This window comes from Cyanistes caeruleus, chromosome 1 (genome assembly GCF_971803275.1).
Source record: "Cyanistes caeruleus chromosome 1, bCyaCae1.hap1.1, whole genome shotgun sequence".
NCBI lineage: Eukaryota > Metazoa > Chordata > Aves > Passeriformes > Paridae > Cyanistes > Cyanistes caeruleus.
Window position 1 is genome coordinate 14905505 of NC_141701.1, and position 72089 is coordinate 14977593.

The following is a 72089-nucleotide window of genomic DNA, read 5'->3' on the forward strand; positions in this document are numbered from 1 at the left end:
ATAAAAAGTTAATCTTCTCCTTTTTAAAGCTCCCTTTAGGTACTGTAAGCCTTTTCTTCTCCAGGCTGAACAATCCCAGCTGTCCTCAGCTTGCACCCAGAGGTGCTCCATCCGTCTGAGCATCTTTGTGGCAATATTCAGGCTTCCCCTGAGCCTTATCATAGGGCCTGTATAAGAAAATGCACATAATTCCACTGCCCGTGGCATGGCTGCTTTGGACTTTTGCTGCTTATGTGTGGTCACCCTGAGCTACCAGCTCCTCTCTGCTTATGGAGCAGCCCTGCTCTTGCTGCCCCCTGAAAATGGGACTAGAGGGTGATTGACATTTAAGCATTGCTGATTTCACTCACATTCCCACACACAAGCACCAGGATTTACATATGCTGGTGGTCTGTCCAGCATCAAAAATGCCTGAGTTTGGGTGGTCTGTCCCACCTGTCTGTCTGTGTTCCTAGTGGAGGACAAGATACCATCTATTGAGTCCTCATCTTGCCTCCTGGTTTGGGAACCATGTGCTGACTTCTGCATGTGCCTTTCTGTACTCCTTTGGGCCTGATGGTCCCTTGTGTCTCCACCTCCTCTCTGAGCTGTCAGGATTTACTCACAGTCCTTTGCCACCTGGGTGACATGTGAAGTTGAGCTTTGCTGCATGCTAGGATTGTGATCTCTAGGTGTCTTCAAAACATGACCAGACATTTCTATTAATTCCCCATTCACACCAGTCACAACATTCCTATTACTTTTCTCTACGCATTCTGCATGAGTTTTTTTATGCACTGAACACTTCCAGTGGTGATCAGATCTAAAAATGTATCAGGGTGCCTCTTATCTTCCCAAAGGAACAAATCACATGGTGCTAGCAAATTTTAGACACTTTAATTTAAGAAGAGATAAATTTCCAGAAGCAGAGATAGAGGGAAAATTAATAAATTTTCTACATGTCACAAAATAAATTCAGGTCTAGACTTAGAATGGATTGCATTTGACAACAGAAAAATACCATCTTTACTGTTTGACTTGAAGGCTAACAAGGATTCTGGATGGGGAAGAAAAAAGCAACTAGCTCTTTGAAAACAGATACTGTGTTTCTGTAAACCAGCAGCATTACAAAGAAAATTTAGAAAATTTAGAAATGGTCATCTACTTTCAACAATATATTTAATTGGGGTCCAGTACAAATAGGTCCTTTCTGTCATCCTCATGCATCTGTAGTTCCTGCAATGAGTGGAAAGGATCCTAAACTTGCTTAATGCTATCAATCAAATTTATCATTTGTGTCATTTCTAGAGAATGTCACACTTCCCTGAGGAGCTTGTGACCACACAGGTAAATTAAATGTGTCCAGGCCTATTCTGCAGCACTGAGGCCAACTGGTATGCTGTCACCTGCACTCATCAGTCCCAAGGCAGGTTAGCCATGTGCAGATTGCCCATGCCAAATCTGCTTGGCTGTGCCAGCTTTTGAGTTTTGTCTGGGAAATATTTAGGAGGGAGCTAAGTGGGTTTGGGCAAAAGCATGCCAGAGAGTCTCATGTTCTAAGAGTTCACTATAAATGAATGGGTTATCATTCTAGGAACCTTTAGCACAGTCTCATTTATCAGTACAGGCATCGCCAGTGTAGACTCAGTTCTTTGAAAAAATTAACATATCTCAGCATTTAGTGTCAGAGAAGGGAGAAGACATTTACTTCACTGTATCCAGATGTGTTAGGGCTAGATGGTTTTTCTTCTTTTCCTTCTCCATGTCTGCTTTAGTCATATTATCTCCAGAGTGGATATGACACTATTTAATCTTCCTTCTAACTTTCTTCCATGAGATTACGTAGTTATTATTTAGGTAGTAATTAGATTTTCTCTACCATCAGATCAAATCCAATGCTAGTAGATATAACTTTGATTTTAATAAGAAAGTATTTCTATTTCATAGGCAGAAGAGCTAACTAACAGATAGGATAGTAATGTCAATACCTTTGAGCCCCTTCCTCAGATTTAATTAAATATTAATTGTAGAACTGCCATTTGTGCATGAAAATTAATACCAGGTTTAACCTTGCATGTCTTATAAAACATAAAGCTTTTCTTAGTTTTTTGCTGCTTTTTTCCCTTCCAGCCTGAGTCTTAGCTGAAGGCAGTTAATCTCCATTCTACTGCCTTCATCATTTAGAAGAGAAACAAGTGGATCTGAGATGTATCAGACCTGTATTTGACAAATAATTCTCCTGGTGACAGCATGAAAAGTGTTTTGAGAGTGATTTGGAGATGGAGGTGATGCTTTGCCTGCAACTAGGGGCAGGGGAAATTGTTTCCTTTCTTTCTTTCTTTCTTCCTTTCATTCACTTGCTCTTTTTAAAATTCCACTCCTCCTAAATCACAAATTGGGGGCATTACTGTACTTATTTATCCTTGTCTCCCCATGCCTTGAACAGATGGATGTTTTCTCAACAAAACAAATCCTTGTTTCATAGTAGTTTTTCTCCAAAACTCAGAACATCAGAAACAAGAAATAAGGCAATTGCTAGGTTCAGTGATGGCAGCAACAGGCACCACACATGTGGCAATTGGAATGGTGCTAGAAAATGGGACTGGATGTAGGGAGGAAATCGGTTCAATCTCCTCAAGCAGTGTGAGCTGCCAGATGTGAAGTAACTGATGCAGTTGCCAAGACACCAGGATCAGGTCGTGGTTCATACAGCAGACAGCCATGTTAAAAATACTTTTCAAACAAACTGCAATTTAAAGGCTGATGCAATTTTTAATTATAAAAGCCAAACAACTGCTCTGCTTGTTATTTACCCTGTATGATTTGCTAAAACTTCAGCTTTCTGTCAGAATAAAGCAGAATTAATAATAAAGTTATATCATAATTCAGGTCGCATAGCCATCTGTGAATGGATGACTGAGATCCCACAAGATGACTCAGGTGTCTGGATACTTCAGTGGAATCCAGCACCTTCCTATTGATTCCCAGACAACTGGTAAGATTTTTCTGCATGCATATGGATATATAACATGATAGATGTTGTTTCTGCAGACCGAGGCTCATTTGTACAAGAGGTACAAGAGGTACAAGAGAAAAATAGCACTTTAATCATGCTGAAATTAAAGATACATCTTGTTTGTTAAGAACTTCTAAATTATATGAGAATTCAGTGATCACTTACTGGGGAGCAGATTTGTGGGTGCAGCAGAGCTCTGCTCAGCGGCTTCCTGTGCTAGCTGGGCATTGACCAGCTTGGGCACCTGCCACGCTGAGCTCAGGGATTCATCGTCTTTTGGGATGGGTTCTCGCTTTGGATGCAGGAAGGATGGATGGTGGGCATGGTGACCCCCTGCAGGCCATGCAGTGGCTGTTCCTGTGCTGCAGCTTTGTTGCCTCAGCAGGAGTAGCTGCCCTGGTTCTGTGAAGCAGCTCCACACTGTGTGGACACTGCCTGCTGAGGAGCTGCCAGGCACGGGCAAACATCGGCACAACTCTTTGCATAGTTTTGATGCCTAGAGAGGCTGACCTGGAACAAAGACTAGACAAAGTTATAGGAATAAAGTAAGTATTTATTAAAAAGCCTTCCAAGGATACATCTTGGGCAGTAAAAGAGCCCAGCCAGGGCTCTGCCCAAGATGAACCCAAGATGGACAACCTGTCATGGGTCTTCGCACTTTTATGATTTGGTCCATTAATATATTGGGGTTAATTGTCCAATTACAGCTTCAGGTTATGGAGTCCCATCTTCTTCAATTGCTTTCCTCAATTTGCTCTTGTTTACGCTTCTTGAACCTAAAGCTGCAATGGTGTCCTTTGTTCTCAAGCTGGAAAAGGATTGTTTTGTCTAACTACCCTGTGAAGAGAATTTACAAACACTTTATATGAAATTCAGAGTTACACATTAATGCAGTATAGAATCTGAAAAACATGAAAGCTAAAACTTAGGGCATCAGTTTACAAATGAGGATTTCAGGCAGCCATGCTCACACCATGGAAGGTGTGAGGAAGAAGCACTGGAGGAGGCTGAGTCGTACCCTGTGTACCCTGTGGCTGCTGTCACTGAGGAGAGGAGTGAGTTGCTGCTCCTGGCCTTGGCCCCCCCTCAGACCACTCTCTGCAGCAGCAGGGGAGTGTTGTGCTGAGCTGTTCTTGTGCTTTCCGCTCGGCATCTTAGGCTGACCAGTTCTGGAGACACAGTAGAGGACTAGGTGGTCTATTTTCTTCTACCTGTTCTTAAAGTTTAATTTACTTATGAATTGCCTCTGGAATTTCTATCTGTTTCCACTGATTTTATATGGTACTGAGGAGGTTAGCTTAGACTAGATGCCTTATTTTTAAAGTCAAATTATATTAATTGTTACTTAAAATCTTAACATTTCTATTCTGGGAAAAGCAAACATACAAAAGATTTTCATTCCTTAACCTGCAAGTAAATCTATAACATCATTGGGACTCAGCATGCATTTAAAGGTTCATTAGTGCCTTAATAACTAAAATGATACTGAACCATTTTGGCAATTATAACACAACCATGCATGAATAGAATATTTTTCACTGCACTACGTTGCACGCTACAGTGTGCTTGCAAAGTAAACCTGTGAATACTTGCTCCTTATCCTTTCTAATCGCTGAAAATTGTAATTAGTTCAATCAGGGACTTTTCTGTTTACTTGAACTGGCTTTGATTTGAACAGTAGTTAAGATAGCATTATGCAAATTCATGGCAGATGTGCAGAAAATTATTTTTTATGCTGTTAATATATTTGTCCAACCCTTTTCCTCCAATTCCTAAAAAAATATCTATTTTCTTTTTCAACATTGCTTTCCCTTTCCCAGTCCCATAGATACATTTGAAAGGAATGAGAAAATTCTCTTCAAGTTAGGGAAATAACTCCTTCTTCTCTACCCTTTAAAATACCTGAAATTCTGGTCAGATAGCTCCCTTTAAGAGTTAAGAGTTCCCCGAAAAACAGACCTCCTGCTCAAAGCTGTACACAGAAAAGTAGAAACTCCTGGAATCCTGGGACCTGTGCTGTTTCTGAAGTTACAGAAGGAATGTTGAGTCAAAAGATTAAGAGGTAGAAAAAAATGTCTAAATACTGATTTAGCAAAATCAATACAAAAGAGTAGGTCAGAAAATTCTTCATGTGATATGTTTAGGTAGATGGTTTTCATGGATTTACATTCAGCTCATACTACTTAGAAAAGATTTCACAGGATCACAGAAATACTGATATTTCTGTGTGATAATCTGTGTGATCACACAGATACTGAGCTGGAAGGGACCCCCAAGGATGATCCTGGCCCTGCACAAGACACCCCCAAGAGTCACACCATGTGCATTTGGACAACACCATTAGAGTGTTGTCCAAATGTTTCTTGAAGTGTCAGGTTTGGTGGAAGTGGTTCTGGGACCACTTCCCTGGGAAGTCTGTTCCAGTGCCCACCCAACCTCTGGGTGAAGAACTTTTTTTTAATACTGGACATAAACTTCCTCTGACACAACTTCAGGCCATTCCCTTGGCTTCTGTCACTGGTCACCACAGAGAAGAGATCAGTGTCTTCCTCCCACCCCTGCTTCCCCTCACAAGGAAGTTGTGATGAGGTTTGTCCTCAGTCTCCTCCAGGCAGAACAGACCAAGTGATCTCATCTGCTCCTCACATGGTTTCCCTTCAAGGCCCTTCATTATCCTCATTGCCCTTGTGTGGACACTTTCTAGTAGTTAATAACTTTCTCATATTGTGGTGACCAAAGCTGCCCCCAGCACTCGAGGTGAGGCCACCCCAGAGCAGAGCAGAGCAGGACAATCCCCTCCCTTGCCCAGCTGGCCATGCTGGGCCTGATGGCCCCAGGACAGGGTTGGCCCTCCTGGCTGCCAGGGCACTGCTGGCTCATGGTCAACTTGCCACAGACCAGGAACCCCAGGTCCCTTTCTGTGGCACTGCTTTCCAGCCTCTCATCCTCCAGCCTGTCTGTACATCCAGGGTTGCCAGCCAATGGGAATTAATGCTGAACTATTGCTATTAATTGGATAGCTTAATTTTTTAGCCATTTTTAAAATCAATTCCCATATGTCCAGGTAATGAAATGTCATTCTGCCAACCAAAGCAGTTGTTATACTGCAATGCAGTGGAGGAAAAATATAATGTGCTGGTGTAAGGAAAATTTGTCTGGCTTCACCTTCCTCTTCACTCAAAGTTCTGAAAATATTGCACAATGGTTCAAATAAAGCTCCAGTATTATAATGCAGATACAATACCTCCAGATGTGTTCTCATTCTGGTGTTATAAGCATTAATACATGTGCAATAGTTGGAAATCTTGGAAAAAGAAAAATAAGTGAACTTGGATATCAGCATACTTTACTTCTACTGCATTTCTCCTCTATGCAAATGTGTGTGTTTTCACAAGCTGTTCCTTGTGCACTACAGAAGATGCATCTGCAAGATAATCTTGTCCCCTGGTCTATTTTTGCAAGAGTCCTGAGCAACTTATTTTTCATGTTTCTCCTTTTTTTAAAAAAATAGCTTTCTAGTGCAACAGACACATTCATAGAAAACATCTGCTTTCCCTCAAAGCCTGTTTTTTTTGGTCAGGAAATGAAATCCGCACTCAAAACCCTTTAATCCGAAATTCTAAACTTTATCTGATTTATGATGGCATTTATTTACATAAAGTAGGGGTGCATAGGGTTAAAACACTGTATAAGCACTCAACATTAACATGTCCATGGAGCTACCAGCCTCATTCCTGTTTATTTATGATATATGGGAACGAGGCATCTTTGCTTCTGTGGCTTCTGTCATTATAAACCTCAATTGCTGCTTTCTGCCATATCTTCTTGTTATTTTCTTGCTGTCATCTGTAGTCAACAGTCCATCCATCAGCATTGCTTTGATGATTGCCAGAGCCTGTGCACCAAGACCACACTGCCAGTTTGACATCCTGTGGGTGGAATAACCTTCTTGTTGCAGCAGGGATTTCTAGCAGTTCAAGTGCCAATGAGACAGGCTATTCTGTGCCAATGATAAGCATGCAGATGAAAAACTCATATCTTTCCTGGGTTTGAGTGTTTGTTTTATTTCTGTCTGTTTTGATTTGTGGTTTTGGTCATTCTGATTTCTCTCCTATGCTCATGTTGCTGCTGTGACACAATCTTTTATCCAGGAATATCTTTTGGAAGAAATGAACATGATTTTATTTGCTCTGGTAGACCACAGTTAGCAGGAATGCATCGTGCTGTCTGTATTAGGTCTGATTTCTCAGGAAATACCAGTAAAATGGTGCTGTGAATGCTAACTCTCAACTTGCTTGGTTTGCATCAAAGCAGTTTTAAATAGCATGTTTAAACAATATGTTTGCATTCATTTATTCCCATGTAACCCTCACACATGCACATACACCTGTATGTATAAATGTACTGAATTATGTACACAAAGCAGGATAAAACAAGTCAGATTCAAGGCATGGAAGTAACCATCCTATATACCCCAGAGCAGTTCAGCTTTGGAAGTGGTTGTGTGTCCTTCCCTTGCATTGCTGGGAATTCCTCAGTGAAGGAATGCTATGAACACCATCTCTCTACCATGTCTATACAGCTGGGGAAATGCAAGCAGACTCCAAGGTTTTCTATTTTATTCACTCACAGTCAATTAGTAAACTTATGTCTTTCATTACATTATTTTATCTAAAATTAAAAAAAAATCATAAGAAGCAAAAACTAACTTCAGAGAAATTTTCTGATATTTTATTTTGGCATAGAATGTGTTCTTTTTTTATTTCTCCCCAACATACATTTGTGTTTTCGAAAGTCTTATCTTTAAGCTTTTTTTTTTGGTACTCAGAGCCTTAGACTATTACATTGCTTGATTGGTCAGTCCCACAGCCTGGAAATAAAGCTTCCTGCAACAGAGCATCTTGCAAAAATTCTGTTTCAAGGGCATCTTCCCTTGTATATTTGTTGTATTTTTCATTGATGTAATCCAAGACAGCTCAAGCAATAAAACATTCCTGTTTTGATGTTAGGGGAATGATGTTGCCACAAAGGATTTGCAAATTCCCCACTGTAGCAGAGGTTTTCCTATGCAGTCAGCATGATGCACACCAACAAGGAGATTTGCCATTTAAATTTCTTCAAAGGGATCAACTAACGTGTGTAAAAAGTGAGGAAGCTTGAACATGTGCTCACGGATGATAAAAATAAAATTATATTGGGATAAGGCTTTGCTTTCTACTTTCTCTTATCAAAAATTATAAGAAATAAGGAGACAGTCACTCTCCTTGTAGTTATAATTAATGGGCAGCATCATCACTAGTTAAACCAGAAAGCTGCTCACTTTTCCAGGTACACCTGCAAATTAAAAGGCAAGCCCTCCAAGTAATAGAAAGTGTAAAGGAAACTAATAAGCAGCTTCTGTACAATCTTGTAGACAGTGTTTGTCTACACAGCAGAAAGGTGAAATAATCTCCAGAACTGGAGAAAAAGTATTTTGGAGAGGAGATTCAATTCAAATGTTGAAAGTTGCCGAATTATACAAAGTGCTAAGGAGTACAATTCGATGTAACTATCAGAAAGGAAAATTACATTTAATATCTCCATGGCAGAAAGTGCACCACAAAACAGAGGGAAAACTGCACTTCATTACTGGAAAAATGAGTGGACTTTTATTCCTGAAGACATTTGATTCCTGACATGGTCTGCCTGTGCCCATGGCACCCATGCCTGTCAGAAATTTATCCGTTCCTCTCAGAAAGTTTATGCCTAATTCTGCCATTCCTTGGCCATGTAAATTCCACTTTTGGTGAAGATGTGTCATTCAAATATAAAACTGACACACAAAAAAGGAGCAGCAATAAATTTATACATGAATATCCAGAATCATAGCTGTCAGTCTGCAGTAAACATAAATGTCAGTGTCTTCCAGTCCTCATTTTAATCTGGTGTGTCCAATATTAGCCAAATCATCAGCGGTTTAGTGAGGGAGATTTAAAGGCATGCAAAACACTCCCAAATGGGAAGTGTTACACAGCCCTGGAGCAGGCATCTGCACAGGAGCAAAGGGTAGGAGCAGGGGCAGAAGTAATGAGATGGGGACCTTCTCCACCACAGCAGAACTGGCCACTCAACTGGTCTGGCTTCATTTGTAAGCAGAGCTGCCTGACTACCAGAAGAAGGAAATTTCAAGAAGAGAGAAGAAATCAATTCAGAAGAAGGAAAATGGGAATCTCCTATGCAATTGCCAGATTCTTTCTAATGCAGTTTTTTCATTAAATGCCCCATGGGCCAAGGTCACTGCCAGCTTGGAAGAGAAATTGCCCTCAGAAGAGCCAAAAGGACAGAAAGGCTTCACCTTTTGTCAAAGAAGACAAGGAGACTTTATTATTACCTATTCCCAAAGTTGTGCTGGAGATAAAAATATTGAGACTGGTTTGAAATTCACATGACTGAATGAAAGGTTAGATTTATTATATTTACTATCTGATTTCTGAGCCTGTAGTAAGATGCACTTATGTTACATTCTTAAATTTTCTTAAGACCATCAGGGTTGGACCTTTTGGCTGCCTTTTTTTCTCTTAACAAAATGGGCTGAGATTGGCACTGAGCCCCCTATTTCCAGAGATAAACCATAAACTATTTCAAGAATCGATGAGATGCTGAGAGCTGTCAGCACCAGGTATGCTAAAAAGTGTCAGTAATCCGACTTTGGCTTTGCAGAAATAATATAAAGTGCAATTTCAAAGAAAATAGGACTGGGACCATGCAAGGCTTCTGTCAGATTCATATTCTTATTTCCCTGTGGGTCTCTCCCTCTTCCCAGCTGGCTGCATTCCTTTCTACTGGTCACAGGATTTTTAGAATCATTTGATAAATAATATTCTCCTTTATCAGCGAGTTTTTCTTGCCTGGTGTTTTTTGCTGAGGAATTTTTGCAGTCTAAAGGTTTCTCTGTGTCTACAGAAGTTGTCTTGCAGAGGAAGATATTTTGTTATTTTAGTGAACACTACCATAGCCTTTGGAGTTTAGACTTAATTTGATGTCCAGAAATGTAATAATAAAGACATTTCATGGCATTTAGAGCAAAAGGTTGCCCCAATAGAGGAATACTCTTTTCCACCCCCATTATTTGCCAGATAAGGGCCAAGGTGTATTTTCAGTGATGTTTGTCTGATTCCAAACCAGTTTTGCTGAAGTGAAATGCAGTGGTGTGCTGATGGGAAGGAAAACATTTCAACTCACTTCACACTCATCTATTAATCTCTTACTTTTACATTTCTTTGCTTTATTGTTCTTGGGTGCTGGTCAGCGTGCCTGTGGCTCTTGCAGAGCCCCGAGGATGTGCTGCAGCAGGAGTTTCAGCTGAGCCCCAGGGTCCAGCGACACCGGCTGTGCTCCTGTCAAAGGGCACGGCAGAGACAAAAGGTTTATTAAAGTTTAAATGACATGATTGATGTGAAGATATCTTTTATTTGTTCTGACATCTCCACTGTCAGCAGGAATGACAAAATGTTCATCACTCATCTTCTTTCCACAGAAGGCAGATGGAAATCTGAAAGGGTTTAGCTGAGGCATCCAGTCAAAAATAGCTGCTGAGTTTGATGGCATTAACAGCAAAAGTTAATGAACAGTCAGGGCAAGGGTTGCCAAGAGAAAGTTTAAAAGACACCAAGGCAGCTTCACTACTGATGCCCTCAAGGTGCCCTTCTTAGAGAAACTTTGTGGCATGTGGTGAATGTCTCCAAGCAAGAATAGGTTTTGGACCAGCCAGGAGAGAATAGGCTCTCAAAAGAGCAACCAGATCCTTAATATTCACTGAAATCTGCAGCTCCAAGGATCAAATACTGAATTCTCAGCACTAGGAGGACAACTGACTGCACTCATAACATAAAACTTTTTTTTTTCATGTCCTTTTTATGCTTCCTCAAATTCTCAGTTACCTTTGTGTTACCTCATTCTCATCCATTTCCTCAACAAGAGGTTTCCTGAGGTTCTCAAACACATCCATCAAGTTTTCTGAGGTAGAAATAAAAATCTGAATGTTGTCAGCATGCCCTTTAGGCCATACCTCCTCTGAACTGAAATGAGCATTTGTAGAAGAAAAATTATTCTGCCTTCTCACTCAAGCTCAGGGGCTGAAAAGGAATTTTCCTGCTTTACCCCCCCGGCTTTCCCTTTCCCAGGCTTTGCAAGTCAGTACCGCTCCTGGCTTGAAAGTTTTTGCTGCATCAAACCAAGGACATCTAAGGACTAGTAGGAGTTTCCTTGTCTCTAGCAAAAGATGTTTCTTGCTCTTCATACAAAGCAGCTGGCAAAAAACATGTATCTTCAGCAGATGCCATCCACAGGCAGGTGTCAGACACAGGACTCCTAAAGCAGAGGTCTTCATTATGGGCTTTTCTCCTGTTTCTTGCTAAGTGCCAGCAGTGAAACTACAGTCTTAAATTGGCTGATATTTTGCCATCACCTTGAGGAAAATAAAGACTTCACCTGCAAAATTTGAGATTTTATTCTCTACTAATGTGTACAGAAAGGGCAGGGTAGACTTCCTGAGGAGCCAAAGTGAAGAAAAGTTTTTCTTTTAAAAAAACTAGCCACTTTGGTTTCTAAAGCTAATTTAATCTTCTGTTTCCCTTGCCATGAAAAGGACAAAGCAGTGACTACTCTGTTTGATATTGTTAGGTTAGAGCTGAAATAACTTTTGTTAGAAGTAAGTGACTTTAGGCAAGGATTTTTATAGAGATAACAAGGTACGTGCTAGTTATTTGGGATGTCTTACAAGTAGATCAGACAAACAGGATAATCTTCCATCCTGACCCTTGTAATTTGGTATTGTAAGAGTTAAAGACTTTAATACTTATTCTGTTACAATAAATAACTAATATTTTGTATCACATCATAGGTACTGTATGAGTATTTTAGGTGACCTTTTATTTCTGTTCATTAAGACATGGCATATTTTACTGCAACTTATTGAGATCAATAAATGCTTAATGTGTTAACTTCTCCATCTAATTTTATGTGACACCTTGCTGAGCCAGCAAAAGGGATGGAGGACAGATTGGGATGTGCAGTGATATCTGAGAGGTATTTATATACAACAGCTATGGATTTGTGGCATGTTTGCCAGGGTTATTAAACTATTTTCACATTGCTAAGTCCTCTAACTACCTATCCATAAAATGAAGAAAGGGTCATTTTGCAGATTTCAATAGATCAAGATTTATTTTCTATCCATACTATAGATTTTAACTGTGACCTTGGGAAAATCACTTATTCTCCCTGCCTCTCATTTCTCTGTATGCTGAAGTAAGGATAATAACTCCTTAAAGGCAAGAATGAATATGCCAGTGTTCATGTGGCACTCACACAATATTATAGTTATTCAGCTCAGGTTCTTACCTCTGCCTTCAGCTAAGAGAGTTGATCAAATTGTATTTTGCCCACAGTTTGTTTCAAAGAGAATTTCTGGCTCTTATAATTTTGACACAGTCATAGATGATGATTGGCCTGAGACTGTTCACAAAATGTTCAGTCTATAGCCTGGCAGACTTAAAGACTTTGTTCACCCTGGCTTTGGTGTGGAGTCTCTTCTTTCCCAAATATTAAACCAGACTCTAATGCATTTCAAAAGCTGAAGACTTTCTGGGTGCTCAGCATTGCCTCATAGCCACAAGTAGGACTTCATTTCATCAGTGTAAAAGGCACAGTTGGAAGGAAAAGACAACCCTGGATTTGTTGTTTTTTCTTCAGAGTAAATTATACATTGATAATTGTTTACATAATTCAGTCTGGTCAACAGAATGTCAGGGCATGGGTGTCTGCTTATCTGCACAGCAGCTAGCCAAGGCAGTCAGCAACAAAGTTATGTTTTGTTATCAGTGAAGACTGAACATCTCTCTGAACATTCAAAATGCCCAAATGATTGCTGTTGGAAAGATTATCATAAAGCCTTTTTATAATTGTGGTGTGTTACATATCAGTCACTAGAGCTCATGTGCTGTGGTTCTCTGCCGTTGTGGGCTCATCTGTTTCCCCTTTACACAAAGTCATCTTCATGATCTTATGCATCTGGCACAGGAGTTGTTTCATGCCACTACATACATCACAGGCTGTGGAAGAGATCTAAGAAAGTCATACCTGTGACCTTCTTTTCTTTTCCCATACTGAATAAATAGCTCCTATAGATTGCTTCTTTTTTCTTTCTCTAATTAACATGCTTCAAAAGATATTTGGGTAAAATCAGCAAATTTCTCTATGGTGCCAAGGTCACAAACCCCCACCCCATGATAACTACATGCTTTTGCCCCAGCAAAACCCTATTTTCTATATGCTGATATAGATTGATATTGCATATCGGTCATCCTTAGATGCAGTGATAAAGTAAATAATATTTTGTTAAGTGTTCTGCTTTTAAAATCCCAGAAGGTATTCAAGGCAGCAGGAAACATGCTGCTCTGATCCTGTGAACAAAGAAATTTGTGTCTCCTCTCCATCACAAATGCCAAGCCACTCTGGTTACCCATTGAGTCAGCCCTTGTGCTACCTGAGATATTAGCAATTAAAATCTGCACACTCTGAACTGAAGGGATTTCTCTTAATGCCAGGGAAAAGAAAAGCTCCAAAATCACAAAAGTCATACTGAATCCATCAGCCTGCCTTTGAATACAAGTACACAGAAAATTCCCAATTGACATGGGATCAGTGCAGAGAGCAGCACTGGAATTAGAGAATATAGCTGGAAAATTATTAAAGAATGAAAAATGGGAACCAGTTCTTCCCGCTTTATCTCAGATGAAACTATTTTTTCTACTGGAGAAAGAAACTATCTTAAAATAACAAAGATTATAAATAGAAATTTTGGATAAGAAATGGGTACAATTCTTTTAGGTCATGTCAAGCATACTTCATCCTGAAATAGAAACCATGACTGATAACTGTTTGTTACTGGTGGCTTTAGTTTTTTAATTAGAATAAAATCCCATTCTTTTTCTAATTTCATAAAGGGAAACAGAGACATTACATTTGTCCTGGAGCACTCCTATGGTCTAGAGTGCCTCAGGGGAAATCTTTAAAAGTGCCCTTAAAATTAAGGAAAGAAGTATTTTTGTAGAGAGGGTTTTTACATCAAAGAGGACAAAGGGCATATTGAAACTGTCCAGATTTACACAATGCAGTGTAAAAGAAAAGGTTGTGAAAACCAAATATGAACAAGCACAGTTTACCAAGGGTGAACCAGATGTTTGGTCAGCTCCAGCCTGTGCCAAGACATAATCCCTGCATCCTTTCGGGTTTCAAAAGCAATAAAAAGAGGGCTAAGGGGATTCTCCGTCTTTTATTACATGTGGGGGGAAACATGGTGACAAAGGATGAGGAAAAGGCTGAGTTGTTTAATGCCTTCTTTGCTTCAGTCTTTAATTGTAAGAATGGTTGTTCTCCAGGAATGCAGACCCCAGATATGGAAGACAGAGAAGATGCCATAATCCAAGGTGAAATGGCCTGTGACCTTTGGGTGTTACACCACCTAGACACACAGGTCCATGGGGCTGGATGGGGTTCAGCTGAGGGTAATGAAGGAGGTGGCAGAAGAGCTCACAGAGCCAGTCTCCTTCATTCATCATCAGTCCTGGCTAACTGAGGAGGTCCCAGTTGAGGTTGACTGGAAGTTAGCAAATGTGACACCCATCTACAAGACGGGTCAGAAGGAGGATCCTGGGAACTACAGGCTGTCCAACCTAGATGCTGGGAAAGCAGATAGTTCTGAGAGCCATCACACAGCACATGCAGGACAACCAGTCATCATGGGTTTGGAAAGGCAGGTCCTGTTTGTCCAACCTGATCTTCTATAACAAGGTGACCCTCCTGGTGGAGCAGGGAAAGGCTGTGGATATGTTACGCGGACCAGTAAAGCCTTTGACACAATTTCCCACAAACATAATCCTGGAGAAACTGGCTGCTCATCGCTTGGGCAGGTGAACAGTTTGCTGGGTTGGATGGCTGGGCCCAGAGAGTGGTGGGGAGTGGAGTTAAACTCAGCTGGCATCTGGGCCCTGAATGTTCCCAGGGCTCAGTACAGGGGCCAGTTCTGTTCAGAATCTTTATCAATGATAGGAACAAGATGATGGGAGTGCCACTTCAGAAAGTTTGCAGCCAACACCAAGTTTGGTAGGAGTGTTGAGATCTGTCCAAGAGTGGGAAGGTCTACAAAGGGACCTTGACAGGCTGGATTGATGGGAAGAGGCCAGCGGTATGAAGTTCAACAAAGGGAAGTCCTGCATTTGGGTCGCCACAAAACTACAGGCTGGGGAACAGTGGCTGGAAAGCTGCCCTTGGAAAGGACCCGGGGGTACTGGTCAACAGTGGCTGAACATGATCCAGTGTGTGCCCAGGTGGCCAAGAAAGCCAGTGGCATCCTGGCCTGGATCAGGAACAGTGTGGCCCGCAGGACCAGGACAGGGGTTTTCTCCCAGTACTCAACACTGGTGAGGCCACACCTCAAATACTTAATTCAGTCTTAAACCCTTTACTACAAGAAGGACACTGAGGTGCTGGAGCACATCCAGAGAAGGACAATGGAATTGGTTAAGGGTCTACCTGGAGCACAAGTCAGATGAGGATTGGCTGAGGGAGTTGTGGGTGTTTAGCCTGGAGAAAAGGAGGTCTAGGGGAGACCTTAACAATCTTTACAACTCCCTGAAAGGAGGCTGTGACCAGGTGGGGGTTGGGCTCTTTTCCCAGGTAACAAGGGACAGGAAAGCCTTAAGTTGCACCAAGGAAGACTTAGACTGGATATAGGAAAAATTTCTTCATTGAAAGGATTATCAAACAATGGAACAGGCTGCTCAGTGGTTTAGTTGCCATCCCTGGAGGTATTTAAAAGATTTGTAGGTGTAGCACTTGGGAACATGGTTTAGTCGTGGACTAGACAATGATGGGTTAATGGCTGGACCCAAGGATCTTAAAGAGCTTTTCCAACCCATTCTATGATTCTGAAGCTGTAACATATAACAGTGACCTGGCTACTTGCATGTAAGTTGTCTGCTGATGACATTGCTAACAGTATTAGTGGGACAAGTCAAAACAGCTTCTTCTGAACAAGCTTCTTCAAAATCAGCCTTTGCCTTACAAAAACAATCCCCCTGCATCAGGCCCCCTCTAGTCTATTTGTGACTGGGAAAGGCTCTTCCCTCATCTGTGAAGAGTTTGCTTCAGTTAAGCTTGGAAGAATAAAGATAATGAAGCACTTTGTGTGTGTTGCATCCCCTGAGGGAGAAGGGTTGACTCTCATAAGAGGATTAGAGGAACAACTTTAATGAATTGATGTGGATTGCATTCATCTTTATATTAAACTTTATATTAAGGCCCAAATTTCAGCTTCCAATGAGAATTCATGGGTAAGGTTGGCGCTTCTTGGACGTCTGTACTCCAGATTATTTCATCTTAACCTGTTAGTGCTACGATAGGCATGTCCTGGTGTAAGTCTGAGGAAAATTTTGATACAGGTTTCCAAAGTTCCTACTGGGATTTCATTATTCTTTCATGCCTGATTCCTTTGGCCAAAGTCTTGTTCACAATTATGATTTCAGACTCCCCAGAACAAGAAAGGCATTTACATACTGGAGAAAGTCAATGAACAGAACACCAAAATGGTCAGGGGCTCAAGCACGTGAATAGGAAAAAGGGCAGAGAGGGCGTGATTTTTTTCGGGCTGAAGAAGAGATAACTCAGGGAGATCTTACTACTGTCTGAAACTGTCTAAAGGGAGGGTGCAGAGAAGACAAGACCCTTCTCAGAGCTGTGTGCAGAAGTAGGATCAGAGGGCAACAGACTCCATATGAAATTTGGGAAATTCCTCCTTGATATAGAGAAAACTTACATTGTGACAATGATTGAGTATTGGAATAAGTGGCCACGAGAGAAGTGGAACATCCATCCTTGGAGACATCTAAAACTCAACTGGAGTTGAGCAGCTTACTCTAATTAGGCCTGCATTGAACTGTAAGTTGGACTGGGTGACCTCCACAAGTTCCCTCCAACTTAAATTATTCTGTGGGTTAGGAGTCAGGAAAACAAGATGTTTTCACTGGCTGACTCAAAGGCTTTTGGTTTCCACACCTGGAGATTCTCTGTTTCTGAAGTGTCAGCAGAGGGCAAATCCAAGGGGAAAGTGGTAAACCTTGCTCCCGGTTTCTGCTGATGTGCATGACCTGCTTGGATCTTCACAGTCCTGAGCAATAACCAGGCAGAAGGAAGGGGCTGAATGGCAGGACCATGGGTGATGGGTAAATTCAGCATTTGGAGCATAAAAGCTTTGTTCATTTTGCTGTACTATACCCCTTAAAGGTTTTTATTCAAGTGAAAGAATAAAGTCTTTGGAAGTCTTGTAAAATATTGCATGTTTCAGCTGTAGCTGCTGGTTCAGACTCTTAGGAGAACAAGAGAAAGTGATAAAGGCCATTTGGTATAACTATAATAAAATAAAAATATATAAATTGTCTGATATGACCAAGCCTACTTCTTCTGGAGTCTGAGGGGAGTAAGTCAAGTGAGGTAAACAGAAGTAGATTAGCCCTGAGAGCATTTCACCTTGCTTTTCACTAAGAACCAAGAATTACTCTGTTTTTCAAGTTAATCTTGGTGCGTCATCTCATTCCACACTGCCATGCATGCAGATCAAGGAAATATTTACGTAGTGGAATAATTCACAACACTCTTTTTCCTCCTTTATGAACCTACTTATTTTTCCTTTTCTCCACACTCCCCATACACATTCACCAACCCAAATTGTGCTTGTTACATAAGCTGTCAAGTTATCTGTATAATATTGTGTTACGGATTTAGCTAGAAAAACAAATTCCCTTGGTGTGTGAGTAAGATTAGAACAGCAAGTGTATGTGATGGATTTGTGGACTGAAAACTCATTCAATTTTATTTTGATTATGAAGGCAAGGTTAAATATGAATGATATTAGCAGAAGTATAAGCATGACTCTTCAAAAACTCGTGAACTTTAAAATCTCTGCAAACCTGTGTTCAGTGCAGCAATATCACATTAAAATTGGCATGTACTTCTTCACTAGTTTCCATTTCTTCCTTTAAGCAACCAAAATTGCTAAACACTTCAGGAATCAGCTTTCCAGCTCTACTTACTACCAGAAGCCAAATCTTCTGGACACCCTCACAAGAGGAGTTAATCTGCACTTTTTGAAAGACTAGAGAGAGCAAGACAAAATCCCTCACTGATGTTGCAGCTTGGTGTCAATAATATCATTATCACAGAGACACATTGAAACTTTCCCAGGAGTGCCCCAAGCTCTGCTGTCCAGTCTGGAAATGACAAAATCAGATGCTGATGCAAGAGAATATGCAGCAGCAGTGAGTCTGTAACTCACTGAAATTGCTCTCAAACCCCAGTCTACTCTTTCTGCCTTTGGAACAGTCAGAAAACATAAGCCAGGAAGGACAGGCTAAATGCCATGTAATTTATTGCTCATGAAATTCATTGCCCACAGCCATCCCCAGCCCAAAAGTGTCCTGAGCACCAAGAAGCCACTAGTGTTAGCTATGAGTGAGGCATGTATGACTGGGTAAAACACACTTCCCATCCAAATGTCAGGTCTATATAGGACACCAGTATAACTGAGGCTGCCACACCATATTCAGCAGTATTTTCAGATGCAGAAACATGTCAGCTGGGGTGGTCTCCTAAGCCCAAATTCCCCACAAATCTGCTGTTGAACTGACTAAACTTAGATAAAAGTCTGGATTTGATTTCACTGTAAAAAGAGGTGGATTTTGATAGTAATTTTAAATAGACACTTTCACATAACCAGAATCGATCCAGTCTGCTGGTTGTTGCTACTTAAGTGACTTTCTGCAGGTGTCTGGTTCTAAACAGCAAGATACATTTCTGTTAGAGAGCAACATGACCACTGACATGGACTTCAAACCTCTTCCATATTCCACTACAAGAAAAGAGAGTAAATAAATCCATGCTTATGAGCTGTGGTGGCCTGTTGCCTTTCTTGTGTGTGCTCTTGTTAATGATCAACAGACTGAGGGAAAAACATCTAACAAGCAAACTGAGACTTGAAGCCTTCTCCTTGCAAATCTTCTTCTCCAGGTTTCTAAAAGCATTGTGCTTTTTAGCTGCTGGAATAAAAGCCTTCCAACCTAAAAGTCTTTGCACTTTGAACACCTCCAGTCAGAGGAGACAGCAAAGTTGACAACGCTGCAGTTTTAGATCTGTTATAACTCCTTTTATTGCCTGCTTTTGTGGTACAAGGAATTGTTTGCAAACTGGAATTGAACACTGGAAGCCCCAAAATTTCTTCCCAATATGCTAACTGCTTTGTCTCATAATCTGTATTCTGTGATGGCAGAGATTTCAATCCCTGTTCCTTGTCAGAAAGCTTGTTCATCTGCAGAGGGGGAAATACATGATGCATACTTCACTTGGATTTACTGCTATTTCATGCCACACAGTGCTGTGTTTTGAAATACCACCTTTTGGTCCTGGCTTAAGGGCAGATTCACACCCCTTTATGCTCCAGATTATGTCTAGGTAAAGCAGCTTTGTTAAACACAGCTTTTTATGTAGAGAACAAATAATTGATGACTTCTGCAGCTGTTCTAGTAAGTGGGGTGTTTAGCATCAAGGGAGCAAAGCCTGCGCTGAAACAACAGCTTGTCCTCTGGCATCTGTAGGGGCAAGTGACAGAAGTTCCTTCAAGTTCTGGTACACACCTGAGAGACACTAAAAGCAAGAGAGAGTTCTTCCTGACATCTCAGATACTGGCAATTACAAGACAGGAAAAACAGATTTTCCAGGCTCCTTTTGACTAAACACTAACAGGTAGCTTGACACATAACTTGAAACTTCAGCATCATGGAAAATGAAGCTACAGAAACATCACTTTGAGCAACCAAAGACCTAGAATTCACTGCTCCTCATAAGTATGTTTTCTCCATGTTAGCAGTGCTAGTTCCTGCTGTGAATGGGTCAAAGCTTAAGAAATATTGAAATCTCAACAGCTGTGCAAGATATTAGCATCAGTCATAGTACATAGGTCAGGACATTTTCAGTTTCTTCTGGTCAGCCTTATATTCCCATAGGGGTATGAGAAGTGAAGGACTTAGGAGCAGAACCGTTTGACAATAACCATTGTTGTTGAGTATCCATGATTTTGAATATTACAACAAAATTTAGAGACACAGCCTTTTTTTTTTTTTGAGGGGGTTGTTGTTGTTAGTTTGTTTGGGTTTTTTGTTTGGTTGTTGTTGTTGTTATTTAGGAAATAAGAGAAATAATTGATTGGGCTTTCTCAGTTTTTCAAAGGGTTTCTAGACCCCAGAGAATTAAAGGCAGAGGTATTGCTGGAATGCAGCAGATTTTTTTTTTCCTTATCATTTGTTTTCATATAACAAAGCAAAGCCACAATTTGAGCTAAAACTGTAAGTAAAAATTATCCCTACCTTATTTAACCAAAGCTGTCTCCTCTGGTACTAGCAACATTATAATCCTGTTTATTCTCCAGTGAGTTTGGTTTGTAGGTTCTTTGAGGGCAAAAGTCTTTGCTAAAGTAAAATAAGACACTGAGAGAAAATTCCACATTTTTATTCCTTAAACAAAGAAGATAAAACCCCAGAACTTCTCCCCTTCTGCAAATCCTCTTTGAAATAGCCCAATGAATTCAAATGGTTTAATGGTTCAAACTGAGCAAACACATAACCGCTTACTCTTTTCAACAAACGTGAATAACATAGAGCTATGTTGATAAGGTAAGGTTACTGAGGCACTTTGTTCTTACCAGAGCTTTAGCTTCTCTTGCTTGATGGACTCCTAACCAGCTTTGACTTTTCATTGACTTTCCTCACCTTTAATTTAAGACTGCATTGACTTTTCCTGTCACCTTAATCCATTTCTAGCATTAAATTGCTGCACAGCTAGCTATAATGCTACTCAGTATTGATTATATTCTTTCATCTCAATAATGTTTTGTTACATACATTGAAAAATAGTCCAAGAAGGTTCCTAGTGCTTTGCTGGTTTTTAGTAGTTAATAATTCCACTTTTTTTTTTTTTTTTTTTTTTTTTATATATATTTCATTGTTCACTTAAACCCAGGTCAGTGTTTTGGAGAAAGGAAAGCTGTAAATTACATGTGGTGCAGTGTCTATACAGAATGCATTTGATCTGTGGGGTTTGCCATAAATGACAGCTGATTGAGAGTAAATCCAGGTCCCAGCAGTGGCTTTCCAAGAGACTGAAGTCTTGTTCCCAGTGAGGATCCACATCTGGTGTCCAAGGTGAGTCATCACAGAAGGAGTGGGTGACAGGGAGAATGAAAGCTGTCTCAGCCTTGGAACTTCCCAAATATACAGCCTTCCAACAGGAAAACACAGCACCCCTGGGGATTTGAAGTTCATGCTTAAGACACTCAGAGAACCTCCACTACTGAGCAGGTACAGATGAGCTTCTCAGGTGTGCAGCAATGCTGGAGAAGTGAGACCTGTCCAGGATTGCACAGACAGTGCCTGCAAAGCCAGGACTAATTTCCTCCATGTCCTTGCCCTAAAATGGTGGCAATAGTTCCTTTTAATGCATGGGTTTTTCATGCAGGTTTTTACACCAAGGTTAAGACCTGTCCATTACAATAACCCAAGACTGATTAATAGGCATTTATTTCTTATGAAAGAACTGGAATTACAGAAGTGAGAAAATGAAATAAAATATAGTACTCTGCAGGCAACTACCAAATGGAATAACACTGTGTTAGCTGAGGCTTAAAATACTCTCTGGAAACTTAAAAGTTTCCTGGAGAATTACACAAGGAGATAAAATCTTTTTTTCCAGCCCCAGCATTTAAGCCTGAATTTATTGTTCCATGACAGGGTGTCTCCTCTCACCATTTAGTGGATCATAAAAAAGAAAACTTAATTTTTCTAGTAAAAAAATGACTCATGCTTTCAGACAGGCTCAGTGATGTTCCTGGCTGGGTAGGTCTTCAATGCTTTTTTGGTAGAGGAAGGATGGGAAATATCCATGAAAAATATAAAATGTTTTTAAAATTTTTTGCTAGAGGAAAAGTACTGTGTTCATTGCTGTCTGTCTCCTTGACTGTGTTGTCACTGAGCAGGCTCATTCCCTTTCTTGGACATTATGCAGGGGATGTAACATAGGGCTCATGGAGAACAAATCTTTCCTCCTGTAAGTCTGCAGACTCTCCCAGGGCAAAAAGGTGCACCTCTGGTTGTCCTCAAAGTCAGCCTGCTTAGGCAGACACACTGCTAAGAAATAAACTACAAAGTAATATGAGGTGATATGTTCCAATACACCTTCCTTAGCACCTTTAAAAGAAGTTTTTGGCTTGGTTTTTTTCCTTCTTGTGTCTTGTGTTTGATATCCTTTTTTTTTTTTTTTTGTCACTGATGTTAAGTCTTCTCTGGCTTTCCTTTATTCTTTCCCATAATATTAACAGAGCTGAACAGAGCTGTCTAATGCAAACCAGTCTGTACAGGTAAGTGCTGACAGGCATTTGTGGTGGTGTCTGTTCCTAGGCAGGCCATTAAAGCACACTCAGAGAAATTTGGTTTGTGTAACATCTTCCACCACAGACATATGATATGACCTCACAGAAGTCACTCTGATTTCCTTCATCATGTTCCCTCTCCTGCCCCTGGTCTCTCCGGCCCTGGTAGAGCAGAGCCCATCTCTTGACCACAGAAACCTGAGCTGTGCCTGCTACAAACTCTGTGTGCTAGGAGAATACAAATTAATGACATTAAACTGCTATTGAAAAGCCATATTGACTCACGTCTTTTATACGATATTGAAGCCCATACGGCTCTTAAACCTCTGTCACAGTTAATGCCAGCTTTCACTCATATCTTTGCAATTGAAACTCAGCAGGGGACTAATGGATGACCAGCTATTTTCTGCTAATACACCATAGAAATGAGTGTGCCTGATCAATTCTTGAAAACACTCACAGTGCAGAAAGTACTCAGAGAAAGTCGAAACTATTCTTTTTAAGAGAACATTTTTTATGCTCCCTGATTCTGCATTTAATTCTGTAAGTGTAGTTTAAAGGGCAAAGGGATTTTTTAAATTTCATTTCACATTCAGTCTCTTCTCCTGTCGCACTCCTGTGGAATTGCTGCTGCTGCTCATGCATATTGAGGGGCAATGTGCACCTTTGCTGGCAGAGTACATCTCTGCAGCTCATTCCCAGCCATTTCCCAGGTGCTTGGTACCGTGATAACATTGCAGCCCGTGGGGTTTCCCGTTTATACCCCTGTAACTTTTTCTTCCATCCTACAAAGGATTTACTTTTGCAGAAACTGTCTGTATTGTAGAGGAGGGTGGATGCAATGTCCTCATAAGCTCGTCAGCAGTTTGTGCTGCTCCTTCAAAGTACACCACATCCTTCAAAGCACAGCATGTCTTTCAAAGCACTGCTAACGCTTGCCTGTCAGCAAATGAGAAAGCAGGGCAGGAGCCAAAAGTTAAAGACCCAGGCTGCAGGTTGCTGCTGGGAAGCACACTGTTTCCAGGCATTTTGATATCAGAATTACTGCCTAGACCAGGAGTTAGCCCAGAGTGCCTTGTGCCTCTTTGTGGATTAGCAGGTTGTGCCATGATTAATGAATCCCTGCTCTTTCTTGTTTAGACAGAAGGTACACGAACTGTTCCAGTCAGCTTCAGTCTCCAAGAAAAAAAATTAGTACAGAATATAATGACACAGTAGGAAAAAAAAAGCCAGTGCTTCTGGATGATGGTTCTGCCCTTGCAATTCAGGAGGAGTCCTTGGAGGTGAGGAGCTCGTAGCCAGAGCATGCAAGGAGTGATATGGCATGTGTCCCAGCAGGACACCCTTCATTGCATGCCATGGCAGCCTCTGTGGTGTGTGCTGGGAGAGACAGCACAGCTGGCAGAGCATGTGCCAGTGCAGTTTGGGAGACAAAGCCACAGAGCCCTGCTGTTAGACTGCAAGCCACGGGGTAAAATGTCTCTGCTGCCACCAGGAATGTTTCACATACAACCTGTACAACCTGTACTTCTGTTCATTCATTTCTTTTCATACTTTTTTTCCAAAAATTGAAAGTCAAACCCTGAGACTGTAGTGAAAAGCAGACATGTCTCTCATCAACATAACACCTGGGATGGAAAATCCTGAATGTGCACCAGTAACCAAGTTAAAAACCCTCTGCTGTGCTTCCATTCCAGACACTGTTCTCACCGGGCTGCTATCCAAATCTTCCTTTGCTGCAGTGCACTCTTGCTAGACACTGTCTGACACAAAGTCCAAGCAGAGAGAAGTCAAAGGAGGCAGTTAAGCAACTGGAAGTCTGTAATTTCTTTCTTGCTTGAACTGTGTGTACTCAAGGGAGAAAGGATTTTATTTTTTTTAGCTGAGATTATCAGAAAGCTTGAGAACATGAAAGAGCACCTTAAGCTGGAGACAGTCCTGATAATTTTTTTGCTCTGAACATTCTAAATAACTTTAGTACAAAGAAAATATATATCAGAGCTGGACATGTGCCAACACGTGATGTCTGGAATGGCTGTTGCTCTTTGTTTTTATTAAGCTCCTGATGTGAAAAAAATATGGGTTCTTATGCCACATTTTCAACAAACATGGAGCAAAAGGCAGTTTCTTTCTGAGGATTTTTATCTAACCACACAGGTTGAAGAGGAATGGGAAGAGTTGTAAGAAGAAAAGATATTCACCAAGTATATGTTGGCATTGAAATTTGAATAGGTGAGTAAGAGAGGTACTGAGGAAAAAAGCACAAATGGCAAAAAGTAGAAGAGCAAAGAAGGGAACAATAGCAAAGGGAATGAAAAAGGAAGGAGAATGTGTCTGCTGTGGTTGGGGGGATGGCACTGGGGAATGTGTGTTGGGGCATGCTAGCTGTAGAGAAGAAAATGCTCCAAGACAAAATTGATATAACCTCTTGAAATTGATGTGTCTCTTGAAAGAGACATATTGCAGACCTGCACAGTCCCTGTTCCTTAACCATTTGCTGCCCTGGACATCTGCTGGATATCTGGGGATATCTGTTTGCCTTCCTCTGGAGATGACGAATTACTGTTGTGAATTCTCACACTAAGTAGGCAATATAATCCTTGATTTCATATACAGTTCTCATAATAACATCTCAGGAGAACACAGAACTATGTCTATGACTTTAGTTACAATAAGAGATTATTCTACTGGTGATAATAACAGACTTGTTCCTTAACTGTTTGAATAATTACAAATACTTCTGTCACTGTTGGTGGTCATTTCAGCATACTATTGACACCTAAATTTTTTGTCACTGCTGAATAAGGAAAGTTTAGCTTTGCATTTGACTGTTTCAATATTTCTACTCCAAAATGTCTTGAGTTTCTACTTATCCTTGTGGAAAGTGAAAAAAAGAGAGTACTTTTAGGGGATCAGAGGAATACATCATTTACAAGCTGCATAATGTCTACTTTAAAATTTAGAGGAAAATGAGTATACACATGTTCAGAGAATTTCAGTATGGGCTACCCAGTAAGCTGCCCAAAGGAACTGAACTCCATCAGAAACAGTCAGGCAAGCAAAACAGACTTCTTACATGAGAAATACTTCTCTGTTTCACAGTGGTTCCAAGAATAATTTAGATAAAGCAATTTTTGGTCAGTTTTCTTTTAGTTATTCTTCTGACAATCAATAAGATGTAAAGTTAATAAAACAGACAAGAAATTGTCTTTGGCCTCTGCCTATCTCAGTAGCGTGTCTGCAGAAATCCTCCCTGGTCAGTCAGACAGTATTCTGAAGACAACCTTGTACCAAGATCATATCCCTGAGGATCAGACTAGACAGGAATGAAGAGCAAACATACATTTTACATTCACATGCATAGCAGGAACATTAAAAATTCAGCTCCTTACAGCAATATTTATAACTACAAGTAAACATTTTCTCTAAATTCATCTTCCATCTATCATATTTAGGTAAAATTCCCTTAGGTCTCTAGCCTTAGCTAAAGATATGAGGTTAATTTTTTTTTGCTTGGAATACATTTATTGCTGCTAAAACACCCAGACTTCTCTGCCTCCCCAATCCTGCCCTGACCTTTACTACTCACATACCCAGGTTACACTACTGTGGATGGAAGCTGTTGCCTCGCCTTCTTCTTAAAACTTCTTAGCAACTTTCCTCCCACTCTCTTTCACTACAGATCATTATTTTGTATGATCTCCTTCTTTCCTTAAATACCTATATTTTACTGTTCCTTTTTCCAAAACATAACAAAACACTTTCCCATTTTCCCTTTCAATTAATTTGCCTGATAACTTCAGCAATCCTGGTGCTGACTGCCAAAACTTCTTTTTTCCAGCCCCTATTTTGTTGCTTCCATCCAGATTTTTCACAGCTCTGCTACTCAGCATAACTTTCTTAGTGGACCATATCACTTGCTTGTTTAAATCCTTTCCAAAATCCACTCTTGCTCTTAAAATTATGGTCTTTTTCCCTACCTCAGTCTTAATCTTGGAACTGAATCTATGTCCTATAGGAATGTTTCTGTCACCCAAATGTTATCTTTTACACTGTCCTTGACCATAAAATTCTTTCTCAGAATTCTCTATTATATTCAGGTCTATGTCCTCATTTTATTCCAAACACTTGGAAAGACATTTTCTTTTATATGAAGGCCACACTATTAATTTGTCCTCTCCAAGTAATGAAAGGAATACTCAGGTTACCTGACAACTACAGCTGAGTTGCCTTGGGAAGGAGGCAACTATGCTAAATAATACCAGCAGAGAAACTGGCTGAAATACAAGTTAACTTCATCATTTAGAATTTCTTACTGTGCTTTGATTTATTTGTGTCTTATCTTCTAGAGTTTCAGCTGTGAAGGGCAAGAATTGTCTTTATCACTGTACTGAATATCACTGCTATGGCCTCAGCTCTTTCAAGCCAGTAAATAATGAGATACTCATGAAATTCCTAGCGGGTGTTTTGTTTTAATACCTCATCTGATTTCAGTGGGAGGTTTACCTGAGTAAGATCTTCCTTTAAGCAGAATAATTTCTTGTTCCCCCTACCAGGTAACAAATGCCAGCTTAATACATCAATCCATCATCACATAGTTATGTATTATCTGTAGTCAAAAGCTCCAATAAAACATTCTAATCTCCTTAGAATGATAGAGGAGAAAACTAATGTGAACCTATTGCTAATAAAACTGAATTTCCTAAAAAGCAAGGCCCATTTATACCTTAATAACACAATGGTCCTTTCAAATATAAGTATGGAAAGTCAGTACCACTTGGTATCAAATAATTCATTTTGTTCTAACAAACCTGTTAGCAAAGTGAGCCCTACAGCTGTTGGAGAGAGAACTGTGGAGTGGGAAAACATTATGTCTAGTTCTGCATGGTAAGCACTGTTATGGCCAGGGGCAGAACTGAAGTTATTTTTTGGAGCACTGGAGCATACATTTTGAAGTACAACCCTTGCTTTTGCCAAGAGGTGAGAGCTTAATTCAGTTGGTTAGACAAAAATAGAGGGATTGCAGAAAGACCTGAGTCTTTGTTCTCAGTTCTGCTGTTAGCATTGTCAGGTATGTAAAAGTGGAGGATTTAACACTTTGTCCTGATTCTGACCAGGACAGGGTTAAGTTTTGCAGTAGCCAGGAGGGGATATGGCCAGGACCTGGAGATTATTCTATACCACTCCTGTCATTTCAGGGATGGGGAAAGGGTTGCTTTGGAGTAGTGTGGCAGCAGGGTGGGCTATTGTCAGGGGTAAGCACTCATATCAGAATCATTCACCTCTTATATATTCTGTCATTGGTATTGCTACTGCTCATTTTCCTACTTCACAGCTGTTTCCAATAAGTTGTTCTTATCCCAACCTATAACCTTTACCTTCTGTGCCTCCAGTTCTCTCCAGTCCACCACAGGGGAAGAGGAGGGGGAACGTGGGAGTGAGTGAGCAGTGGTTTGGAGTGATGGAAACACTCAACTGGGGAAACCATGACTCACATCTTGTTAGAAAAATGTGGGAATTAGTTACCTGAAGGAGAGGCATGTCACTTCCCTTTACAATGAATGGCTCTGTGATATGCCAAAGGCTTTTTTTAATTATCTGATATAACTTCAGCGAAGTAGTGTCACTGGGTAACACCCACAGGCTGCTCTGATCTGTGACACCAGACAGGATGTTCACAATGGGTCCCAGTCTTTCCTTGCCCTAATCATTTTCTCGTTATCTGAGAGCACCTGGTCTGTTTCATTGTCATGACTCAATGATACCTCTTGAAAGGGACACAGAGATTCACCTCAAATTGTCTCTCATAACTTGTCATGGTGCAGCACTGTTCAAGTTATGAGTTGATAGTTCAGAACACTGCCCATGCCTGGCAGAAAAGAGTTGGCCTGAAGGCTAGCTGAAAACATAAATAGGGGTAGCTAAAAAAATCAAAGAGCTGTTTGCCAAATATGAATGGGATGAACTCTCTTGTGATTCATTCTCATCCATGGTACATATCTATTCCCTTAATGGGCAGAAAGAGGAGTGTCTGCCAAAAGGCGAGGAAAACACCATCACTTTCTTCCCCAGATTTCTTCAACTCTTGCAGTAATTTAAATTTTCTTTTTCATACTGAGTGTTGAGTTTGCTAACACCAAACCCACATTTCATTACACCTGCAATAATTTGTCTGTCGGTAATTTGAAGGTTGATTAGTTTTTTGTTACCTGTAATTACAGACAGGCACTTTAAATGTTGCTTTATTGCCAATCTGCTGGTCTAGTCAAGAATAATTTAGATATTTCTCTTGTAATTGAAAGAAACAGCTGATGGACAGGCAATCTGGCTGATGGCTAGATTTAATAAATGTTCTCTCATGGTAGATGATACCAACAAAGAAAAGCCCATGCTCTCTTGCAATGGTAGGGCTTGTTATGTCAGTTAATTACCATTTGTTGTTAATCAATTACATTCAACCAGCACATATAGTCTCCATTGACCTGTAAGAGGGGTGATGGTTACTTGGCATAGCACACTGCTCCCTTTAATCCCCAGGCTCTTGGCAGAAGACACAGTCTGCTTTCTGATCCTCTCTTGATTCAATCTGGATGGTGATGGAGTGGAAGCTGTAGTGCTCAAACAGGGCTTGGGTAACATCTCTCAAAATCTTCTGGCTGTCTGTTGTGTCTGCTACAGATAGCAAGCAGAAAATAATCAAAACACAAACATTTTGATCATACTTTAAGGAAGTACTGCATACTTCCAATATAGACATTGATATCTAATATAGATAGTAGGATAGAACTTTTAACAAGAAGTTTGCTTGAAAAACGTTTCTTTTTTATCCTCCTTTTAGGAAATTTCATGTCAGCAACCCTTTGTTCATTCAATGTGGTTGGAATATGAAATTTTGGAAAGAGTTAAACTAAAAGTAATCACCATGAAAATTCAGTTTGGCAGAAGACTGGAGGAAAGCAGAAATACTTAATTAAGATTAGTTCATCCAGTCAGGGAGTAGCAGCAGTACCAAGTGATTTGGGTGGCTGATAGACCTCCTGTTTTTGGAAAGTGGGGACTCTGTGGAGGACTTAACCTCTAGCCAAACACAGCTGGCATTTTTTTGTCTTAATACATAAAAAGCTGACAGACATAAGAAAATCAACCTGAGTAGTGGACAGCTTTTCAACTGGGATTAGAACTACAATTTAAAATCAAATTTTAAAAGATGAGATGGAGCTACCTCTAAGCTCCATTTATTTTTAAAGACTGTTTTACTGCTGGAGATATATCAGGAATGCATATTGGCCCTGTTAGCTTTTCTTGTAGAGATCAACAGTTTCCAAGTTTGATAAAAATACAGTTTGAGTCTAATTCTTATTTTAAATATCTTGTCATTTACTTAGTTGTCCCACATCCTCTGCAGTTTTCAGGTTCTGGGCTAAGTAGAGGTCCTCTTGTTTAGACAAAATTTCTGGGAGGAGGATCTGAGAGCTTTATTTTTTATTATTGTTGATTTTGTTTTTCCAACAAAATTGTTACTTTTTTTTTTAACAAGCAACAGATTTACAGTCAGTTTAATCTGAATCAAGAAAAACTGACCTTTACTAGACAGCAGCTGAATAGTTACTCCCTGCTTCCAGAAATTTACTGACCTGTGGCAATGTGAGCAGAGAGAGCAGTTTGATTCATTGTCAGAGACCAAAGATGAAGGTTGTGAACAGACTCCACTTTTTCAACTGCTAAAATTCTTGCTTTTACAGCATCATAAGCAAATCCTTTTGATGTTCCTGAAAAGGAGAAATTGATGGAAAAACAATGTTTTTAAGGGATAAGAATTATGATCAATAGAGGAAAATTAATCATGAACTTTTATTCACTTAGATGCATTATTTTTATAAAAGTATACAATGCTTTGGAAAGCCCATCTATTTCAGCATTCACTGTGCTACATAATTCTATCCCTTGTTTTAAATTTCTCCATGGAAAGTTGAGACTCATGCATGTTTTAGGGGGCAGTCTGAATGTCCAGTTCACACAGGGTAGTGAGCTGTTTAGCCAGATCATGTTGTAGTTTTGCACCATCTTTTGTGAGTGCATCTCTATGTCTACGTGAACAGCATGAACTCATCGTGTTCCACCTGGATCACTAAACTGAAACAACAGCTCCAGCATCCAATTTCTTTTCAGAAAATTCTGGGCAGAATATTCTACTTAGGAGAGAGGAGACTCCACAGAGAGTTCCCCAGGAGGACAGTGGGCTTGGTGCAGAGGTGAACAGAGCACTGCTGGCTTTGGCATGCTTACAGAAGCTGGGAGTCACTGCTTTAAGAAAGAGACTCCTCAGTGACAGGGGTTGCTCCCCCTTCCTGATAGTTTGACTTTTTTTTTTTCAGCAATCAAGAGATCTGATATTTTGGCAGCCAAAATACAGTCAGTTGCTGCACTCTTGTCTGGGTACACTTCTATATGGAAGTATCTCTATTTCACAACCACTGAAAACAAACCAGCCCTGGAATGAAACTACTCTAACAATATCAGATATTTTATTTCTTGAAACAGCAGTAGGTGTGAGTGAAAGAGTGAAGAAGCAGTCATGCAGGCAGTCACACTGACTATCCATTCAAAACCTGCACTGTTACAGCTACTTTTCCCTTTAATCCTCATATCTTCACAGCTAAGAAAGAGGTTGCATTATATTATTCAGTGTGAGGAAGGCAAAAACACGCATCTATGAATGCTCAAGTCGTTTGGCCTTGCAAATGAAATATTCAGTCCCATAGCTGACAGGATTAAATATTGCTAAGCCTGGCTCTTGCTGCTGCTGTGCTGAGAATTGTCTATTCCCATGCACTGGAATCCAACTGGAAAGCTATAACATCTTGCTTTTCTGGACTCATGTAACTAAAAATCTTTTAAACTTCTGTCTCTTGCACCCAGCCTATTTCACAGACACAGTTCAAAGGACAGTCAAAGCATTTTTTTCTTGGCAAAGACTTGTATTTCACATGGGTAGAGGAAATACACAATGAACAAGTGTGATTAGGCATCTCATATGCCAAAGGGGTGATAGAAAGAAATGCTACACTTATGGCAAACTAAAGCAACTCAGAACTCATCAGTAAAACACCAGTACACAGATTTTTACAAAAGCTGCCATATGTGTAAACTTAATGTAATGGTAGAAAACAATTTTGATTAAAATTAGAAGTAACTTTAAAGTATGATCAGAATCTGAAGAATACCAAAAACTGATGCAGAAATGTGCTATTACACTTTTTTTCAGTATATATAAGCATTATGGAGAAAGCAACAGGGGAAAAAAAATCAAAACATGAGTGTATTGATTCTGGAATCAGGTCCTACCTTCCATTAACACAGTTAAAATATCCCTTAAAATCGTGATGGTAGTTGCCAAAACAAAGACGGAAAACACAAATGTGCAGATTGGGTCGGCTATTTTGTACTGTGGCTAGAAAAACATGAACACACCACTTTGTTAATTTCATTATTGTCGGTTATTGTAATTTTTAATTAGTTAGCATGAAAGAATAATAAATTCCATTCCAATAAACTCATTCCATCAAGTACAGAATGAGTGCTGGCCTCCTTTGCCAGTTAGGGAGCCTCAGCATAGGGAGTGAAGGTGCTACAGAAAGGGAGAGACACCAAAGTATCCCCTTGCAACACCAAGAAGCAAGGGTTACATTCTCAACAGCTATTTCAGTTCCCAAGAATAATTCCTCTTGATACAATTACAGCGTGTATGATTAAGACAGAGGAAATATTTACATAGTACCTAGTGTCACAACACTGTGAAAATAGCACTTACCCTTGATTGCAAGGCAGGCATATGAACTAATAAAACCAACCTTAAAGAAGATGATAAGTGCACTAATTAGCACACTAACACTCTGGAATAGATCTCCAATGGTATGCACAAAGGCTGCCCGCAGGCTGGCATTGCTCAGAGCTGGCTTTTCCTGGGGGAGTGACGCCTGTTCCCTGGCCCCTGCCCCATGGCTGTGCCCGTGGCCAGTCTGGTGCAGAATCAGGCTTAGTCTGCAAGAGATGTAAAATGCAAATATCAGAGGATATACTGCATTTCTGAAAGCAGTGAGCTCACTCACATCACCACCCCTGTCACTTCTGCACGCTGAACAGTAAAACCTGACACATTAAGTTGAAATGCAGAGTGGCTGAGCAGACAATTCCTAGGTTTTCAGTGATTTGCATAATCAAGAAAGACTGTGAATGGGGTAATTAATGAGGCCTCATTTTCTATAGAGTTCTTGAATATTCTGACATCTAATAAAAAGTGAGATGGAGAATAATCTTTTTCTAGGGTTTGTAGATTCATAATTTGACTTCCCAGTGTGGCAGCTAACAGAAAAGAGGAGAGTAACTGCAACTTTCAATGAGAAGCAGGACCTTTCTTTTTGACCCCTTTCCATATCCTTGTGGAACTCATAAACACTTAATATTTTTGAGGCCATTGTATCTCTATAGTTTGTGGGTTTTTTTATTGAATTACAGCAGCAGGTTCAATGTTCAAATGCCATATGAAAGGAAAATAAAATAACTTACAGGATGTTGGTGAGCACAGCACAAACAGAGGTAATGAGCATCACTGTAGCATCAATATCATAATCTGGGTGTAGCAGCCTCATGCAAGCCAAATATGTCAACACACCAGTCACCATCCAGACTATTATCATAGACATCAAAGCTCCCAGAATTTCTAGGAATGAAAAAAATCTGTTTTTAACAGTCAGAAGAGGAATGCAAAAAATTTTAAGAGGTTGATGATAATGGCTCCAAGTTTATAAACTTTATAGCCAGGAGAGCTGGTTCTTGTATGCTGGCAGTCTTAAAGCTCACAAAGAATGGGCCAACCTCCTTTCTGATCATAGTAAATCCAATGACTATCCAGTGCAGCTTTGTACATGTGGTGGCCTAAGCCTGTTCTACCTGCTCCTACTTTTGTCCCCTTTCTCCAGTGCTGAGTTCATACAACATTCTAAGAAATTGGAGAGACAGAAAAGATCATTTGGGGAGTTCTGGGAGGAGCAAAAGGAGTTTGCCTGACCCTGACTGTGGTGTGAAACCCATAAAGACCAGCCCTCCTGGTCTCCCAACGAAGTTATCTTCATCACAGGAGCAGAGGTTTGAAGGAAGGAGAGAGGCACAGCTCACCCAAATCCACTGTCAAACACAATCCCCCTCCATTGGCCTCCCCTGTTTCTGCACACCTCTCACCACTTCACACTTCAGAATGACAGTAGCAGCTCCCAACGAGGTCCTGTCAGCAAAACTTATGCTGGAACTCATTCTGCCAATGCCACAAAGTCATTTTTGTGCCACCAGCTCTTATGAGAACAAAATAAGTTATTTTTTCCCTGGGGTAGCAAAATTTAATTTTGTCTCTATTGGCTTTGAGTTGGGCTCAAATAAATCCAGCCCCCAAGGTCTCCTTTTATTGCACTGTTATAGGAGAGGTCCAGGGAAGTGCATATGAACGTGCAGCATGCTTTTAATAGGATATGGGACTGGTAATTGCCATGTGACTTGAATGGGTAAATGAGCACAACCATGACAATACCAAAGAAAACACAAACTCACAGCAAAGTGAGAGGCAGTAGACAGGCAGAAAGCATTTGCACAGACCTCTACTGACAATCCATTAAAACACCTTATGATTTTGTATAGAATTTTAAGGGGATTCCCCCCTTTTGCAGACTTGCAAAGGCTTATCAAATAACTGGTTTTGCCTAAAACTGGGAAGTAACAAATCAAAGTGCACTGACAGGGGAAGCTAGTTTTACATAAAAGTAGATAGAAGCAAACATAAATCATACAACTTTTTGTAAGTTGCAGGCTGAACCCCTGCAAACTTGGCCCAGCTGAAGGTGCTGATGGCTGTGCTATCATTGGTGTGAAAGCAGCCAAGAGCCCTTGTGAACACAGATATCCACTTGTGTGGATTCATGTATATCTTCCATAAGAGAACACGTTAGTGGTCATCTTTATATATTAATTTTCAGCGGAATATCTTGGTAAAAGTTTAGTTAAGCTTACAGATCAGTTCACCAGGGCTAAATACTTCTCTGGAGATGTTCTCAGTTACTTTGTTTCAGAAACACTGGCCCCAACAGAGCACAGAAAGCAATAGTGAAGGATTGTGTGGGAACCTCTCAGTACAGCTGAGGAAAATTACGGTGCAAGAGTGTTTTTGTACCTGAAAACAGTTTGGCTCACACTATCAATTTTATTCGATGTTGTGTTTCTGTGTTTGTAAAGTTTGAAAGTAGCTGCACTGCTTTGGCACGGAGGGCAGGAGGCATTCAGATGGCTAAACCTGAGTGCTGCCGTACAGAATCTTTTCATGACGATTTCTATCAGTCTGAGAGAAGCAGTCAAGGAACATCTTCCAGTGTCATGGAGGGCTGCACCTGCAAGACCTTGGTAGTCAGTGAAGAGTGACTTTGCCACCTGACTGCCCTCAGCTACTCTATTAAGGTACCCACCTGCATATTAAACTGAGAATATAGCTGGGAAAATAAGCACGAAACAGGATAACAATCATGGAGTGCAATTAAATAGCTTCTAACATTTGATGCAAGGCTCTTTTTTTTTTTTTTTTTATACCAGCATAAAAAAAGGCAATGAAGGATTGGTTTTGAAGTTCTGCATTGCAATGACAAAATAAAAATAATCTAGTTCAGACTGAGGATGAAGTTCCATGAAGTGGCTGAACCTGCCTGCATCAGCATGAGAGGTCTCTCTTTCACTTTCTCCCTGCTAGGATAAGAGATAATAAACATTACAAGTAATGGTAGATCAACTGATGTTAAGTAGTAGTTTACTAAGGCTTCAAAATTCAGCTGTGTGTTGCCAACCATGCTTGAGCCATACTGAGCCTCCCACTCACCCAGCAGCCTGTTTCCAGCAGAGCTGGCAGAATACACTTAAGGAGCTACAGAAAGACAGGATGAGTATAGCATTTGTCTTCCCTGGTACTCTGCAGCTACAACCAACCTTGGCCTACAGACAACTGAGTCAGAAGCTGTTTCTGCACTTTACTCCTGAACACCCTTGAAGCATTTATCATCTGAGTTCTTGGTTCTGGTGCACAGGTGTTTAGAGCCATTGGATGTACACTGACACCTCCATGTGTGGCTTGACACAAGGTGTATCATTGACCCACAGACTTCCAGGCAACTTGATTTCAAATGGCACAAATCATTTACATATAAGCAAAAAAACTGAGCCCTGAGCCATCCAACATGAAGTTACTTTCAGACAGAGACAAATAAATTGCCTACCTGTAGGAATTACCTAAGTGTCTAAGCTCCCTTTGTGGACAGTGGACATCAAATGAATGGTGATTGACACAGTTCCCTTCTTTGCTGGCTGACTGGAAACACTACTGGTTTCTTAGCTATGAGTGTCTGGTCACATTTGACATGCCCTGATTTTGTGCTTGGCACCTTGTGCAGTCTCCTACAGGTCTTGTGCAACAGCTGCTATTCCCATGCACAAGCCTCTGACATCCTAGGGATGTTAACACTGGACTTAGGAGGCTGAATGGAGCCAAGATTTCTGTTGAATATATCAGAGACTTGGGCCCTGTGCTTAAAGGTGCTCATCTGCATGTAGGCATTGATATTTAGGTGTCTAAATCTTGGATTTACTGAACTCCCAGAAAATTATTCTCATGGTTAGTATTTTGCTAGTGTCTTGTCTTTCGTAAAAACACTTGTGTTTGATTGTCAGGCTTTTGGTATTAGGTATCACCTGTAAAATGATTGTTTTATGTTGAGGACAGAGTACTTTAAAAACCTGTTTGCATTTGATAAAAACCAACAGTGATAAAGAGATATGAAAGGAGAGAATCTAGAAAAGGGTAAACGTTAAAGGATCTTATTTTTCTACAAATGTAACTTTGTGGACTTTTAAAAATGATTCAATAATTTGCTTTAGAAATGAAGGAAACCCTAATTTTTTTGATTATTGTTGCTTTTATAGAAATTTGTTTCATAACAGGTTGAGAGCTCAGTCCTCCACACACTCAAGGCACTGAGAGAAGTTACTGTTATTTCAACCAGTTAGAACCAGCTCAAAACTATGGTAAATAATGAACTGAAAGTTGTGCTTTTATATAAGAGCTGACTCTTTACTTCTTTGAAATTCACTGTCTTACTCTGTTTCATGTCCTGAGAGCTGTGGGAGCATTAGTGCACTGTCCCTAAATGCTTGCAGACTTGTGTTGGACATCAGCATGTTCTCCAGTCCCTGGCTATAACTTCCCTTTTCCATTCCACATGTTCATAGTATGACATGTCTGCTACCTGCTCGGTGCCACCCAAAAGTTAGCTGTTTGGTGGGAGGTTTGGAGGTGAGCCACAATGAGAAGAGGCTGATGAGGAAGCTTGTCAGGTCCACCAGGATGTGTGCAGCGTCGCTGACCACTGCCAGGCTCCCGGCGATCTGCCCACCTGTGTGAAACACACATCTGGATCACTGCTCTGGGCAGGGGTTTGAGCCAACCAGAGCCAAACTCAAGACCTGTTTTGCTGAGAATCAAAGGAAACACTCAATTTTCAGCCACCACACACAAGACCCAAACCTCTTCAAAGATAATTTCATTTTATACCTCATTCATGCAGTGAAAGGTATGAATTAATAGAAATGCATAAGCCAAATTTTTTGCTAGAGAGAGACCTAGGAACAATAGGGGCTGTGATACATTTGTTCTGTAGTTACATTACTATTGTACTATTTAAGTATTTTAATATCAGATTTTTTTTGTGAAAAGCCATATTAGGAATCACATTTTCGGTATCCTCCTACTATCCTTTCACAGAATACTGGTGTTTTTATGTATGTACAACAGTTCAGAGACCTAGCTTATGGGATTAATTTCCTATCTTTTACAGGAAAATATGACTGTTTATTTGTCACGGGCAACACTAAAACAGGAATACATGGAAAGATCCCAGTGGAAGAACTGCGATAAGCAATCAACCATTTTAGTGAGGGCATAGCGAAAATGTTCTGTTCTCAGGACTAATCTATCATTTTAGATCTGTAATGCATGACTTAATTTTCCTGCTAGAGCTCAAAAAAATGTGGCTGAATATAATTTTACTCTGTGGGGGTTTGGATTTATGTGGATTCTGAAGGAAAATAACCCACCAAATTAAAAATATTTTGGGTTATTTTAATTCACATTTCTTTTACTCAACAAGCCAAATATCATTATTTTGCCAAATTCTTCATGAGACTATGTCTCAGGGCTAAAGGCAAATCCAAATAAATTAAAAGTTTGCTTTAAACTGCCCCATCTCCTGTTGGCAGCAGGAGAAGACAAGGATCCCAGGCAGGACACTGTCCTTCTAACACATTGCAGCAAGGGAATCTTTTCATCAAAGTGCAAATGTAGAAAAGTAGACGTGAAATAATAGAGCCAAAACACCTAGTTTCTGCATTTGGCAATGCATTGTCATTCTTCAGTCATTTAATAAATTTCAGCTCACTCATTTCTCCTGGCCACAACCCATATGAAAATCAATGAATCCTGAAAAACATCATAGAATGCCTCATTCAAGTCTTTGGCAGCACACCACTGCCAAAAGGACATGTAGATATATCTCTTATTTCCTTATAGTTCAAGCATCTTCATGCAAGCAGGATGGACTTTCTGTTTAATTTCTTCCTGTATGCATATTTTAGATTAGAATACCTAACACCGTAAGTTTTTCAGCACAGAAAGTTTCTTCCCAAAAGGGAGAAAGCATGGCTGCAGAATCTGGGGGCATCTCATTCCTTGTGGTAAAATGAAAAATTCATAATGGTCAAGTGTAAATGCACAGATACTCTTTGGTCATGGCACATCTCTTAGACTTTCACTGTTTTCAGGGTGTCTCTAGAGGGAGGCAGATCTGCTCAGCAGGGGAAAGAAGGCTTGCCTCTCAGTGCCCAGATGTTAATAGCCCAGGCATCAGGTGTCATTCAGCAAACAAATATGTGGGTCACAAGCTGTGAGAAAAACCCTATTGCATTTTATATACTCTATTTCCACGTTCTATGGGACAGCATCTCAAAGGCTTGCTGCTAGCCTGCTGTCTTTGAAAAATGTTTGCAAATTATTATTTTATGTACTGCTGGCATAACTAATGCCTTGGGTGAGTTTCAGAGATCTCAGTGTGCTTAACTTAGCAACTTGTCTCACTGAAGAAGTTTTTATGTTCTGTTCTGACATGAGACCACATGCAGTCATTCTACTGCCCGAGTGGAACTGCTTTGAAATCCACACTTGGTCCTTAGCCACCAAAAATCATTGGAAAGCACTTTCATATCTGAGCTTCACACAGGGTAGCATTGGTCTGACTGATACCTTCAGATCTATGGAGATTGTGATGGATCTCCTTAGAAGAACAGGAGATAATTATCTTTCAAAGAGAGGTGGTGGTGTATCAGGCTCAACCAGCAGCGCCCCGTTTGGGAAAGCAGTAATGGCCAGTACAGATAGTTTGAGAAAAAAAATATAATGGAAAGATCTAGGCATTCAAAGCAGCACAGCTTTTCAGCCTCTCTAGGAGTGATGCAGCTTTCCTTCTGTTTAGCAGAATAACGCTCAAGGAAGCTGTTTGCCCTTAGAGGGCAAGGAGGGGAGAGGAAGATATTCTTTATCTTCAGAAGTAAAATAAGTTTCATAGTCATAGATTTTTACAGCTTTTTATCAATACTCCCAGCAAGTGGCCTTTAAGACTTACCCTATAAATATACCCATTCCCTATAAGGGATGTTTATAGCTTTATAAACCACAAGCAGTAGAAATTGTCAGTCACTCAATGGTCAATCATCAGGCACAGCAGTCTTGCCTAATGACTAAAAAAATTAAATGTATGGTTCATAATTACAAAAATCTCCACAGAGAGCTGTCTGTAACTGCAGTTAATAACTGGTTTGTCAAAGTTTAATGGTCTGAAGCAAAACGGTCTTCAAGCCTGTTACTTAAGCTGTCATTGCAAAAAAGCTGCATGATTCATTAAGCAAAACGAAACATTTAGTTAACATATCATCTGTCCTTCCAATAATCCTCTAGCACAGCCACACTCACCAAACTTAAGCCTAGTGATTATATGGTTTTGCTAATAATGCATTACTTCTGGCACTGGAGATTACTGCATGGGGATTAGCAGCATGCACCAGTTTTCATGGGGGAAATGCATGTGACCTACAAACAACAGGGCTTCGTGCAGAGGGAGCACGTGGGAGGGAAGAGGTGGAGAAGTCCCTGCTGGGTTTGGCAGCCAGAGGAGAAGGCAGAAATGCAGCAACTCTTTCAGTGTCTCCTTCACTTCTCAGCTGCGGGAAAGACAAAGCCTTTCTGTCTCATTTTCATGGGGCTCAAGAGATGTCTGAGCTGGGAAAATATGGATTTCAGAAGCCTTCCTGGCTGATTTTTGTTACATTGGCTGGAGCACATATGGCAAAAGTCTGTGGGATTCCTCATGTCTTTCCTTACCTCAGCTCACTGCAGAGAAGGGTAAATTAAAGAGCCAGGAACTATCAGGTGGATATAAATATCGCAGAAACCATGGAGAGAGCAGAGCAGTGAGAAAAAACTAAAGCCAATGCTCTATGAGCAAGCCAAATACTTATATTGGGTATTGTAGGGTGGGTCAAGAAGCAAAAGGTAATTAGGAAGGGAAATAACCTTCCATTGACCCAGAGACACACCAGCAGGCCAATTTAAAATATAAATGTGCCCTGATATAAATACATTGACTTAACTGTAGAAAAACAGATGGCAAATCTGGCCCTGGATTTCCCTGGATTTTGAAAAGACTCTTGCATTTCTTTTCAGATCTTGCTGCTAGCAGCCTCCATCCGTGCTGAGGTCTCATTGGTCTGGATAAATATGTAAAATCTTTTAATCTTATAAAAATAATGTAACCCAATTTATTAGAAATTTTGTGATGCTAAGACATGCGTCAGTCAAGCTTAAAGACCTGGAAGAACATTCAGACCATGATCTCTGTATTCCTACCCAGATGCAATCCTTGAATGAAAATATGACAATATATGAAAATATATGAAAATATAATTATGTTATATAATTATATATATATAATTATATATATATATATATATAATAATTATATATATATAATTTCACTTAAAAGCTCTCCTCTCCCCAGTTCTTTTAATGACCAGGGACAAAGGAGAGTTATTTTGCCCCTGTTAGCATGGTCCCTGCAGTCAGAGTGCACACTGAAGGCAAGAATGTGGCTGTGCTGGGCACCAGACTGGGCTCTTTTTGAGCACACATACTCCCCTGTTATCTCAGCAATCATGAAGAAGGTGCCGATTACTGATGCTACACAGAGCTTCCTCCTGGCTTGATGCTGCTCCCTCTCTCTGTTCTCATAGGCCTGTGAGTAGCTGTGACAGTGATATGCTGGATTAGCTCCTGTAGCTCCTGCTTCCTGCTGCTGCCTCTCTTCATTTGAATTCTTCTGAAGCCAGCTGATCCTTTGGGATAGAAAGAAATAGAAGGTTAAAAAATAAAAACCCTGGTTATTCAGGCGTCTAGCCCTACAGCCCTAGAAATGATGTAATTAATGCTTTCAAAGGATAAAAGCAGCATTGGGAACAGCAGAGCAGGTCATAGAAGAGGCTCGCTCGCACAAGCAAGGCTCTGTGGGAGGGAGCTGTACATGAAATGAGTGTTCTGGCTGTGTTTCCCAGCTCTTTGGGCTCTCCTACATCATTTAGCAGTTTATGAAGCACGGGTGGCTTTCTTAGGCTGTATATCTCTTGCACACCACATGACTTTGAAAAAATTGTACCTCATGCAAATAACAAGTTCATCATAACATGGAGAAAGTTCTACTAAAAAATTCAGGATTTTATTCCCAACAGCTTTGTCAGGAAGACTAGTCAAAAAAACCACCCCAAACTTCTTTTTCTTAAATATAATCAACTAAAGATATTTCTCTTCTCTCTTTGCACACAGAACTATTTTTTCTCAAATTTCCATATATGGAAAAAATATACCAATATTCCAGCAGAGCCTGAGCATAGAAAATGTTGGCCAAAATATCTCAAAGGTACTCAAAAGTCAGAGAAATCAAGTCTCCATAGTACATATGACCCATAGTACATGTAGAACCCTTTGTGCCACTGCCTTCGTGGTAAGGTGAGAGAGAAGTCCAGCGGAAGTGGCTCCTTGAGTGTTGCTCCATCAAAAAGTGATTTCTCAGCCAAGTCTGCTCTGCCACAAAACCTCAGTGTTCTGTCTCTCAGGGTTCCTGCACAGGAAATACGGGCTGGGGGCAGAGAGGTCTGGGCCAAGCTCACTGCACAGCAGCTGTGGAAGCTCCTGGATGACCACGACATGTGGTGCTCTCAGCAGAGCAACCAAGAGATAACCTCTGGGAGGTCCCAAGGTGGTTTGCTGAACAAGGATGTTCCCTTATCTCTCCACAGAAAAGTGCTCAAATGGCAAAAAGCCCCTCTAAACCCCCTCCTAGAGGGACTTAAAAGCATTCTGTCTCTCCCAATACTGCACTTGTTGCCAGAGCTACTCCTGGTGTGATGAGTGCACTGAGACTGTGGCACCAGAAGATGAATTCTGCCAAAGATGCACATACACACCATCCCTGTAACCACGTGTTGCAGCCACTTGAGGTTTGTGTGTGCAGGGGCTCCCCAGGAACACAGCAAACTCCACTGGTTTTTTTTCCCAAATCTGAAATTGGCCTGGGGACAGGGTGTGGTACTGGGCTTAGTTGTCCCAGTAATAACAGTGGCTTTTCCTCATTTTGACTTCAAACTTTCCTCTGGGACTAGGAAGAATTATTTCTTCAGCTGAGTGAAGGAAACCTGTGCTCCAGGAAGTAACATGAATCCTGGTGACTTTCTGTAGTGTTTCTGCACTGTTTATAGAAGTGTCAAGATGCCTAAACTCTCACTGGAAAGAAATCAGCTTGTGGCTGCCAACCTGCAGTAGTCAATGTCCAGAAAAAAAACTGTACTGAAATCACAAGCTTTTTCCAGCTGCTTTTTTCAGGTAGCCTGAGGGGGCTGCAGCTGCTCAGCAGGTTTGAAGTCCTGCCAGATGCCCCACACTGGTGGGTGAGAGGCAAAGGCACCTGCAGAGCTGATGCCTTGGCCCTTTATGTTCATCAACATCATAGAGGTACTGGCAAAAGAAGAGCTGACCCACCTTGGCAGCCAAGCCCTGCAACTGTAGATAATCAATGTGGATTTGGTTCTGTAAATATTATTGAGATGTTCCAAGGGTGTGACATTCCCCTGAGTCAGCCTGTTTCCCAGCCAGGTTAGCATGTGGTCTCTGTTTGCTCAGTGGAGGTGACTGATTCCCCCTGTACGTGAGGAGCTTGTGTGAAAGAGCAACTGGTCAGATGTAATGCCTGATGCTTGGAGACAGTGAGTTTTCTTAGTCCTTTTGTCAGCATTTTCCTTTATTTTCCTCACAACAACAAATAAATAGGAATTGGACTGTCTAGGGAATGGGCTCTCCATCTGACAGCTGGGGTCCCCCCCAGCCAGTCCTTCTCCAGTCCTTTACTTTTGCATTCATCGGGTTCCTCATGTGCACTGTGTCATTTTTGTACATATTTTACTGATGAATTAGACACAGAAGGTATCACAAATTAATTCCTTCCAGATGGCTGAATAAAATGCTGTAGTTCTCTCACTCTCCCCTGGAGATCAGGGCAAGCAAGATTTTCTTTCTCATGATCTCTCTCTGGAGTTAACTTCCAATGCTTTTCTATAGTTTGCATGTAAAATTAATTTCCTCAATTTTCATCAGCTGGCATTGAACATTAAAATCATCTTAATGACATGAGTCACGATCAGCTCAACAGCCTCTCAGGCAGGAATGCCAAAATCACTGCTGCATATTCTGAGCCACGAGTCCTTTCCTTGCTGTTAACAAAATAGGTCGCTCTGTGATCTCACTCTTTTGTTTTTCGTCTTTCAGTCTCACTGTCAACTAACAAAGCCTGAGGGCATCACTGAGGGGCAGAAAAGCACTGTCCATAGATCTTGCTGGACAGATGCAAAAGCAAACACAGACAGCATAAACCCACAAATGTCACATTTTTCTGTCTAAAGGGTACCTAAATAAAAGTGCCCCAGTTGCCAGAGGTGGCGAGCATTCACTGTTCCTTTTGAACTTGCAGAACAGCATCTGGCCTGTTGAGTTGGGAAATATCCTGCCAGCTCCTGTACGTAACCATTATTTTTCTGTTTCAAAAGCTGACTGCCACTAATTAAAAGAAACTTAGAATCTAAGAGGCAGTTTTATAAAAGCGTGAATCAAAAGCTTAAGGTGCAAAGATCAGCTCTGTTATACCAGAAATCCCTTCATAGTGTTTTAGAGGCAGATGTAGCCTTTGAGCATCAGGTCTCTGTGCCAGCGTATTGCAGAGTCACAGATTAAAAAGTAATCTTTTCTTCATTTCAAATTCTCTTTTCTTTGTAAAAAAGATAGTCAGGGGAATGTCACTGAAAGGCTCCTACTGAGTCATGCCTGGAAGGGGGAAGCAGAAAATATTAATACATATTGCAGATTTCACACAAATCATTAGCAATAGCTTTTTATTACAACTTCCTTTCTGTTTATTTTCACTTGATCTGCTGGGTGCCTTGATCTGCAGGCTTATGGGAATAATTGCTATCCTCCTAGACCATTATGAGTTCCCCAGTCAAAAGAGGAAAATGTGGAATCACTGCACTTTCCACAGGAGATCATCTCCTTCATGAGGGAAAATAGTAATTTTCTGGTGCCTGAAAGGATAATGAAACTGCCTTCAGAGAAAAATTTATCAAAGCCATAGCCACCTCCCTTGTGTTGGCCAGAAATCAGAAACCATTCTGATTTCAACTGATGTACCAATCTTGAATATTTCCAAGGTATGTAAGACCCCATTAATAACCTAGCTGTCCAGTTTCTCCTTTTCTTTACTGTTGGCACAAAATAAAGACAATTATTTATATATTTGCATACATTTAGATGTCTAGTAGATAGGAATTCATGCCTTATTTATTTTATTTGGGCTCATTTTGAAAAGACTCTTGCATTTCTGGCCCTGCACGCATAAATGTATTGTCAAGAGTTTTCCTTCTACATAACGCTATAACAATAGCTGCCTGGAGACAGACCAGAGGTGCATGTAGCCAAGTATCCAAATTCTGTCATGAGCATGAAGGAATACATAAGGTCAAAGTACCAAAGAGGAACATTCCCAGAGAGTTACTGCTCCCCAGTTCTGAACCAGAGCTCCTGTCCAACATCTCTTTACAGATCTTTATTCCACAAACCCAGCTGACTTGAAAGTATTGAATTCCATAATTTAATTAGGATGTGTGTAAAAATAATATGCCTTTTGTCACTCTGGAGCTGTCTGCCTGCTATTTTAATTAGTTCTTATACTGTTAGAAATAGTGAGTGACTATTCCCTGTTTACCTGCCTCACATCATTCATGATTTTATGTATCATTGTTATACCTCTGAACCATCAATTTTCTGAGCTGATGCCCTAGCTATTTAATTTCTGTTTCATATCACTTATTACCTTGGTTCTAATTTTCTTTCTGAGATGAAGAGGGCAAAACTAAATTGGACATAATGGAGATGGCATATGGCCAGTACTGGGCAGACACAGTCCTTTCTGCAGGGTCCTAGTGTCACCTGCAGGGGAGCAAAGGCAATGGGATTAGGTTTGCTGAGTCTGATAAAATACTGTGTGCTGCTGGGCCAGCTGGCAACCCAGTACAAAGGAGACAACCACAGGGCCCTCCTCTAAAACAGTCCAGAAATCACAAGAAACACTATAATCTTCCTGAGCATTGATTCTGCACAGGATAAGGAGAAAGGCATTATTTGATGAGGACTCTTTGATCTCATAAGAGTTTTCAAATCCCCTACAGGAAGGGAGAAAAAGAAGAAAATATTCCTTATGTGCTTGCCATAGAAAATCACTCTTCACCTGAAGAAATCATCTCCCAGGTTCGCTTCAAACTTTTTGCCTGCTGGTATGAGCCTGGCAGACAGGAACCAATTAGGAGACTAAAGCCTATAGATATTCCTACAGGAATATCTGCAGGTAAATGCCCTGTGTTAAAAACTTTTGCTTGAAGACAAACCCTAACATTTTCACACAACTTTCCTGCTTTCAGCATTGCCCATCCCTGGGTTTTTCCCCATCTTGTGTCTTGTCTTAGAGACAAAATAAAGACAAAAACTTTGAGGCTTAAAACCTTGAGTTTCACTATGTGATGGTATTCAAAATCCCACTATAAAGACAGATAAAGAACATAATAAGAAATCCATGCTGGATCAACCCAAAGTTTAGCTCATAGCAGAGCTGGCATAATCAGATGCAAATCCACTGATTTGTGAAGTGGGATATTGAATATTTCTGGTCAATATTACAGTGATCTGTTGCCAGCAAAAAATTAGATACTCTGGCCTGTCTTCATTCATGGAAACTTGAGGAATTTGGTCAAGCCATTACTTAGACTGCGAGAAAGAGTTATTTACATCAATATATAAGTGATAAAAAATAGAAAAAAGATAGAATAGAAATAATTAGTCATTAGAAGGACTTATTCCCTTTTAGTACCACAATTGATTGTGAGAAGACCATACAGAACTACCTGAGGGACCTAGTTCAGACCTAATTTAAAGATAGGTGATGTATGATTTACGAACAACACATTTTGCATGAAGCAGGAGGTTCTGAGTGCTCAGCTTCAGATCCTGTAACCATTAAGGTTCATAACCTTCCTCAAGTCTGGTGGGCAGTGGTGTCCTGTCCTGAGAACCATCCTGTGTAATGCCTTCCTCTGTTACCTGGAGGAGGAGGTGTAGGGCACCCTGATCACGTTGGCAGATGATGCCAACCCGGAGGTGCAGCTGATAGATTGGAGGGCAGGGCTGCCATGAGGAGTCTGGAGGAAGAGCTCAAAAGGAACTGTCATTTCAGGAGCTAATTTCACAAGAACAAATATAAAGCCTTGCACTTGGGACAGACAGATTTGTGACACCACATCTACAATATTGTGTCTAAATTTGGGGTCCTTAGCACAGGAAGGATCAGTAAATTAGTGCAATTTCAGCAGAGGGTGACCTGGATGATTAAAGGCTGGAGCACTTCTGTGGGGACTGGACTTTTTGTGAGCACCTAGATGCAACCTGCCAATATTCTTGAGGAGACTATTGAGAAGATGGAGCTTTATTACTCTGCACGGAGGAAGGATGAGGTCATTGGTCATAAATTGAAGCAAGTTTTGATTGAATATAAGGGGAAAAAAAATGATTGTGAAGTTAATTCCCTATTGAAGCAGATTGCCCAGAAAGGTTGTGGAGTTTCTATCCTGAGAGATTTTTTTCAAGACTAGACTGGAGCAACATTATTCAATCTCTTGGTTGGACCAGAGACATTCTTAAGGTCCTTCCCAGTGTGAATTGTACTATAAACCTACAAGTGATCTGACTTTCAAAGGTCTCAGTTGAAGCCCACCCCCTTTTAAGCATTTCAAGTTTGACATGGGAAGCCTTAATGCACCCAAAACCTCTAGTGACTACAGACAGGTCTGGCATGTGGAAAACACCCTCCTCCACAACCCTTAGTGCAGGGAAAGGGGTCAGCTTTCAGGCTTCTTACTCACATGGTCAAGATAAAACTAGTTTTGTTCCCTGTGTATTGTAATGATGGCATTTATTAATAAGAAAGAGGCTGGGGGTTGGCAAGGAAATAGGCAATCTGTGTGCAAAATAAATTCTGTTGAAAGCATTAGAGCTGCTCATTAAAGCTACACATGGGGGACAGAAAAATGTGGTAATTTATACCAAAGGCTAAGATGAGCCTATTGCTACTATTGGCTTAAGGCAGCTGCTCTGTGAGCCCAGCCCTGCATCCCCCATGGGCTGGCTGTGGCTCATGGGCTGGCACCCCAATGCTGGGTGCAATGGCAAGGAGGGCAAGGGCTTCCCCTGTGTTACCAGCTCTTTCCAACAGGAGGGAGACTCTGTCTCGCAGCCCCCACTTCTGGTTATTTCTGGAACAGAGTAATTAAATTGCAGAGCTAATCAAATTTCATCTGGCAGAAAAAGCAAGATGGGGATGCAGCAGAAAAGCCACATGGCTGGATGACAAGTCTTCATTTTGGAGAGCTGTACTACCACCTCCATCCTTCAGCCACCTCGGGACCACCACTGCAGAGCCCTCCTGGGACCAGGCCTGCAGCTCAGGGGCTATTGCATGTAACTGCAGCATCAGCCCAACAATTGCAATTGCTGCAGCAATTCACCCCAACTAATTTCAATCCTAAATTAAGAAATAATTATCAGAAAAAACTGACACCAGAAGGTGTGTCAGCTCTCAGATGGGAGGATAAGCTGCCAGGGATTCTTGCCCCAGTGTGCATCCTACCCTTCTGCTTACCAGGGATATTCCCCATTACCGGTGATCCAGGGAAAAAACATACTGCCTCACAAGGTAGCCTAACAATTGTCCCTGTCTCAGGGGACCATATAATGGGTTTGCCCAGAGTTGTCCTTGGTGTCCAGAGGTTGCCAGGGTCCAAAGGACCAAAAGCATTGAACCTGTGCCCAGAAAATTGCAAACTTTCAAAAAAACACTGAGTGTGTTCAATAACTAAAATGAACGGCAGAATCATATGGGATCTTTTTGAAATATAAATATTACCACAGAAGTAATTTTGGACAGTGCCATCCATATTTATGGAGCCATGTAAAAATATTTAAATAATAACCAGGCTTTCAAATGACTAAAATACGATGGCACTGACCCCAGTATAAGAACATGAAGAGACAGATTTCCATTTGAACTGACAGTGTTTACGCCAAGTTTCTGTCCCATATGTTTTAAGAGAGCCAAGCAATAAATAACCTGAAAACCAATGAGATAATGGAAATGTCAAGAGGTGCTAAACTGTAACTGAGCAGCTATTTTCTTTTAAAAATACTTGCTAGTCTGAGTCAAAAGGAAGAATGAAAAAAAGTTAAACTTCTAAACTATTTTATGATAGACATTTATAGTCATTTTTTTAACCCCATTTACGGTATTTTATGTTTTCAGAGGATCTTTCCTCACTCAAGCAAGCATTTACTCACAGGACCGCTGGCACACAAGAGGTACATTAACTCTAAGTCCAACAGACTATCCACAAGAAGAAAGCATTGCCTTTCTTTCAAACCAAGTGGATAATTTAGACATTGAAGCATGAAGGAGCCTTGAGTCAAACATGGTGTCAATAGCACAGCTATAATTCAGCCTAAAATTGCAGCATAATCCATGAGATTTCACATCCTACAAAAAAATCTACTAAACCTATAAAACACAAAGCAAGAGACACTTGCTTCAACAGTAGATTGGTTCAGTCCACCACAGACACATCAGACTGCTGTTAGTAAATGCTTCAAATATCTAATTACAAAGTTTGGGAAGGAAAAAATTGAACAAAATGTTTTGAAGGTAGTAAAATGTATGCACAGTGGAAATCTCCAGACCTTGACTCCTGCAGCCGGTTGGCAGATTGGTGATCTCCTATTGCTCTGACACAGAAATGTCAGTGAAGGAAACAAAGAGTCGTGTTACCTGTCTAGGGCCAAGGAGTACTTCTTGGTGTCCCTCTCGCTCACAAGACAAGCTCTTTCAAGACCCTTTTCAGTAGCCATGAAGAAAGTCAATGGGGTTTTGCTTGGTTTTTCCCTTTAAACTCTCCTTCTGTCTGTCTGAAGCGATATGGGCAGAAATGTCCTCTTGACTTATGCAGAAGCCTCTGCCAATTATTTTAAAATGAAAATGTTTTAATAATCTTCCCAATAAACCCGAGAGAAACTGCAATAGAGAGCTTCTTTCCTTGTACTGGTGGCGTCACTACCGTGCCAACCAGTAACCTGCTGAGCATGTCAGATTGGAGATTTTGGGCCTCCCTCCCTGTTTTTGTTTTTTTCCTTCCATATTTGATGCTGGATCTGCTCCCTGGTCACGCGGGGGGTGCGTGCTCTCCCAGGCACAGGCACAGGGTCCAGCTCAGCAGAGCACACAGTGATGTGCACAAAGGAGCTCGCATGGATGCACTGAAAAAGAGAAGCAAGGTCATTAAACAGCCTGATTTGCCTGGAAACAGCCCTGTTTGCCTTTCTACATGCTTGACTTGGGAGGAAAGTAAACCTCCCTCACTCTAGCTCTGCACAAGCCTTTTAATCTAAGCAATCACCCTAAGGACTGATTTCTTCCCCCGACATGTTCTCTCCTAATGGTTTTAAACAGAATAGGCTGCTTATTATTATTGCCATTTGCAGCACAGGTTATTGAAATCTTCATTTCAGCAGGAAGGACTGCAGGTTGTTATTTCTGCTTTATTCAGTTTGTTAGTCCAATCGACAGCCGCAGTCCCTGGAGGGGAGGAGAAGCCCTCCAGCCTCACCCCTCTCACAGCCTGACCTCAGACATTTTCTTCAGCACTAATGGGAAATCTTGCACAGGTGCTGGCTGTGTTTTACCATATTATTGGCAGCAGCAGACTGTGGGTGAGAACCTGACCTGTGCGTGGCTTTCGTGTGAGAGATTAGAACAAGGCAGTGGGGGGCTTCACTTAAATTCTGCAGTTTTTTTGCCACAGGTACTCTAATATGAATATGATGAACTGGGAACTTCCTTCCCTCAGCTCTCAGAGCACATACTCTATCTGAAATTCATGGGGACAGGAGGCACATTTGTACATATAAATGCAAACAATTGGGCTTATGCCATCAGAGATCCACATGTTGCCTCCCACATGTCAGCTGTGCAAACATTTCCCTGGATCTTGTGAGCCAATTTGATTGTATCTCAGGCATTTTTCAGCTACAGCAGTAATGCATGTTTTTTCCACAATGTGCTGTCATCTTTGCCGCTCTAATGCCTTCTTCTTGAGAGCCTTTCCCCAGGTTCTTATACTCACTTATGCACCCTTATTAGGTGGAAGAGATTGATTTCATGACTCATTCCTAGAACTTCCCATCTTTCTCTGAACTGTAAAAGGTTGTTCTTTAATGTTTTTTAAAGCTGATGCCACTTACTGGACCTGAAAATGTGGCTGTCCAGCAAGGCTGGTGTGAGAAGAGACACAGGTCCAAGGATGTGTAGCATGGACCCAGGGCATTTGCAGAAATCTTATGAAACAGAAGTACCACATTTCTTGTCACCTCAGAAACACCACTAAGGAGCAACTTTATTCTGCTGCCAAGAGGGAGTAAGGGAGGAAAACAAAGGTGGCCTTTCCAGCTGTGCACCCTGGAATCTGACACTGGCTTATTATTCACACCCAGTGAGAGATTCTGCTGGCTCCCCACCCCATGAATGTCACCATTATTGCAGTGTCTCTGTAAGCATCTCAACTAATCTTTCCTTCAGAAATTACCAAATAGCAAAATCTTGTTGCCTGATCAGGATATCAGAAAAATAAACCTGAACTGGAAACTGATTTACAGTGGATCTCAGCTTTTCTAGGGTGCTAAGCCAAAGTATCAGGTTTAAGCACCTTCAATTTAAGGAAAATTTAAAATCCACCTCAGAAGATTACAGGTAAAGCCAGTGTCTGTTTCGAATCACTGTAGGCATGTAACTTTTGTTAGTGAGACAGATGAGTTTCCATCATTTTGCAAAAGGATCTTGAGCCTCAGGTGCATACCAGCAAAACAAAGCCATAGATCATTGACAGCATTTAATCTAAACTTCTGATTTGTGTTTATTATTGTCAGTGCTATGGTTGTGCTTCTCAGGAGACAGGCTGTGAGGCAGGATAGAAAGAGATCTTTTCTGAGCTATCCACAAAGACTTGGGTTTCCTCTTTATACAGACTCTGAAACTCATTAAGAGAGAGACAGCAGCTGTCTGTGGAATTTCTGTTCCAGAAAAATTATTCAGACCATCTCAATAAATTCATCTCAGGCTTTCAATAATAATGCAGTTTGTTTCTGAGTGTACATTAAAAATGCCACAAATCCAATCATATCAGTTTTAATGACCCTAGTCAAGGACATTTCTCAAGATTTGCATCCAATACAGACATGTGAGGCAACACACTGGCTTTTGCAATTGAAAGCTCCTTGTCATTATTATCCAAAATCTCCATTAGTAAAAAAGCATATCCTTGATCTCATTTCAACTTTAATCAGCTACACTTTAAATATGAAAAAAATCCAATCCCTCTCATCCTGTCATTATGAGAGTGGATACTGACAGCTTACATGTGCAGAGGAAAAATCAGTGCATCTATTAATTGAAAATGCCACTGAAGTCGATCATTTTTATGAGCCATGAGACATCTTGAAGATCGTCTGAAAAGAATTTCTCTACCTTTCTCTGGCATCAGCTTTAGTAGCTCTGTACTGCATCAGTGGCAACCTAGGGAGCCAAGCATTTGTGATTTCTGGGGCTTGGTTATTAGTTTTTACATTTGTAGTGAAAATATGCCTTTACCCAGTGAAACTCCAGTGCCTTCCAGCCATCTATCCTTTGGAAGGCTGGAAGCAAGACAGATTGCAAGAAAATCCACTTTCCTCTTCTTGTGAACCCATCAATGCAGTAACCCTTTATAAGTGAATGCCAAAAAGAAAATATGTACCCCAGTTTAGATCAATTTAAAAATCACTAATAGGATGTTAATGGTCAATATTTTAAAATACTAAATTTTTAAACATCAATATTTTTATCTTGGATTTGCTGCCAATTTTTCAAAAGAATGGAGAGTTCTGATGGTAACTGACTGAGGGGTAAAAGTCATCTGCAATGTTTTAGATGGGTATTTTAGATTGTACAAAGTCATAGGTGAGAAAAATACTTCTGAGGCCCTTGGCAAAGAAATTCAAACTTGCATTGGGAGTGGGGATCTAGAGGGAGCATGGTACTATTCTGGGGTGGACACCTTTACTTCCAACAGTAAAGTAGATGCTGCTACCAAGTAGAAATCCTTCTAGAGAGCCCAGAGCCTCAGGTCAGGGCATTACTCCTCACGTGAGCAGACTCCAGAGTACCCAGAGTTTCTCCTGGTGCAGACAATGATGCGAGGCAGGCCCTCCCCAGACAGGAGTCTCTGGGGGAGCTCAAGGCCTTGCTATGGATGGTGACAGAGCCCAGGGTGCTCAGGCTGGGCAGGGAGCACACTGGTAAACAGATGAGGAGATAGGGATGAACCTAAACCCCAGGGTGGGAATCCTGAAGGACACCACAAACATGAGCCTTGCACAGCTACAAACTTCCTCTGGCCCATGCAAGGCTTCTCAAAGGGTTTTTTTTTTCTCCAAGCTGTGACATGAATATGGATCCAATCTGTATGGTGGGATGGGAGAAGGGAGGGAAGCAAGGTTTAGCTTTTTTTTTGTCCTTTTTATCTTATTTATTAAAACTTTTATCTTGATCTCATTTTCTTAGGGCAAACAATTCAGAAGTGCTCTGAACCCCCATTGTACAAAATAACCTGGCTGTCATTAAGTGCTTTGGAGGGACCAGGCCTTTAGAAGTAAGTAGTGCCAAGAGATGTTATTTTGATACAAAGGTACTTTGCTTTTCTAAGACTATGGCAAGCTACTTTGGTGTCTGAGTGTCCCAAAAGTCCTGCCCAGGAGTAGCACAGTCTAACCTTAGAAGAAGTTTTTCATTCTAGGCTGTAGCTGAAAAGAAAAAGATTGCAGTTGAAAAACTAATGCTAATGTCATCTCAAATTTATTGTCAAGGACTGTGTCAGCTTTTGTTATAAAAATATACTACCTTTCTCTGAGCACTTGGTGGTTTTCTGTCTATTTTCCATTGCAATTGCAAAGGGCTTCTGCTTGGTTTTGTTTTTATGATGTCTGAAGTTGGTTGGGGAATTAAGCCTGTAATTGCATTGCTAACAAGTATTTCTTAGATACGTTTATTTTTCCTTGGGGAAAGAGACTGTTAGGAGGAGAGTACACATATTTCGGCAGCAAAAGAGACATCTATGACATTTGGCTTCTAAGTTACTACCTGGATATCATTTTAATTGTTTCCTTCTACTAATAAAATATAGTAACTTTACTGCATTAGTTCCTTTATTACACTTCCAACATACATTTCATTGTCATGCTCTTCCTAAGTATATTTGGGTCATGAAGATACATTACAATATATATCGAGAGCCAGTTTGTTACAAACACAAGGAGTTCTGCATTATTTCTCACCGGTGCAAAACTAATTGGTTTTTCTCAGCTACTGCATGTATATTTATTTTTCATTTTATCATCTCTATAATTGCAGTTTGAATTAGGAAAAGGACAGAGCGACCTGGTAAAAGCAGTTGCAGGGACAATTTGTGTTTTGCTTCCCGGCAATCAGGATTTCTCAAGCCTGTCCAATTGCAGTGGGTGTTGAAACAGTGCTCACATCCTTCTTGCCTGGGCCATACTGGCCATTGCTAAAGCACTTTTTCTTTCTACCACAACTTCCAAAATTTTCTTTGCAGGAATGTGTATTACTATGAGGGAGGAAACCAGGGCTCACAATTCAAACGTTCAAGAACACCGAAACTTTGAAGAAGTAAGATGGTTTTTTGCCTACTCCCTTTCTAGTTTCTGAATATGTACAATGCATTCAGGGGCCAGGGCAGCTGAGCTGCAGCGTGAGGGCTCCCCAGCCACACCTGTGCCATGGCACAGGGATGGCATACCTGGAAATTCCTGGTGGGAGGTAGCCCTCTTTGCTCTGTCTCCTGGAAACTGCTACCAAGTAAGATTTTCTTTGCAGCCACATATTTTCTCTCTTTTCTGCTAAAGAAAAACTGAAAAGTCCAGTGTAAGTCCAGGGCTGGGACTTCAAAGACTGCTGCTCTTGCACTGCACTATGGCACACAGCAATGTACCCGTGATGGAAGGGGTCCAATGGGACACACTGGCTGTCTTTCAAGGCAGAAAACACATGGGGATTCTGCACCTGGCATCTCAGAGGTGCAGCACATATGTGATCCCCAGGTAGTGCCCACCTGGACTCCCAGACAACTTGATGGGACATCAACCTTGCAGCCTGAAACCAAACCTGTGGAAATAGTTGAAACACTTCTAGTTTAGGGAAGCAAAGCAGACTAGATAAGCTATAATTTTAATGGCATTTTCCACACATGCATAACTTTGAGCTGCCTACCGTAAGTCTGTTTCCTGCCCGGATTCTCTGGGTACCTTTTATACGGTGCATATGAAGCATCTGGAAATTAAATGAAGAGTTAAATAATGGCTCTCTTGTGTATGGAGCACAGTAAAAATTACGCAGAGAGTTTTTATAACTTTTTTCATATAATAAATTTAAAGAGACTGAATGCTGGTTTTATGATATGAGATTTCCAGATTGCTCCCAAGTCAGAAACAAGCTATTCATAATCTTTTATTATAGCATTGTCATGATGACTGTAATCAAGTCCCTGAGCTACCTGATGATACTGGGGTAGTATCAAGCTGGTGAATATGGATAAGTTTGCATTTAATATGACATTTAAAGACTCTGGCTCCTGCTTTTCTTCTAATATTAAAACTCTATTGATAAAGTTGGATCTAGTTTTCTTTTTAAAAGTATTTGGGTTTTGTAGATATCTGTAGAATACCAATGTATGAGCTGATTTGATACAAATCAAATATAAATAAAAAAAATAAAAAATACAAGTTTGTTCCTGCTAGAACAAACTTCTTTACCGGCCTCCCTCTGCTGTCCCCCACTGTCTGGGGTTTTCAAACACCAATAAAACTTTAATCTAAGCAAAATAAGTATGAGCATGCTGATTATTACAAAGGTTGGTAGCACTCACCTGCTAGGCTTTTTGGCTTTTTCTGGCATATCAATACTAGAAAATTGCAGCATCAGCTGGACCCCAATTCCTGTAGAGCATCTGGGCTGGCCTCATACAGAGGGCTGAATCAGAGGATTTGCTTTGATGCCCTGTTCCATGAGTTTTAACATTTTGAGGTGCCATCTGTAAAAACAGGCCTTCTGTTGCACACATCAATAAATTAATTGCTCCAGGTTATCTTGTGCTAGCACTATACAGACAGCAGTGTGTTAAAGGCATGAGATTTGCATTTGGAAAATGTAAATCTTCTGCTCTTGCTAGCACCCAAATCAGAACAACTCTTCCCTCTCTTCAGCCCCATGGCTGGGCTGCCCATTCCTGTACAGCTTACACAGCCTTCTCTTTAAACCTCCAATGATGGATATTCCTCATGCAGTCTATTTCTGTGCTTAATTACTTTTGCTATTAGAAAGCTTTTCCAAATTCCTAACTTAAACCTCAGTGTAAATTAAGCCATTATTTCATAATGGAGAATTAATTCCTTCCCTCTCTACAGCTACCTTTTATATGATAGAAGCCACATTCATGCCTCTCTCTTCTTTTCTTTTAGCAAACAGCTCCAGTTCCTTGGGGCTGTTGTTTTGGATTGTTCTCCCCTGGTCACTCACCAGAGGCTGGATTGTTTCTGAGCTGGGCACATGTTCCAGCTGGGGTCATTCCAGTGCTCAAAGAAGATTTCCATCATGTGTCACATAGACAAAATTCTGCCTATACATCTCATGACGATGGGCACTTCTCTGGAAACAGTATAATGTTACTTACCTTGTTTCATCTTGTGATTTACTAAGTGCCCTCTCCACCCAGACAGATCTTCTCCTGTTATACTGATGCTTACCTTACTTTGGCTATTGCATATTTGAGGAGACAATTGACACTACCTGTGTATAAATACTTTTCACTTGATCAATTTGCATCTTCTTTTTTTTTTTGCTTTAATTATTTATTCAATTTGTCAAAAGTATTCTGAATTCCAATCCTATTTTTCAGTCCTTCAGGTAACCCTTTCCAGACTGGGGTCATCTGAAAAATTAATAAACACATCCTCTATGCCTCTGTTCATAGCAATAATGAAAATACTGAATAATGCTGGTGAAGGACAGACCACAATGAAAGCCTGGCTTAATGAATTAAAGTGCATGTGTGCACACTCTGCAATTGATTTAGCAAGGGACTCACAGACGTGGATGCCTACCTGTGGTCGATATGACAATGCTGTAATATACAGCTGCACATCCAGCAGAAGCAATGATAGCACACTGAAAACCTTTGGACATTATTCTTATTTTCTAACAGGAGTCTAAATGCTTTCTTGGAACCAGGTTTTGACCAGGGTAATAGATGGTGTCCTGGAAAAAAGCCTCAGGACTTAATTTTTAACACTTGTGTCCAAGAACATGGGGGAATATTGGTCTGTTATTTTTCTGAGACTTTGTCCTTCACTTTTGCCACATGGAAAGACTCAGGTCAAGGCCTTGAGAGTGGATTAATTGTGGATATTTTGTGGTTGCAGTTCCACACCAGTAACCTGCTGGGTGATGAGTACATGCTCCTGCTTGTGTGGCTCTGCAGGATTCTTCTTTATATTAGGCTTCCTTCTGCCCTGAAACTAACAGGGCTCCTCACCTTATCCACAAGGTCTGCAAAGAAGTTGATTTGTTTCAAAAGAATTATAATTTAAACTAAGATTAAGAATCCTTTATTTATTTCTATATGTCGTGAATTAGGCAAAATAAAGGAAAGAGATCTCCTATGCACTCAAGAACTTTTTCTGTTGAAAGAAGTAAAAGAAAGCAAATGAAAAATTGCTATGAAAAGGGTTGTTTTGCTTCAGAAAATCAAGTGTTTCAGAAAAAACATTCAAATTGTTCTATGCAATGTCATGTCATCTGCCTCTGAAATCCCTGTAATTAATAACTTTGCTGTGGCTGTTCTTGATCATCAGACAATATATAATGGCTTAATACATGCAGGACAGCAGTGTCAAAATCAGAGCAATCATCCAAAGGAAGGTATCAGTGACCAGAAGGGAGTTCAGCTGAGGGCCACCAAGGTACTCGGGGTGGGAGCACTCGCCCTGTGGGGATGTGAGGACAGGCTGAGGGAGCAGTGCTGGTTCATCCTGGGGAAGACACAACTTGGGATGTATCTAAGAGTAGCCCCAGTAGCCCCCAATGCCCACAAGTTCATTTCCTGATGCCCACAAGTTCATTAAAGAGGTGAAGCCAGGCTTTTCACAGCTGAGTGCCTGGCGGGAGGATGAGAGATAATAAGCATAAAATGGAAAAAAAAAAAAAAAGAGAAAGATAAATTCAGTCTGGATATGAGCAGGAAGACAGGGTAGAGACCTGCTAAGGTCCCTTCCAGCATGAATTTTCCATGATACTGTGATCTGTACGCTGCCCAAGACATGGCTGAGATTTTAACTTCCACTTTGAATCTCCTCATTCCTTCCAGTCAGGATCACATGGAGTCAAGTATGTTACTTAGTGTTTTTCATGGTGTAAATAATCTGAGCAGCACCCAGTGAGGAAACACTGGTTGTAATGTAAAAGTAAACAGCCTTCTTTAAGAGAGAGAAATATATCATGCAGTTTGAGGAAACATCTGCAATTAAAATAATCACTGAGTTGGAACACGGCACTTATACAGGAAGAGCCATAGGTAGGGAGAAACAATTATAATACATCATTTTCCTAGCACCCAATCTACAGCAGTTCTACACCACAGATCTGCAGTTTAAAACTTTTGAGTGCAGTGAAAGATGATTTATCTGATATATATGGTACAGTTCAAATGTCCAGTGATAAAAATGAGCTATTGATCTGAGAAGATTCTAATTTAGATCTGCTCACTTAAAAAGAGTAATAAACTGAAAGAGTCTGGAAAGCTTATGTTTCAAATGACTTATCAAGGAGTTAAAAAATTTAGTAACCTGAGCCAGCAATAACTTTAACAGTAGCCAGAGTCCCAGATTTTACTGACTGAAGTTTTCCTGAATTATTCACAGAAATATGTGGGTAGTAGTTCTTTCTGTTACACTGATGTCGAGAGAGATGCTCAATTGTAGTAGATCTTATGAAAATACATTAAAAGTAAAATACATTCCGGACTGTTCAAAATATAACTGTAGTGGTGATAGGAAGTAATAGCTTTTCAGGCATAAAGTGTTGTTAGTAAAGTATGAAGAGGTCAGCCCCATTTTCCAATAGATTTTGCAGTGTTGAAACCTGAAGTTTTGCCAAGGAATTGGTGAAATTTCTAGAAAAAGCTTGATTAAAGTTTTATTACTTAAAATCTGACCAAATAGGTAGTTTGGCCATCCAGTTCCTCACAGCCACACTTTGTTTTTCACTGTCTAGCCTGTATAGCTCTGTTTTTTTCAATGAAGTTTATGAAATGAGTATGAATTTAGTGGAATCAAACACTATAAAGGTGAATGTAGTAATTGCTGTAAGATTTCACTCAATTTTCTGTAACTCACTCAGGCTGTGTCCAACACAGTTGGGTGTACTGTGCCATACCCCCATTAGCAATCTGGATAACAAAATAACATGCACATCCTCAAATGTGAAAATAATGAACAAAAGGGAGCTGAAAGCCCTTGAGGGGGTCAGAATTTAAACCGGTATATTGGAGACGTGACCTGAAGTTGGGAAGATAGAGCATAGCATAGACAAGAACAAAAAGTGCTACACTTGGAAAGAAAAAAAAAAAAATGAAACAGGAAAAATACCTGGGCAGCAACACAGCAGAAAAGATGGCTACAGGGAGTTGTAATCTAAACATGACTGATATCATGCTGTTGCCAGAAAGGCACCTTCAAACCTGGAAAATGGACAGTAGCTCTCCTCTCATCAGAACTTCTGAACCTTAACAAGAAGTGCCATGTCCTGGTTTAGATGTCACATACTCAGAGATAAAGACCTTCTGCTTGATGTCAAGAAAAGTGGCACTTTGAAAATATTTTCTGCAGAGCGTGACTGAAATATAATAGGTTTGACTTAGCTTAGCAGACTGGTAGAAAGGCAGAAGAAAGGTGATATTGCAGAGGATGTGCAGAGAACGAGGGCAAGCAGCAGATTAGGACAATTTGCAGCAAAAGAGAAAGCTGAGCAAGAAACTGTCTAGTTAAAGGAATAGTTCATCAGTGGAACAAGTCACCAGGGACACAAACCTTCCATCACCAAAAGTTCAGAGAAGTGTTTAAAACAGATATGAATTTCTCCTTCAAAATGCACCCTACAAGGGGAACCATGAGTCCCTAGCTCTTAAGTAGACTCTCACTAGTAAGTAAGAGGAGTTCCAAGCAAGATGGCAGAGGAGATTGCAAGAGATCTTACCCAAAGCTACAAGGAAAGACTCCTGAGATATGAAGGATCCATGTCTAATTATCCATGATAAGATTTGATTCAATTCTCCCTGTCGGGAGACTCTTTAATCACCACATGATACCTATAAGCTAGCAGAAAATACTTGCTACAGATCCCACTTCCAGTAAAATAATTAAATATGCACTAGCACATGAGTTGAAGTCCTAAACAGGAGTATCAGGAGTAAGATGGAGGCTATCTTTGCTTTCTATAAGGGCAGCAGCTCAAACAGAAGTGAAATCATGTTTCTCTTTCTTTGTGTTGAGCGTGTGAGGGCTGCTCTGTGCAAGCTCTGTCAGTGCCCCAGGAGCATTGCACCACTGTTGCATGGACACTCACAGACAACTTTTGAAACTAAATAGATTTGAGGGGTTGTTTCCATGGGGTAATGCTCCAATCCCTCAAACAGCATGGTTAGCTACTGGTGGTGATAGGGTCTCTGTTGTGAGGGTCCTTACAACAGCATCCTCAGCTGGACCTGGTAAGGCTCCCCAAACTTCTGCTCATGTTTTATGATCCATCTGGGCATTGGTCCTGCATAACCACTCCAGAACATGTATGGTCTGTTTCTACTGATAATATTAAATTATGCACAAAATAGGTATCTCAACTTTGTACCAAATACTGAGCTATATGCCCATTTCTGCATCATCACAACTTCCACTATTTAAAAGTATCTTACCTGTGCACAGTCTGGTCAGTTCTGAGGCAGAAACTGCCTGGGTGAGTCATTTGGATGGCCAGGTTCCTGGCCAGGTTAATCAACACATCTAATATATAAATATTGCCCGTCAGTCCATCCAGACACAGCAGAAGCTGGGAATCTCCAGGCCAGCCTGACACTTCTGGATGGCTCCTGCAGCAGTTGCCCAACAGCTCTGCTGTGCCCGGGCTGGGAGTTCAGGCAATGCCTTCCTTACAAAGCAGCATCGGCTCTTTGAACAATCCCTTGTTTCATGCATGCAGCATCTGGCTGAGAGCTCTGCCACCAGGAATTAAGGGTGAAGTGTCGCACACCCAGGCCAGTCCCCAATCCCCAGCTACACCCTGCTTATAGCTGTAGGACAACTTGGATTTCAATCCTAGGTCTCATGTTTGACTGAAGTTCCATGGCTTTTGCCCCACATATAGTCACAGGGCACAGGGTACAGCTAAACTCGAGTGGAGCCCTGTGTCTGCTGGGCATCCTCTGCACCAATTAGCACCTCATTCATTCCCAAGGCCCTGCTTTTGCTCTTTCCCCAAAGAACACATTCTCTATGCTTTCACTACTTGTCATCATAAAACTGAAGCTCTTAGTTAAAATCTTCACTTGATGGACAAATGTAGAAGCACATAAACCTGATGAGATAGCAGATTAATAATGGTTTGTCTGCATTGGGAAGTAACAGAGATGTTTAGTTTAAATTTCTGTTCCAGGGTTGGTAGGTAAGACCTTTCATCTCCTGTATGCAAACCAAACTTCCTGACCCAACAGTGATGTCTGTCAGCAACAAGCACAAAGCCCTGATTGTGTTTAATCCTTGTGCACATTTCTCAGACTGAGAAAATGTAGACTTTACTACATCCTTGAAAGTTCTTTTCCCATGGCTTTTCCTACACATGTAGTGTAGAAAGGACAATGATGGTACAAAATTCAGTTCAAAATATTGCAATTCCTGTCCTGCAACTCCACCAGCCATGTGAGAGCTTTGATACTTCTCTTAGCATTATCTGTGCAATTAAGTGGAAATGAATTTAATTTCCTGTAAATGAAATGCAAATGACTGGTAGTTTCAAAATAAATTCCACACTGCATTTCAGAGATTTGGATGGGAAAAAGATAAGAGGAAAGATATTTCAAGGTGAGGGAGAGAAGAATTTTGCCATTATGTAAGAAAATAAAGAAATGTCTACTCCGAGGAAGTAATAATAGGTTTTTGGGCCTGTGATCAACCTATTCTCCAGTTCTTGGCTAGACAGAGAGTGGAAGCTTTCGAAGAAGGAAAGAGAACCACATTGAGAAAAATTCAGAGTCAAAGGTCAAGTGCTTGGCTTTGTACATAAAATAAGATAGCTAATTTCTTCATTCTTTTTTTTCCTAGATAGACAGCAAGCTAAATAGTGGAATAACTTTCCTGGAATTAATTTTTCATTTACAAAACAGAATACAAGTCCCCTCTACTACAGTGTGAATGTATTAATAGTTGAGGCCATATATAATATAATCATAAATAATGGAATCGTTTGGGTTGGAAAAAACCTTGACAATCATTTAGTTCCAGCCCCCTTGCCATGGGCACAGACATCTTTCATAGACAAACTAGACCAGGTTTCTCAGAGCCATATCCAGTCTTTCCTTGAACACTGCCAATGATGTAGCACAACATCAACAGGAAGACATCTTGTGCCGGTGTCTCACAGCCCTCACAGTACAGAATTTCTTCCTGATACCTAATTTAAACCTGTTTCTTTCTGGTTGGAGCCATTTTCCCTTGTCCTATCACTACATGTCTCCTGTTGGCTCCCTTTAGGTACTGGCAGGTGCTATAAGGTCTTCCCAGAGCATTCTGTTCTTCAGGCTGACCAAGCCCAGCTCTCACCACCTGTCTCCAAAGAAGAGGTGCTCCATCCCTCTGATCATCTTCATGCTCCTCGTCTGTACTCACTCCAACAGGTCCACATCCTTCTCCTTGGGGCCCCAGAGCTGCAGGTCAGGTCTCATGAGAACAGAGGAGAGAGGAGAATCCCTCCCTCGACCTGCTGGTCACATCACATCTTCATAAGCGTCAGTGACAGCTCTTCAGAAGAGCTAACTCCTAAAGGAGTTCATGTCATAATCCACTGGGAAGTGCAGTGAACACAAGAGTCCATGGCTAAGAATTTTTGAACTGAAATATGGTAGGGCCAGGGATAGCTCATGGGGATGAAATTCTGAGGATTTGAGTTTCTGTAGCTGTAAACGCCAAAAAATGTCACTGGTCTTCTCAGGAAAATATTTTGAGATAAAAGCAACCTGATAGCATTGTAGGAGAAAAACCAATTTGAATCAGGAAATTGCCATACTTCAGTGGATATACCATCAATATAAATATCCACTGGCTGCTGGAAAGCTGCTTTTAAATAAATGGAAATAACACATTTTTGCAGTATTTTGAGGGAAAAAGAATATCCTTTTTACCAAACACCCTTACTATATGAGCCTAGGGGATTTCTACAACTTTCAGCATCACAGCACCTGAATGATTATATTTATAATCATAAACACAACAAACCTCACAAATGCCACTCTGCTTCACACTCAGGACTTCACAGACACAACCAGAAGAGAGCTCCAAAGCCCACTCAAAATTATTATACCCATTCCATCTATTTCAGTGGCCTTCAAATCAGACCACAGGGACACAGGTTGCTTGAGCTGAAGCACGTTCCTCTTTTGTTACACCATTGTTTGACCCTCACACTGAATTGACAGTGCTTTATGCCTCACATTGTGGATGCTAAATCTGAGCCAGAGTGCCTGTAGTTATTGCAGGCCACATAGCTCTCAGGCCTGACTGAAGCCTAGCCTGGGAAATTCATGAGAAGGAATTAAAACAATTCTCAGAGATACTAAACAGCCTTGCAGGTGTTGTTTTGCAACCTGTTGTTTCTCCTTGCAAGAGACAGTCAAGGGGGGCAGAGTGCCCCTGACCAATGATGGTGGTGTAGTACTTTGTTAACCAATAAGAGTTTCCTTTCTGTACTTTTCCACGTATCTGTCTATAAGACAGGGCTGAAGCAATAAACTAGGAATTCTCGTGTCGTGACTCCCATGAGAGTCCATGGTCGTTCCTTCAAGCCGTTCCCAATCGGAGCGACATCTGGTGACCCCGACGTGATGGTACACCGACCCCTGAGGTCCGGTAACCCAAGATAAACTGCAGCCGACCCCCGAGGTCAGAAGGCAACCGACGTGATCTGCTAATCCCCTGAGGGTAAGCAGCGAGCGGGAAAAAGCCAGCCCTTCCTCCTAGAGGGGTAAGTGGAATTCTCCCGGGCTTTCCAAGAGGAAGCTGGTTCTGGAAACCAACGGGATAGTGGAGCCTGCCGGTGAGTAGGTTTGGAACGGTCGTCTTGGCGAAGCAGAGCTCAAAATCCCCGGGTCTGAGCCGTTAGCGTGTGTGTGATTACATTCGCAGAGCCGCCAAGATAAGGTCCTCATAATGAAGGACTGTACTTCAGCTGATGAACAGCTGGTCTACCTTGCATGGCAGGATGCCCTGCCCCGCATGGGACTCAGTGTTTCTGAAGATGCCATGCGTGATTTATTCCAGTGGGTTAAAGAGCAAGGTTTTAATATAACTATAGACAATGCCTTTAATCTCGAACTTTGGCTGTCAATAGAGAACCATTTACGGTCAAAATTCATGAACGGAGATATCAGCGTGTGTAGCCTAGCAGCCACCTGGGGAGTGCTTTTTAAAGCGCTGAAACGGAGCCAGTCTGAGGACAGTGAAACCGGGAGGAAAAACTTAGATGCCGGGAGTGCCTCCTTTGTACAAGATAAGGGACCGGGAGGTGAAACCGTGGATGAGCTGCATAGTGCTCTTTTAGCTCTGCCCAGACCCTCGGAGGACTTTAGCGGCGAGCGAGAGCAACCCGCAGCCCAGAGATCTCCCTCTCCTGAGACGTTTGAGCGGCCGCCATCCGCGGAGCTGGGCGCGCGGGCTTTGCCAACGGGAGACTGCCCGCCTCCGCCCGTGCCACCCGCAGAGCCTCCGCCGGCGCCAAAAGCGCCACCGCCGGCCGCCGCAGAACCTGCTTTCCCCAGCGCCTCCGTGCTCTCCGAGCTTCTTCCTTCTGTGCCGCGAGCAGAAACGCAGACACCCCCGCTGCGGCCCGTCAGCGCGGCGGGGGAGGGGGAGAGAGTCAGCGCTCAGCTCCCCAGCGCCCGGCGCGCGGGCCGCCGCCGCCGGAGAGGCCGAGCGCGGCTCCAGAGCGCGGCGGGCCACCGCCGCCGCGGCGGGGGGAAGGGAAACAGCAACCGCGTTCCCCCTGCGCCTGCCCGCCGCCACCGGCCGGGGTCCGGCCGGCCGCCGGCCGACCGCGGGCGGAGGAGCGGCGGGGAGAAGAAAAGCAGCAGCTTTGCTTTCCCCCTGTGCCTGCCCGCCGCCGCCGGCCGCGAAAACCCCGAAAAACCCGAACTCAAACCCAAATCTGGGGTCGGGACCAGGCCCGTGGCAGGCATCGCCCCCCCCGCGCGTCCAAAGCACCGGCGAGAAAGCGCGGGGTGGGGGGCCCGGCGACCTCGCTCTCCCCGCGCGTGCGCGGGACGGCTCGCCCTCACGCTCCCCCCGCGCTCCAGCAGGGAGGTGCGAGAGGGAAAGAGAGCGCTTGCCGTGCTCCGCTCCCAATCTGAACTCTAGCAGCAGCCCCCCCGCACCCATAAAGGTGGCGGGGGGAGAGAAAGACAGCGGCAGGCCCTCCACCAGGACCTTCTGCACCAACCCAAAGAAATACCTCGACGAAGTCTGTCAACTCCAGCGGCCTGAGCCGTGCCAGAGTCCTGCAGTCCCTGCGGGACCCAAAACTAACTCACTTTGTATCTTTTAAATTTTGTGTTTACAGAACTGACAAACAGCCGTGAAGAGATGGTAACTTCAAATTCCCTAAACCTTCCTGAAATTCATGAACTACTGTTCAAACCCGATGAACAATAACAGCAACCATGAAAACTTTATAAATCCCTCAAAAATCCCTCAATTCTTTGGAAAAAAAAAAAAAAAAAAAAAAAAAAAAGCGGGATAAGAAGAGAGGATCAAATTGCATAGAAATTGCATTGTGCATTGTTTTTATCACTTTAGTGTTCTTTCAAACTACTCTATTGACATGTTAGACTGTCAATTCGAACAGACTAACAATGTTGTATATAGTTTTGTATAGTGTGTGTATTAATTCACTAAATTAGAAATATTAGACTCAACCATCAAATCCTTGCAAGGCAAACAAATCCTAAATACCAAAACATAAACCAAAATTCTAAATTAATTCTAAATCAGCATCCATTCCAATTTCTAGTAAAAGAAACCTCTTGTGCTGTGTTTGTTCCTTTTCTGAAGGGCCCAACAGAAAATTACAAACACAGTACATTTTTATTTTTTTTTCCTAAGCGAAAAAGGTGAATTGTGGATGCTAAATCTGAGCCAGAGTGCCTGTAGTTATTGCAGGCCACATAGCTCTCAGGCCTGACTGAAGCCTAGCCTGGGAAATTCATGAGAAGGAATTAAAACAATTCTCAGAGATACTAAACAGCCTTGCAGGTGTTGTTTTGCAACCTGTTGTTTCTCCTTGCAAGAGACAGTCAAGGGGGGCAGAGTGCCCCTGACCAATGATGGTGGTGTAGTACTTTGTTAACCAATAAGAGTTTCCTTTCTGTACTTTTCCACGTATCTGTCTATAAGACAGGGCTGAAGCAATAAACTAGGAATTCTCGTGTCGTGACTCCCATGAGAGTCCATGGTCGTTCCTTCAAGCCGTTCCCAATCGGAGCGACATCACATGATACTATAAATAAAAGAAATATCTCTGTGTAGTGCTATCATTGCAATATATGAGAGATAGATGCTGGTAGTTCCAGTAAGGGTGGGCAGAAAAAGGGTTAATGACCTGCAAGAAAGCCCCTGAAGCCACACAGGCATCTGCCTTTCAATCCATTGGGGCATTCACAGCAGCAGGACTGGGTACAATACAGACAGAGACTGAAATATGAGACCTCTTAAAGACATTCATTAGTAGTCACTTCTGTGGATTTTCAGAGTATTTGGGATGCCAGCTAGAAAAATACAGCTGATTTTCTGCACATGAAAAGCCACTAGATTTTTTTAAAGTGTAAAAATACCGGTGTTGTTATTTACATAGCAGGAAAAAGTCATGCTGTTTTCCATGGCTAGTAAAGGGGTATTAATACCCCATGAATAGCAACCAAATCTCCAGATTTAAAGAGGATTTTGGCCACTTCATGCATGAGGGCTATGTGCACAAGATCCACACACTCATGGTTGGGTGTCTAAATCAGCCTGAATTATTGCAAATGATTCCTGGTAGGAAGGTACCCAAATGCAGTGGATTGAACTAGATTATTTATTTGAACTGAAGTATGCTGGGTACCTGTCCCATCTCCTGAGGTTCCCACCTGCTTGCACTTGTGAGTTGTATCAACACCACTCTGTCATTTGATTTGCTGTGTTTAGTCAAGTGGTGTTTCATCTGTGCTTTGTTTTCCTATTTTAGACCAAATTTGACTCTTATTAACAAAATGCTACTCACTTGACATCAGTGCAGTAACTCCAGTGCAAGAGGAAACAGGCTGCATTTACACTCACTTTGTTGCTGATTATTTAAACCCCATAAGGGAACTTGGGAAAAGACCAGGCAGTCTATCAGCTAGTAACTACAGACTATTTCACACTTCATATGCCTTTTCTCTGCTTCTAGAACTGCGTTGCTCAAAAAGGCTTGTCAAATTCCAGTGACTTTTGCAGCTTGTGCTCAAACTTCCTGTGTTAGTTCACTGAGTATAGATTTCCAATACCTCTTTTACATTTTCATGATTTTTACAATTATACATCTCTTCTATTATTATCTGGCATAGCCAGATGCCAATTTTGTTCTGTCCTAATTGCTGCTAATGACTTATTGATGTAAGCAGTTGTTTTCTATATCTTACTGCCTAAGAGGTATTTATATATAGCTCTTTAATGCAGTATCAGGAGAAATACTTCTTGGTGACAGCTAAGGTCTGGCATAGCTTTCTTGATTCTACTTCAGTACAGATTTACTGAATATCTATCAAGATGGTGGAGGTCAAAATACTTAGAATTACAGGTCCATTCCTGTTCATAATGGGTAAGCACTAATGAACATGCTACAATAATATTATACAAATAATACACCCTACTCTGTGCCTACTCTATTCAGTGCTGGGATTCAGTGTTACAGGTTGCATTATAAATGGCACAAGCACTTTCATGGCCACACGTGGCTCCTGTTGCACTGCAAAACACCAACATCACAGAATTTTCCACCAGATCAGGTAAAGCCATAACTGGGTCTGTGATATCTAAAGCCATTCCTGTTCAGGTCTCTGATTTGGGATTTCTAGAAGGCTGTTATCTTTCACAGAAGTGAGTTCCTCAGTGGCAGCTCTACAGAAATTTCCAGAGCTTCTCTCTACTTGCCCACAGTCTTGCTGTTGGTGCAATTATCTGTGTGAGAGGTCCTTACTGCAGGATGATGCCTTGGAAGGCTAAAATCAGACTTGTGGAGCATCCAGCACATCACCACAGAAAACCTCACGTAAGTAATCATAGGAAGAGTGAATACAGAAAGTAAAGTAAGAATCTGAGGCACTCAGACTAATTAATGCTTGGCTCGATACATGTATCAGGGAACTTTTGGATTTTTTTTCCAAACCACAGAATAACCTCTGATAATTATCTCAATAAATGCAGAGGTGACACATCACGTACAACAGAATTTAATGCTTATAAAAGGAAGAATATGTTTTCTGTTTGAAACATTTTAATACTTAGGAAGGAGCTCTTAAGTGATCTTTCATGTTATTGGTATGGCATGCTCCTGTAAAACTGTTTCTAAATAGTTATCTTTGCTTCTAAAGAATAGCGCTAAAAGTAGATATCAAAAGTAAAACTTGCTGAGTGGTTAAGGCAGAAAGTGGGGTTTTGGCATGTACAATTCAAATTATTGTCAATTTTGCAAACTATTCCATTTTACACATATTTGTATTAATTTCCACAATTCAGCATCCCACACAACATACATTTAATGCAGAATTTTTATTTTAGTGAATCTGAGTTTCATTTTTAATTTCTGGGTAATTTCATTTTCTTTCTCTTTGTATTTCATCAAATGCAAACTCTTAAAACTCCTAAAAATTCTTAGGATTTTTCTTCAAGTTATAGTTAATGTTTTAATGCTGGTTTAAATAAGGACAGTAGTGGCATCTGTCAGAGAGATGCTGCCAATAAAATTCAGTGCATTTTTTTCAGCAGAGACTATAAAGAACATCTCTGACTATAATGTCATTCAGAAACATGGTTGTAAAAGAGGCTCATATCTTCCTGTTTACTCTCACCTTGAGATTTATCATGATGGAAGTTAGTGTCATAAGAAAATTCAAGGTTATTTTCTTCCAGGCACCTCCTGTAAATTGCATTGAGTAGCAGGAGAGAACTGTTTTTAATAGTGTAAGAAACAGGAAGGCTAATTTTGGAATCATTTCAAATATTCTACCATTGAATATTGTCCCTTTCTGTCAAGCATATGGTAGATATTCCTGACTGAAACAGAAGGGGACAATCAAGTTCAGATTATTTTTAATGCAGTGGTTGGTGCTTAAACCAATTGTGTTAATAAAAGAACAGGACAATTATGAAAAAAACTGTCCTTGTATTTGCCCTACAGCTGCTCACTGATGTAAGTCTTCCATAGAAGAGGCACTGTTGAACCTCAAGCAGTGGAAGGTAAAAAGAGAAAATTGCCCTTTTGTAGTCACCTTTTTTCTAGACATGGCATCCATGGAAACATTTGGAGGGGGACCGGTGCCAGCTGATACGTGTGTCACTTGTTGAGCCCTTTCAAAGGCATACACATAGCAGTTTCCTCCTTTCACCAGGTTCTGCCTTCCATTTCTGAGTTCATCCTCTGTTGTAACAGACATGTCATGGATTGGTCTTAGTCTGGGATGAAGACACCTAACATTAGGTGCTTGTAAGTAAATGTCTGTATGTGAACTTGGTGCCCAAATCACTGCTATAGTCAGTACCCTCAGGGAAGCTTAGACAGACCCAGCTGCCAACCTGGTGAGAGCTGAATCTCTCTACTGATTCTATTATCTAATAGAGTTCCTCAATCTGAGTAGTTAGGGTTCTATTCAATTAATAAACATAGGTGCCCTGTGCCATTTCAGATGACGCAGGACATCCATACAGCTGGCAGATACATCCATGACCTGCAGGAGATCCATCCACTTCTAGAATTGCAGCTGAAGGCCAAATGGGAATCTCAACAAATTCACAAGGGCATCTTGAAAAGCACTAGGAACCTATGCTCAGGCACCCAAAGCAAGATCTTACATTTAGACATTGTCCTGGGGTGACTTTATGATACTGGTATCCCCAGTCATCTGGTTTATGTTATATATTAAGTTGTGCACCTTTAAGACTGGCTTTGAGAGCAAGAGAGGGGGAAGAAGAAGCGCGCAGTGTGTTAAGGAAAAACATCACTCCCACACACCCCGCTCCGGGACTGTGGTGTCTGCAGCACGGACAGACAGCGGGACAGAGCTTCTCTCTGGCTTTTAGTTAGTTTTAGCTAGCTGAGGCAGAGGAGTTCCCTGGACCTTTGTTTTTTTCCAATTTTCTTGGATCTGTGCAAGCCTGCTCTGGCCTGAACACCCAGCCAAACCCCGGGAGCTCAGGCCTGTGGCCCACCGGGGCCTGGGCCTCGGCACTTTTCCAGCGCCAGAGGGACTGATAAGAACCTGAGCGAGCCGAGCTACACCACATGAAAAGGACTTTTCTTCCTAGACTTACCATCCCATCGAACAGCAAGAGGTTTTATTATTTAATATTACTCAATTTCTGTTAAATAAACAGCTTTTTCCACTTCTCTCCATGGAATTTTCTTTTTTTCCCTTTTCCCGGACCCGTTGGTGGGGAGGGGCATTTCCCTGTGGAGATCCCCATTTGGAGTTTTCCTTCCTGATTTGCCCTAAACTAGGACAGACATCTTAATTTGGATGTCTCAATCTTGAGCTAAATGCCTGCACTACAAAGGATTTTTGAATCTGAGTTACCTTAAATCACTAAAGAAGTCTGTAAGAATCACGTTTCTCAGAGGGAGGTAGGGACTCCTCCTGTAGTACCACATTATGGGCAGGACCTTTACGGATACTAAATCTTTCCATGTGGAAAACACTGTTTTTGAGCTTAAGAGGCTAAAGAAATCCAATCACAGAACTGGAGAATTAGAGTGGAAATATACAATTTCATCTGGTCATGCAAAGAGAGGATACTGACTGCTTCTGTTAAGCTGGGATTAGATAAAGTATCAATGTCACGATTATTTTAAACAGTCTTACTACAATTTTTCAAATTAGATGAATCAGTAAGTGGGAAAGCAGGTTTTCAGACCACCTCTAGCAGAATACTGTTAGCATAATAATTAACAGCTAGCACCTGGCATATTCTTAGTGAATAAAGGTTTACTGGAGCAAAATTAATAAAAATAGAAAATGTCTCTTCAAATTCCAGACAAACACAAGCTTCTTTTTTTCCTTAGGAACTGAGCGATAACTAGTATCTCTGAAAATTAGTTCATTGATTTTGATGACTACATATCATTCGGGTACTTCAGCTTTAATTATTCTATCCTTACTGGTTTCCATAAAATACTACCATGGAAATAGAAAAAAGCCATGTCTTGGATTCCTAGAAGTGGCAAGATAGACAATTACTCTGATTAATAAACATTTTGGTGGTACAATTCAGTACTTAACCTCTACTAGGTCATGGCTCAGATGGACAAGGAAATGCACTGGCTCTGTTTAATTGTCCAACCATTCTTACTGCTTTAAATATCTTCTCATCTTTACCCTGATTTTTCTCCTGAGCTCTGTTTTAAATCTTGGTAAGCCCCCAAAGGCAGCAGAACCCAAGTTTCAGCCTGTCTGTGGCTACAGACTTCACTCAGGATCTTTTCTCTGCCTGAGAGCAGAGAATTTGCAGTCACCCTGCTCTCCACTGGCATGGGTTGTTGAGGTTGCCTTGCCTCCAGTCATAAATCATACCAGTGTCTTCAGCTTTCTTCACCAGAAAAGGAATGAAGAAAACACCAACTACATCCTTTACTTAACTTGCTACTTCATTTGTTTCCCAAGAGCAGCCACGGCCTGAACGAGGAGGTCAAGGTGACCACTTCTCCCTCACCACGAGCACGAAGCACAGCTGAAGGAAAGGCACCTTTTCTTCCCAGGAAGTTCTGTGGTAGGAGCATTGAAACCAGTATCTCAGCAGTCATTTGTCTCTGTGTATGAATTCCCAGAAGGAGTGACCTCTCTTCTGAGACTCTCCCACACAAACATGTTTCCCCTTCATGTATGGTGAGCCAATATGAGCATTTATGCAATGTGTGCTGAAAGCACTCTGGGTTTGGTAAGCAGAAAATCTCCAGTAGGAGTCACGGTTGCTCCATGAAACAGGAAAAGCAAGGTCACACAAAGCTCACTGCCTCCTCTTACATCTCAAGAAGATGGAAAGTAGCCAAACAGATGAGAAACATG

The 72089-nt window shown here is 41.2% G+C and overlaps 1 protein-coding gene and 1 long non-coding RNA gene across 2 annotated transcripts; both read right to left on the bottom strand.

Moving 5' to 3' along the window:
* Positions 1-25636: 25636 nt before the first annotated feature.
* On the bottom strand, positions 25637-49585 carry SLC30A8 (solute carrier family 30 member 8). Its single transcript, XM_023921405.2, has 8 exons — positions 49154-49585; positions 40823-41027; positions 36836-36974; positions 33072-33225; positions 32357-32546; positions 31851-31956; positions 30140-30274; positions 25637-29177 (listed from the first exon to the last, which is right to left on the bottom strand). The coding sequence occupies exons 1-8, from the start codon at positions 49231-49233 to the stop codon at positions 29032-29034; spliced, it is 1155 nt and encodes a 384-aa protein (XP_023777173.2). The 5' UTR covers positions 49234-49585; the 3' UTR covers positions 25637-29031.
* Positions 49586-53468: 3883 nt separating this feature from the next.
* Positions 53469-56624, bottom strand: LOC147655325 (uncharacterized). The gene is made up of 3 exons (XR_015284141.1): positions 55356-56624; positions 54701-54760; positions 53469-54595 (listed from the first exon to the last, which is right to left on the bottom strand). It is a non-coding gene; the product is annotated as an uncharacterized LOC147655325 (long non-coding RNA).
* Positions 56625-72089: the final 15465 nt, after the last annotated feature.

Bases quoted from the DNA above. Each gene is read 5' to 3' on its own strand.
- SLC30A8 (XM_023921405.2), bottom strand. From the start codon at position 49,233: ATGGCTACTGAAAAGGGTCTTGAAAGAGCTTGTCTTGTGAGCGAGAGG. The intron at 41,028-49,153 runs GTAACACGACTC...TCTATCCCAAAG, and splicing joins TACTCCTTGGCCCTAGACAG to GATCAGCTGGCTTCAGAAGA. The intron at 33,226-36,835 runs GTAGCAGACATG...TTTCATTCCTAG, and splicing joins TTTTGGGTGGCACCGAGCAG to AAATTCTGGGAGCTTTGATG.